The 72,089-nt window shown below is 39.5% G+C and overlaps 3 protein-coding genes across 3 annotated transcripts in view; 2 read left to right on the plus strand and 1 right to left on the minus strand.

Moving 5' to 3' along the window:
* Positions 1-13,546: 13,546 nt before the first annotated feature.
* Positions 13,547-21,517, minus strand: si:dkey-6e2.2. The gene is made up of 4 exons (XM_036571591.1): positions 21,313-21,517; positions 17,503-17,788; positions 17,309-17,384; positions 13,547-14,726 (listed from the first exon to the last, which is right to left on the minus strand). The coding sequence occupies exons 2-4, from the start codon at positions 17,765-17,767 to the stop codon at positions 14,435-14,437; spliced, it is 633 nt and encodes a 210-aa protein (XP_036427484.1). The 5' UTR covers positions 17,768-17,788; positions 21,313-21,517; the 3' UTR covers positions 13,547-14,434.
* Positions 21,518-21,697: 180 nt separating this feature from the next.
* Positions 21,698-45,957, plus strand: pigu (phosphatidylinositol glycan anchor biosynthesis, class U). Its single transcript, XM_036571592.1, has 12 exons — positions 21,698-21,879; positions 24,842-24,906; positions 30,212-30,271; positions 32,968-33,030; positions 34,380-34,489; positions 35,569-35,669; positions 37,803-37,900; positions 37,987-38,141; positions 39,064-39,207; positions 39,553-39,677; positions 40,994-41,136; positions 44,258-45,957. The coding sequence occupies exons 1-12, from the start codon at positions 21,750-21,752 to the stop codon at positions 44,369-44,371; spliced, it is 1,308 nt and encodes a 435-aa protein (XP_036427485.1). The 5' UTR covers positions 21,698-21,749; the 3' UTR covers positions 44,372-45,957.
* A 19,254-nt stretch (positions 45,958-65,211) lies between these two features.
* osgn1 (oxidative stress induced growth inhibitor 1) overlaps positions 65,212-72,089 on the plus strand; it is a 17,934-nt gene continuing 11,056 nt past the window's right edge. The window contains exons 1-3 of the mRNA XM_036571593.1: positions 65,212-65,396; positions 70,847-70,920; positions 71,114-71,250. Coding sequence (XP_036427486.1) covers positions 70,863-70,920; positions 71,114-71,250 — 195 coding nt within the window. The 5' untranslated portion in view covers positions 65,212-65,396; positions 70,847-70,862. The remainder of the gene's footprint in view (positions 65,397-70,846; positions 70,921-71,113; positions 71,251-72,089) is intronic.

A 72,089-nucleotide genomic window follows, 5' to 3' on the forward strand; every position in this document is an offset into this window, starting at 1 on the left:
TGTGTGTGTGTGTGTGTGTGTGTGGGTGTGTGTGTGTGTGTGTGTGTGTGTGTGTGGGTGTGTGTGTGGGTGTGTACACAGAGAGAGAGACACATTGTCATTTTATGTATTGTGACCTAAAATATGATCAGATCTTAATTTAACTCATATTAAATGAATGAAGAGAATGCAATTAAACAAATAAAGCAAAAAGTACATATATTTAATTTACTTACTGAACTAAGTCTTCTAAAATTAATTGTTTTTGTTGGCAGAACCTTTCAGTAACTGAGGAATCTTGGCCTCTTCCTCCCTCAACTCTCTTATGTTTTTGGGTTTTCTTGCATGAACACCTCACCTAGAACTCCTGACCTTAGATCCCGCCTCAACATTTCTGTTGGATTAAGGTCTGGACTTTGACTCCATTCCAACAATGTTTCTTCAGCTTCATCCATTCTTTGCAGACTAACTGGTGTTTTTAGAGTGGTTGTCCTTCTGCAGGACCCACCTTCTACTGAGGTTCAGTTCAGGGATGGATGCCCCAACATTCTTCTGTAAAATTCCTTGATATAATCCAAATCTATAGCTCCATCAAATGATAGAAAGCTGTCCTGGTCCAAAAGCAGCCAAACAGCCCCAAACTGTGATACTGCCGCCACTTTGTTTCTCAGTCGGGATGAGGTTCCTGTGCTTTTGCCAAAATGCAACATCTCTCATTAAACCATAAAGATAATTTTTTGCTTTATTGGTCTACACAACAGTATTTCAGTTGTCCTCTGACTCATCCAGGTGGTCTTGAGGAAACTTTAAGCAGGCAGAAATTTCCCCCCTGGAGAGTAGTGGATCCATGCTATCATGTCATACATACTATTCATATTCAGTGTCATGGACTCATGAACACTGACATTAATGTAAAATGTAAGAGAGGCCTGCAGATCTTCAAAGTTAGCCTAGAGTTCTGTGTTTATTTGTGATCTTGTGCCTTACACTTGGCATATATATACACCGATCAGGCATCACATTATGACCACCTCCTTGTTTCTACACTTATTGTCCATTTTATCAGCTCCACTTACTATATAGGTGCACTTTGTAGTTCTACAGTTACAGACTGTAGTCCATCTGTTTCTCTGATACTTTGTTAGCCCCCTTTTACCCTGTTCTTCAGTGGTCAGGACCCCCATGGACCCTCACAGAGCAGGTACTATTTGTGTGGTGGATCATTCTCAGCACTGCAGTAACACTGACGTGGTGGTGGTGTGTAAGTATGTGTTGCGCTGGTACGAGTGGATTAGACACAGCAATGCTGCTTGAGTTTTAAACACTGTGTCCACTCACTGTCCACTCTATTAGACACTCCTACCTTGTCAGTCCACCTTGTAGATGTAAAGTCAGAGACGATAGCTCATCTGCTGCTGCACAGTTTGTGTTGGTCATCCTCTAGTCCTTCATCAGTGGTCACAGGACGCTGTCCACAGGACGCTGTTGGCTGGATATTTAAAGGGGTAAAAGGGGCTAACAAAGTATCAGAGAAACAGATGGACTACAGTCTATATATATATATATGTGTGTGTGTGTGTGTGTGTGTGTGTGTATGTTGCTGCTGTCAGAACAAAACGTTGTATCTCCAAAATGGTAACTTTACAGGAGAAGGAAAATCATAGTTTACTTTTAATGTAAGTCAATAGAACCAGACGTTTTTCAAGTAATTTTGTTTCAAGTTTCTTTTGGTCCATTCATCACGAAATTGAAAAGGGCAACAGGTATTTGCAAATTGTTTCAAAAGTGTATATTTATACACTGTTAAAAATGAAGGTGCTGTGCAGGTACATTTTTTATAAACAATGTAAATGTCCCCTCAAAGGTACAACAGCAGTTTTACGGTCCAATTGTGCACCTTTAATAAGTTTATGCTAACACATGTCTTGAACGTTTCAGCAGATTCTGGCCTTCTATGAACCCCCTGAGCTGCTATATGTATAAAAAGTGCTCTACAAATAACATCATAAACTTACAAATAAAATAAAACCACACCCCTCACTCCACACTATGCTAGCATAAGTTCTTAGTGGAAATGTTTCCATATACTGTGGAAAGTATATGTTTATATACTTTCATAACCTAATGGTTTAAAACAGAACTATAAAATAAAAAGCCTGTAGATGATGTCCAAACATTTTTGGACACCCCTTATTATTAGTGAATAACATTTAACATTAAATAAATCCAAACAGAAACAAATAAGTAAATACAAAAAGCTAAACACCACAGTGGATAACACTGCTGCTCTCACTGTGCCAGACAGGGGTTCAGGTTCCTCTGCATCCAGAACACCATGCTACCCCGATATGAGTCCTTGGGTAAGACTCCTAATGCTGTGTTCTCCCATCTCTGTAACAGGATTAAGCTGTAAACTGCTCTTGGTAACAGTGTCTCCCAAATGACATAAATGTATTTATAGACTGATTAAAATGCGTACAGTGAGAAACTGTCCTGCTGGCCGACACTGTAATTAGGAATCTCTTTTTAATTGGCTTGTTTTTTGTTATCGCAGGCTTTGTTGTCATTTTGCTTGATAGCGTCTACATTAGCGCTGCCGGATCGAGCGCTTAGCTTTAGCCCACAGTCTCACGCTATAGATCAGCTCCCTTTATTCCAGGCTCAGTAGTTCAAATGAAAGATCAGACAAGGCCAACAAAGCGGCGGAGGCGACATCGAGCGACGCAGCCGAGGTTATCGATCAGCCGGCGGCCTTCACACACCGAACACTTGCTGGAAGTTAGGCCATTCCTTCACAGGTGGAAGCTAATCAATAGGTAGACAGGTAATCTCTCACAGTGTTTAGCTAATAGAGAGGAGAGAGAGAGGGAGAGAGAGAGAGAGAGAGAGAGAGAGAGACTCACTGAGATAAGACACTTCATTTCCTAACTTTGATCCCTCTGATTAAACTAGATCTGCCCAAAGAGGATCAGACCAACACAGCAGCTCCGGTAGAGTTTCACAGTTACCATCTATTTCTAGAGCAGCTGTTGTGTTTGGAGCAGACCTACGGTCTCAGGGTTCTATGATCTTAGGATCCTATGTTCTCGGAATCTGATGTTCTCAGTGCCCTATGTTTTCAGGATCCTGGAAAAATAAGACCTTGAGAACAAAGGATCCTGGAAATATAGGGCCCTGGGAACAAGGGATCATGGGAAAAATAGGACCCAGAGAACATAAGGCCCTGGGAAAATAGAGTCCTGTGAATATGGAACCTTGAAACCTACACCGATCAGGCATAACACTATGAGCACCTCCTTGTTTCTGCGCTCATTGTCCATTTTATCAGCTCCACTTACTATATAGGTGCACTTTGTAGTTCTACAGTGACAGACTGTAGTCCATCTGTTTCTCTGATACTTTGTTAGCCCCCTTTTACCCTGTTCTTCAGTGGTCAGGACCCCCATGGACCCTCACAGAGCAGGTACTATTTGGGTGGTGGATCATTCTCAGCACTGCAGTAACACTGACGTGGTGGTGGTGTGTTAGTGTGTGTTGTGCTGGTCTGAGTGGATCAGACACAGCAGTGCTGCTGGAGTTTTTAAACACCTCAGTGTCACTGCTGGACTGAGAATAGTCCACCAACCAAAAATATCCAGCCAACAGCGTCCTGTGGGCAGCGTCCTGTGACCACTGATGAAGGACTAGAGGATGACCAACACAAACTGTGCAGCAGCAGATGAGCTATCGTCTCTGACTTCACATCTACAAGGTGGACTGACAAGGTAGGAGTGTCTAATAGAGTGGACAGTGAGTGGACACAGTGTTTAAAAACTCCAGCAGCACTGCTGTGTCTGATCCACTTGTACCAGCACAACACACACTAACACACCACCACCACGTCAGCGTTACTGCAGTAAGTGGAGCTGATAAAATGGACAATGAGCGTAGAAACAAGGAGGTGGTCATAATGTTATGCCTGATCGGTGTAAAGCTCTGTGAACATACAGAAGACCCCATTGTATCTATTGGCTGGCTTGATTTCTTCTGGACTAACAATTCACCACAAACGTATCTCAGAAAGTGGAGAAGAGCGACGGAGTGATATTTAACTGAAAGGCTTCTTCACCTCTCAGCAGTGCAGACTTTACTGTTAGCACATCACACAGTGAAGTCAAACTAGAGTGGTTTATAGTTCAGAGCGAGATCTCGTCTCTTTAGTCTGAACGTTGCTGGTTGCACCAGCTTCTGTGAGAACTCTTCTCTTGCCTTTGCTGTCAGCCTCAACTTCTCAACACACCGTATTCTGGCAAAGTACAGAGAGAGGAAAAATCGTCCCAGAGGCCTTTCTTGTTCTTATCTTGGTGTTCACTAAAGTTTGTGCTACTTTTTATTTTCACATTAATAAAATTTTGCCTTTCAAACAAATGATTGAGGCTTAAAATTAATTAGAGATTGCTGTGAAGTCAGCGTCGTCCTACTTCAGCTTTCTAAGCAGGTGAGTTGTGTTATGAAAGGCTGGGACTGCGCCTGTCATACTTTTCCATACTTTTTCTAAATATGAGTGTACTTGCGTAGTAATAAATATTACTTTTGAATGACAGGCATTGTTATGCTCATGCTATATGTGCCTGTAGCTTCATGAACACACACGAATAGCCCTCATTATAGTGGAGAGTCACACTGAATATGTCGATCAGTGACACTGTCTTACTCTACAGTGGAGTTTTTTCCACCTCTCGCATTTTTCAACCTTGTTTACGGCTATTTTCAGTAAGGCTCTTTTTCAAAGCTCGCCCATGACAGTGAGCTTAGAGGCCAGCGCACAGCAGAGCTCTATTAGTGCTCTTGAATGTCACTAGCAGTATCTGTGTGGACTTTAAGCCCTTCGATTCTCAGCCAGAAACAGAAAGCAGGAGCAGAGTTGCTTATCCAGCACGCGGATTCGAAATAAACACACCTGCTGCAGAAGTGGGGTCAACGCCTCGAACGCTGCCTGACCTGAAACTCTGACAACTCTAAAGCTTGTAATATCTGCTGTGACCGAGGAGTCGGCTGAGGGAATGGAGAAACTGAAGATAAAAAGATAAAGATGTAGTGAGATGGTGAGGCTTCTGACCAGCGCCGTATTTCACTCTGGTAGAAATAAAGGTTCTGTTCAGGTACATTTTTCATTCATCAAAGTACAAACAGTGTAAATGTTCCCTCAAAGCTCCAACAGTGGTTCTAAGGTCTGATTGTGAACCTTAAATAAGTTTCTCCAGGTGAAAAGTTCGTATTTGTACCTTTTCATAACCGAATGTTTTAAACAGAACAGTAAAATAAAGTCCTGGAGACGAGACGGGGTGTGTGGAGTCAGTACAGCTTAGAACATATCATTTCAGTGGATTATGGTTCAGTTATGTTCCCTGACTAAAGGTACTGAGATGGACCACTGAGGGTTCCACCCCAGTGACGAGAGGGAACTGACCCAGAGACAGTTTAGTACCTTTATTTCTGAGAGTGTAGAGAAGGAAACAAACCACAAGCACTGCAAAAAATGGTTTATAGGCAAAGTAAAATGATCTTAAGTCTAGTATAAATATCTAATATTACTTATTTTAAGATTGTTCTAAGCTTATAATAAGATTATTTAACTTATTCAGAAACATTTATACTTGTTTTGAGTAATTTTATCAAGTAAAATTATCTCACTGTATCAGCAGATAATTTTACTTGCTGTAAGAAATGTACTTGAAACCATCAAAATATCTGCCAATATGATAGTGAGATCATTTTACTTCATAAAATTACTTTAAACAAGTAAAAAATATCTAGAGATAAGTTTTACAATCAGATAACATTTGCGCAACAATCTCAAAATCAGAAATATTAGATATTTAGACTGGATTTAAGATGATTTCTCTTGTTAAGAGATCATTTTTGCTGTGTAAACACTCAGAAATACTACACTCTTAAAAATAAAGGTGCCACAAAAGCAGAAAAGCAGTTCAGGCCGAAACACTGCTTATAACTTCATTACAACATGAGTGGGCGGAGCTAAACTGCTGTTTAGCTGGTAAAAACGTAGATTAAATATATTTTCATTTGTAGATATGGTGCAAATATGTAAACAATTTTTTTGTGCCATGACACCACAGAAATGTAGCTGTAGGTTCTTCACACTTACATATCTGCTTTACAAAAATGGTTCCCTGAAGAACCATCCACTGAAGGCTTCCTTAGGGAACCAAAGGTGGTTCTTATATGGCATCACACAAAAACTCTTTGTGCAACAGCTGCTGTAAATCCTCACAGATGAAGCACGTAAAATAAACATCTGACATGATTCACCACTTTTCTGCTACAATCTGTTCACACGCGCGACGCAAGCCCATCAGTCAGCCGCTCGTAGAGAAGCGGCCGCGAGTGAAAAGGGAAAGTGTGGCAGTTTGGCTTCGATTTATCCAAAAAGAGACGAGGCCTGTTCGACTGTGTAGCTTTGGGAGTGTAAATAAGCTCAGTGGAAGCTGTGTCCGATTCACTGCTCCGTACTAAGGAAAAGCATCCAGCCCGCCTGCCAGTGGTTAATTGATTTGGCCGGAGCTGATCTGCAGCTCGTGTGAGGAGTTAATTAACTTAACTTTGAATTTCTCAGTGCCTTTTCTGAGTCTCTCTCTCATATGCTTGGGTGGGCAGTGACCAGTTCCACGTACTAAAGTCAAATTGTGATGGACCTGCTCAGTATTTTCAGATGTATTTTAGTGAGTTATCTACTTTTTTTCCTCAGTTCCACTTTATACAGAGAAATAAAGCAGATCTCCATATTATACTAATGAAGGATCACTGATTTCTGAGTTCTTTCTCATGAACCTCATTAGGAGAAAAGAGGAGATTAACATCATCATCTCACTGTGAGACGTTCTGGTGATGAAGGAGAAAAGTGTGAGTTCTCCTTCCGCACTGACAGATCTCCCTTATGGAAAAAAATATATGGCCACCTTATATATATATATATAAGCGATCCCCCCGTCTCTACAACGAGACCAAAACTGAAGTTATATAATCACTGAAGAAAACAGGTAGAATAGTTGTAACGCGCTGCGTGGACGTCCATCACCACTGGATCTTATTTCACCATAACTGCGCATTTTATCGCATTTTAAGCAACGTCTCGTGCTCCAAACAATAGCAGTGAATGAGAGCCGTCTAGTTCACTTGCCACATCACTTCCATTTGTTTTATTAAAAAAGATATTGGAAGTAAATTCATTATGGATCATTACAGATACTTTGCTTTAAAGGTACCAAGTCACTTTAAATAACAACACCGAGTCACTTAGTCACTTAAAAATGTATACTGTCTCTATATTCTGTGTATATTTTGTTTATATTTAATATATTTCAGTTGGTTTTTCTTGTATTTTTATTTTTACTTATTTACTTTCTGTAGAGTGATTAGCTGAGCCTCACCACAAGCATTTCAGTGCATAAATGTCCTGACGTGCAAACGACAAAAAACTTGAAACTTGAACTCGAAATTTGAGCTCACACAGTGAGAGAATATAAACGCTATATAGAAAAAAAAGATGCATCGAGATGCATCGATAATCGTTTTATAATCGCATCGCAGGCCTCTGAATTGTAATCGAATCAAATTGTGAGGTGCCTAGAGATTCATACCCCTTATGTATATGTATATATATATATATATATATATATATATATATATATATATATATGTGTGTTAAATACATTTCAAATACACTGCAGTCGAAGTCAAATATATTTCAGAACATATTCCCATATTAACCAAATTAACCTGAAGCTTATTGGCGTCTATTTAACCTTGTATCAGTATCACAGTTCAGAGCTGCTGCCGCTGTTTTCCGTTTCTAACAACTCACTGATTACGCTGCCACTCGTATTCAATCAGTGACATATCTAGAACTTCCAGAGGGACTAGAGTGACTTTTTTTCTCACAAAATTGGTTCTGCCCATTGTAAAACAAAGCACGATTGGTTTCCTCTGTGACTTTGTAATTATGCTAATGGTTAATCTAACATGTTAGGACTTCTCTTCAGCTCCTGAAGTCCTGACCAATAGGAGAGCTCGCTTAGCTATATATATATATAATTAGATACACAGAGAAAACGTCCTGAAAGCCACTATTTTACTGCAGTACCAGCACGTTTAGTGGAGGATGGGTTCAGAATACTCTACGCTCCTCTGCAGTTCAGTTCAAATAAAATGAGAAAAATATCTGCCTGCAAACTCAAATTCTCCATTCCTAGCACCCTCCATCAAGGTTCTGCTTCAGAGCAGCAGCAAGATGTCAGAGTGTCAGTTCACCAGCCTGACATCACTCTTCTTCAGCCTTTTTGTTTTTGAACACATATTCAACAGAAGAAGGAACACCTGAGGCATAAAGTAAAAAGAAATGAGCGTCTGCTGGTAAGAATTAACCTCTCCAAATAAAATAACAGTTTTATTTAACCTGTGAGCTCAGTCGACTTTAACGAACTCAACATTCTGCTTCTGCATGTACACAGTCTGGACCTCGTCCACTGAATGTCCAATAGTTTGTCCATTTCTTCTGAAATGAAGGGTATTAATGAGGCCTTTGCTGCAGTAACAGCCTCTACTCTTCTGGAAAGGCATCTAGATGTTGAACATTGCTGTGAGGATTTGATTGAGCATTAGTGAGGTCAGGTACTGATGTTGGATGGTCAGTTCTGGATCAATAATCATCCCAAAGGTACTGGATGGAGCTCCATCACTCCAGAGAACACAGTTCCACTGCTCCACAGCCCAATGCTGGGGGGCTTTATACCCCTCAAGCCCATGCTTGGCGTTGGACATGGAGACCTTAGGATCATGTGCAGTTGTTCAGAGTGTCCCATTTTATTGGTCAGTGCTTTTCTATGGAGATTATTATTGACAGCAAACCACATATTCCGTTGTTTTTAAACCGAGCAGTGATGCTCCAGTTTTCCCAACTTTTACTCTCATCTGGCTTCAAATAACGAGATTTTCATTACAGAAAAACTTTCAGTCTGATGGACAGAATGAAGCGCTACGTGCAGTAAATGCAGCATTTAAAGAAAAGAGACAAAACAGATTGAAACTGCTGGTTAGCATGTAGTTCAGATAGCAAGTATGCCAGCTAACGCACTAGATATTATAGGCAAGTTTAATCATATAGCGCCTTTCAAACACTGCTGTCATTCAAAGTGCTTTACAGATGAGAAAAGTTCAGAAAAGTAAACGCAAATAGAAAAAAATAATTGAAAACAACATTAAAAACATAATTAAAACATGATTACAACAGTAAATTTAAAAGAGAAAATCATTAAATTAATATATATATATATATATATATATATATATATATATATATATATATATAACAAAACCATTGATGCTCTAATGCTTTATTAGCTGGTTGGCTAATCTAGCTGAGCTAAGATACAGATCATGTTTCTTTACTTACTAATGTTTCAGTGAGGTTAGTTATGTTGCTAGCTAACTCACATGCTATATAAACTACAGACTAGCTAATAATTTTATTTTGTCTCTTTCCTTTAAAGGTGCAGTGTGTGAAATTTAGTGGCATCTAGTGGTGAGGTTGTAGATTGCAGCCAACTGAATCACCATCCCTCACCCCTCACTGTCCAAGTGTGTGGTAGAGCCTACAGTGGCCACCAGGTTTTCTGCCATCGTCTGTTTTCTCTTCTTTGCCGGTGAGGATTCAACCTCACTAGGTGTGATCCTCCGTGGGTTCTCAAACCTTTCACAGCACAAAATGGTTACCAGCACCAGCACCAGCACCAGCCACTGATTCTTCTTCTTTCTACGTCTTTCAGCCGGAGCTACAGCACCACCAAATTCAAGCTGCTGCTTCACCATAAAAGCACAAGAGGCGCCCTCTACAGTCAGTGTTTGGTTTGTTCGTTCTGGGCTACTGCAGAAACACGGAGGCACAACATGATGGCCTCTGCTGAAGAGGAGCCGCTCACTATGTAGATATATGAAGGGCTCGTTCTGAGATAACAAGATAATAATTTAAACACTATATTTAATTGAAAATAGTACAAAGACAACATATCAAATGTTGAAACTGAAAAGATTTTGTTTTTTGAAGAATATATGCCCATTTTGAATTTGATGCCAGCAACGCGTTTCAAAAATGTTGGGATGGAGAAGGTGGCAGCGTTTCTGGATCCTATTTGGTTTATTCTTTGCATTTTAGAGTTTTCATTTGCATTTGTGGATGCAGTGATGAACTGATTTCACAGACAGTGGTTTTCAGAAGTGTTTCTGGGCCCATCCAGTGATTTCCACTACAGAATCATGTCTGTTTTTAATGCAGTGCTGTCTGAGGGCCCAAAGATCACAGCCAGCAAATACTGGTTTTTGGCCTTGTCCCTCACATACAGAGATTTCTCCAGATTCTCTGAATCTTTTAATGATATTATGTTCTGTAGATGATGAAAAGCAAAGGTTCTTTGCTATTTTATGTTGAGAAACGTTATTTTTGAACTGTTGCTCTATTTGATGGTGCAGTCTTTCTCAGAGTGGTGAACCCCTCCTCATCTTTACTCCTCTCATGTTACTGACCTGTTGTCAATTAACCTAATTAGTCAGGAGATGTTCCACCAGGCGTTTTGTTGTTGCCCCCGTCCCAGCTTTTTTGAAACATGTTGCTGGCAAACTCAAAACAGGCATATATTAAAAAAAAAAAAAACAATAAAATTTCTCACTTTCAACATTTGATGTGTTGTCTTTGTACCATTTTCAATACAATTCAGGGTTTAAATGATTTGCACATCATTGCATTTTGTTTTTATTTACATTTTGCAGACCGCAGAGTCACAACCTTTTTGGAAACAGGGTCGTATTAATGTGGCAATTAATCGTCAGCTATAATTTCATGATCTTGACAGTCCTTCAGAGCTTCTGTGTCAGCAATGGGTGCACCTTAAAGTAGAATCCATTAGGACTGTCCGGATACTTGCAGATAGACAGTGTAAAGGTAATATTGCCAACTCCACCAGAACTCAAATCAAGAGATCTTCAGGCTGCTTGTTAAGGACAGGACTCGAAGCTAAAAACAGAAAGAAGACATCCTGCCAAGCCTGAAGCGAACAGCCCACCTAAGGAGGTAGGAGTTAAGTGTAATCTCACTCAGCAAGGCCTCCAGAGCCTCGCAGAAAATCATTCACATTAAGACTGACATTTCCTATCTGACACTTGCCTCCCACTGAAAAAACTCCCTGGAACTGGGACTTTCTCTTTTCCCCTCTTGCTTTGGCTGCGACTGTGGTGTAATTTTAGTCAGAGTACAGTACGCAGCACACAAAGGCTCGAGGATGTTAATGTGAAGGATTCAAACGTTCACGCTGTCGCATTAGAGAACATTTCTTTAATACTTAGATGGCAATCAGGCATCTACGCAGGGCTCGAAACAGCTGGCAACAGGGCTGGATATCTGATACTTTTATAGTACCAACCAGATTACTAAATACTACTGAGTAAACACTGTCTTTATTATTTATTAAATACTTATTCATTTAAAGGTGCAGTATACAATTTCAGTCCAATACACTTTTTGTTAAGTTGAGCTAATATCTCCTCACAGTCCACCGGCTCTCCGTTCTGTGTGCTGGATTTGTAAACGGGAAACAAAGCGCTTCGGACTGAACGACAAAACGCTATTCCAGCCAATCAGCAACAGGGGGCGCTCCTGCTTGTGCACAGGACAAGGGGAAGGGGGAGGGGCTACACGTTGAACTCCACACACTGCCAAGAAGGAGAGATGGCTGAGAAACAGCTAAAGAGGAGAAGATCTGAAGAACCAAGACTGAGACAGTAGCTCTTAGATCAGGTGAGGGCGTTGATGAGAGCTGAAGTTGTCTTCTTTTTCAGTTTCCCATTCTACCTTAAATTAAGGTGGAACGGGAAAATTTGAACAAGAAGCTGAGGCACCTGAATGTAACTGCTGCACCATTTAAGGTGGAACGGGAAAATTCAAACGAGACACTGAGGCCCCAGAATATAGCCTAACTCCTGCACCATTTAAGGTGGAACAGGAAAAATTCGAACAAGGAGCTGAGACGTCTGAACATAGCCTAACTGCTGAACCATTTAAGGTGGAACAGGCAAATTCGAACAAGAAGCTGAGGCCCCAGAATAAAACCTAACTGCTGCACCATTTAAGGTGGAACGGAAAAATTTGAACAAGAAGCTGGTGAAAAAGAAGAGTTGAAAGGCCTGAAAAGGGGTGAGGAGGCTGTTCTGTTTATGCTTGGCAGCTGCAACATTAACTTATTTCTGCTGTTTTACAGAATCAGTGGGTCAGTATTGTTTTGTCCTGTTTGCTAAAGTTTGCAATTTTAGCCTCAGTTTGCTAAGCCACAACTTTGCTAATGTTACATTACTTGCTGTGTCGTTGTTCGCTCTAATGTACAAATGTCAACAATCGTTCTCCAGAATCATATACTGCACCTTTAAGACACGGTCATTCAATACCAAATTTAATACCTAAGTGGTCAGAGCCAATAACCATGCTCGTACAGCTTACAGGACTGCATGTCGTTAACCGGTATTGAAGTCAACATCTGAACGATACCCAGCCCTAGTTGGTAATAGTCAATATATCTGGCCGGGTCTCATTTTTCAACTGTTTAGAATGTTTAAAATCTGTGAACATGCACTGCAAAATAGGCCTGGGCAATATAAAATAAATCAGCACATTTTCTTGTTAAAAAAAAACATAACTGATCGTGACTGGTTCTTCTCTTTAAAATCGCTCACACAAAGTTTAGCACTGTTTACGTACTTCATCAAACTCTTATTTCCAAAAAAAGTGAGGAAATTTGAATTTGCTATGATTTGGGCTCTTGAACCCTGTTTTAACATCAGCGGCCGTATTACTGAAACATCTCAACTCTGAAATCTGATCTGTTTGGTCTCCATGACGACTTCAGTACTGACTGAATTTCGGACAGAAGCTATTACAGAATAACAGTTCCTACCTTCATAATCTCATCATGAACTCCAGATAAGAAAACAGCATCACACAAACATCCTAACTAGACTAAACCTCCTAAATCCTGTCCTAACTTTAGGATGAACCCCAACAGGGTCCTCACCTCTGTTTAAGGTCTGTTTCTATGGTTTTTAGGCAGCTGAGTCAGCAGCATAGTTCACTACCAGCATAATGAGCTCCATTTATTTCTACTGTAAAACGCTGCTTTCACTGTGAGATGATTTTCTTTTCTAACTCTGCGTTTTAAAGATCTCAGACGCTGCAGACTCGATCTCCACCGCCCCTCTGATCACCTTCGTGTGTTAATGTTGATGATGAAATATTACAGTGATGGTGGTGAATAATGAGGAGACGGAGCTGAACGTGTGTCTGTTTATTAGGAGGAGTAACGTTAGCGCGCTTGGCTAAAGCGTTTGGGAAATGGAGACTGGAACTGGGGAGCGGCGACGCTCTGATAAACAGGAGGGGGCGCTCTCACAGTATTCACCACTTACAGTTTATCACACTTCAGCTCTGTTTGAGCTTTTTTACATCAGTAACAGCAGCTTAACTCACATTTTAATATTATTTTGCTGACATGTTTACGTTTCAGCTGTGTGTGTATGGTCGGTTGCTACGCAACAGACATGAGAGTTTATTATTGACTTCAATTGAGTAGGTTAAGACTTATTAACTGGAGATAAGATGCTGTAACATCAGATAAATTCCTAAATTAAGATCAGATTTGCTTCTGTAATATAAATTTGTGAAAAATCTCATCTTGACCCGTCAGATCTTAACTTAGGACAAAAAGAGAGGACGTTTCTGTAATACAGCCGCTGTTCTCCTTCCTGAAATGGTGATTATCACTTTTGATGCATCGTCCCCATCACCCTATCGCCCAGGCCTACTGCAAAGGCAGCAGTGATCAAACATTGCATCATGTGCTTTCATAAGTAAAAGTCAGATTAAAAGGCCTGATTAAAAACAAACAGTCATCATAATTGGTAAATGCACATCAGTGCACTACTCAAAAACTGGCCTGCGCGTTTCAGATTCCCAGCTGGAGCTCTGAATTTAAAACTATACATGTAGCACTAATTTTTTAACATTCAAATCCTACTTATAGCTCTAAACAGGCAGGAAACACAGGTCTCAGATCAGATAATAGCGACTACAGTCCCTGCCTGGATGTTCTACTTCTATGTACAGCACTACGAGTGAGAATATAAAGTTACTACCTTGCCATCTACTGGTGGAAAGGTGTCATATCAAATTCTGAGTCCTGTCTGAGAACTTTCTATGCCAGAGCGCTGCAGCTCCAGGGCCTGAATCCAGCAGAAGGCTACACAGAACAAACCACAGTCCTAACGAACGTCATTTGGTTCAGCAGTCCGGTCCTAAGATTTCTAAACTAGTGTTTATTAAGGCAAAAAGAGTCTTTTTCCATCAGGAAGCGCTTTCCCATCAAAGGTCCATCAGCATCCGTGCTTTGAGGTGTTTGATTTTGAGGGAGTAGTACTCCTCCTGTAACTGTAACACGCGTTCCTGCCGGCGAAGAACCGATATCTCCAGGTCTCTCTTCTCTGCGGAGGGTGAGGGCGAGCAGGGGGGACTCATGGGAGCGTTTTCCAGCCTGCTCATGTCATTCGTGTGGTTGACGGGCAGCTCAATGTTTATGATGGGAGTGATCGCAGTTGGAACATACTTCATCTCCTCTTGCGGTTCTTCTTCAAAGGTTGTATTGTCTTCTTCAGTCCTGGAAAAGGGCAGAGACGGTTACACAGTGTCATTACAGCTCTGTTGTTTACAGTGGTGAATGGGGGTGCAGACCAAGGTTATTATTAACGAAAACTCGAACAAGAACAAAAATAAGCACAGGAAAAAAATGTACTTGTTACTGTCAATTTTTACAAACTCAGAATTACATTATCAAGAACGATTCATTGACGAATAATTTTGTAGCTGTAACTTTGACTGTGCTCTGATGGAGCTCGTCTCATCACCGTTACTGCAGACACAGCCCTGCAGGAGGACAAACACCAACAACACAGACCAGAATGACCACAAACACATGAACAGATATGAGGACGCTTTAGATACGAGGAGAAGATCAGCTGACTGGAGGATCCATATAACCTACATTTCTCCAGAACATTCCAGTGCATGATTTTTTTTCCCCCAATTTTCTGCCCAATTTAGTTGTGTCCAGTTCCACCCACTAGTTAGGACTCTCCCAATCACATGACACCACCAGCGCTAGGATAGTGAAAGCAAACACAGGCTTCCTCCGAGACCTGTGAAACTAACAGATGCGCTGAGTGATGGGGGAAAGGGAGGAGGGCATTTTACTCTTTCAACTGTGCTCTCTCGGACTCCCGGCCACGGATGGCTGTAGCATCACCAGGGATCGAACTCGCGATCTCCTGCTGACAGGGCTAACACCCCCCCAGTGTGTAATATTTTATAAAAACTAATAAAAGTGACCACCAAAACTGCTAAAGCTCTTAAATAATAAACTCTACCAAGCTGAAGTCAGCGTCTTATTCACCAGCTTCTCATTTTAATTTTCCATTCCACCTTAAATGGTGCTGCAGTTTCACTGAGGCAGCTAAACATAGAATGAATCAAGAAAGTTGGCGAATATAAAGCAACATCAGCTTAACTCAATAAACGCATTGACCTCAACAAATGTATCAGCTTACTTCAATAAATAGATTGATTTACCTCAATAAATACATTAATTTACCTTAATAAAAGCTCCTTAATCAACAAAGACCTCAAACTTTCTCTTGGAGGTGTTAAATGAGCTGTTGAACACGTCTCATTGGCTGATCTAAGGCCGCGTCCCAAACCACACACAGCAACAAATCAAATAAAATCAGGGCCAAACACTAAAATACATGAGTTAATATGCTTAAAAATGAGATTTAAAGTGTTTAAAAAACGTGTTTTACTCCCTTGCTGGGTCTATTACAGCTTTGTTATCTCATTATAAACAGCAATGCTGAATAAACTTGAAGTTGCCTACCAAAATGGTGGCAGTGCGACTGTGATGTCATCCGAATACGATCAATAGAAAGACTTTTATTTTACCCCTCTGGAAAAATATTGATGCAGCTATTCTATGAGGTGTTAAGCCAGCTAAGCCATTTAAACAACTGAGCTTAAGAACGTATGGGAGAGGGAACGGTGTGCTGCTATAAATGATGATGACTCGGAGAATTTCTGGAAATAAGTCAAGTCCACGTCTATATGCAAGTCTACAAAGGTGATTTAGTTCTGAATCATACAACGGACGCATATTTCACCCAGCTGAAGTAATACTTTAACAGTTCTGCCTCACCACTTCATCTGAAGTGTAAAGCTCAGAGAGGTTCTCTTACCCTGTTGTTTTGGGTCAGATATTTTCTTTTTTCTATCAGCTTTTCCATTTTAGATACGGCCATGAAATACCAGAATAATGACTAGAGTGAACAAATGGCTGTTTTAAATTTGTTTTTGTCACAAATGACTCGCGCTCATGTGAAAAATGAAATTGCAAATGTAGGTATTTTATTTTCATTTTTGGCAGGATATTTGCACAGATATTTGGAACGAGAAATGGCAAAAAGAGGTTTGCATTTACATTTTATTGTTTATTTTTAATTTCTTTTTTGGCCGGATTTGCCTCCCATAAATAAACACAATCCTCCCGTTTATATTTTCGAGGAGTCACTGACTGGTGATGTGGGAACTCACCGATAGGTGGCGCTAACAGAAAGATCCCAGATAGGGAGCATATATCGGTCCGCTGGCTTGATAAGGTCGACACCCCTTTTGACTGTTTGCCACTGCTGGTCCACCCTCGGACCACCCAGATTAGTGTCCTGCATACAAGCTCTAACTCGTTTTCAATCTCCTCTAACAGATTTTAATGCACAGAGACTTTTATTTTAGAAAACAAACTAAGACAAATAATACAAGCAACTGAGAGAGAGAAAATAATGACTAGGCCTGAAAAAAATGGACTTTATAGAAAACGAGACACTGAGCTGGATTAAAATTATTTACTAAACTAATTTACAAAGTACAACTAAAGAAACTAAGGAAGGAAAAATCAGTAAACTGGACTGTAAATGGAAAATGAGTGATGATAAGTGGAATTTTGTCTAATACTCTGCTTAACCACCAGTGGGCTGCCTGGAAAACACTGAGCAAAATGCCAATGGACCACCAGCTCTGCCATCAGCAGGCCCACTATCCTCTTCCTATCAGGGATGGGAAAAATCGGAGGCAGGAAAGTCTTTTAATGAAAGACGATGAAGAAAGTCTGGGAGAGGTGAGGAGTCCGAGACGTACCTGTCTTTAAAATCAGCCTCTTTTCTCTGTAGTTTGAGAATTTCAAGCACGACCTTAGTAACCGGACTGATGTGGCCTAGCAACAAATAACAGATGCATAAAATCAATTTCTAGTGTAGAAATTCAGAAAGGCCTTTTATTTTGAAATCACACTGCTGAACGGACACACAGCACTGTAAACACTGCTTCCTCACCTGTCTGTGATCTGTGGGTCAGCATCACCTCTTTGGCCTTGGCGAGCTCTACAAACCAGTGTCTCTCGCACTCCTTCCCCGTGCGGGGGACGTCAGGGTGGGCGGTGGAGATCTCCTCGGCTATCTCGTCCCACGCCCACCTCCGGTTGGTGGCGATCTCTCGACAGGAGTGTCTGCCGGTCAGCAGATCTTCTCTCCTCGCCTTCACCAGCTGCACCAGCAGCAGCTTCTGCTCTGTCGACCAGTTCGGCTTCCTCGGCCTCATTGGTGGCTTCGTGAAGTTCAGCTTTAAGGCAGATTGACAGCATAAAAACGATCAATAAACAACTAAATCACTAAACGATGTTACCCTCACCCGGCATATGGGTGAGGAGGGGCACGATCGAACATTTTCTGCTAAATAATTGTAAAATTAATTAAGCAAGACTGATCTTTTTTTTAATATAGCAAATTCTCTACCAGTAACGATTCACAAAATTCATAATTCGATTTTAATATTATTCAATTACATATTTTTTGATACAGCAAAAATAAGGAGTTGCTGAAAATCTGCATTATGTTGATATTATTGCATTCAACCTTATAAAAATACAATATTTTGTAATAATGTGTTAGCGATAAGCTAAGAGGTTAGCTCTGAGCTATTTTATTAATTTATTTTACTTTTTTTTTTTAATTTACATTTTTTTTTGTGCTCAAAATTTTAAAATGAAATAAGCAAGAGTAATCATTTCCCCTTCCAGCTACTAGGGCTGTAACGGTTCACAAAATTTATACTGGAGTTCGATACGATAGAGTTGTCTATCAATTAGATGTTTTTTGATAGAAGCAAAAAATACGTGGTTGAAAATCTGCCTCGTGTTAATGTTAAAGTTTCAAAATTTAGTATATTAGCATTAGTGCTGGACAATATGACAATATAATCATTATCATGATAAATTATGTCACAATACAATACGCTTTTCTGAACATATGGTGTGTATCATCAGTGCTTGTAGACACTGACCAACTGCATATTTCTTTATAAAGAAAGCAAAATTTGCCTGTTTAACTGGATTTAGTGCCAAATGTTGAATAAAAATCACGGTGTTCATAGTTTTTGATAGTATTTTTTAAAACTGTAGCACTGCTGGTTCGTTTTTCTCTGACCAGATATCTGAAAAAATAAATATCATGACATTGTGTATGGTAAAAATTTCTTGGAAGTATCACGATATTAGATTTTTGACGTATTGCAGACCTTTAATTAGTACAATATTTTATAATAATGCTTTAGCCATAAGCTAATAAATTAGACATGAGCTTTATTTTTAATTATACTTTATGAAATATAAACAGCATTATATGTAAAAACTGAGTACTTTATTTGCTCCAGTGTGTTGAAAGTGCCGTTTGATAGCTGTGTGCATTGAACTGAAATGTTCGCAATAAATAGTTCAACACGATATGTATATACTCCTACAACCAGCCTAGGGTTAAACAGATCAGGGCAAATTTAATTATGTTCTTTCTGATCAATATTGTGATGTTAATGCAATTATTTTGTACAAACTATCCTCCAGGCCTCATCTAGAAGACCAGCACATCTATTCTTCAGACTTAAACGCTGAACGTAGAGTGCCAGACTGCCAGTTCACAACCTCTGCATTATAAGTTACACTTCTAAGCGTTAACCGTATGTAACGTTTACCTGAAGCTGCAGCTCCTGAGATTTGAATACAGCTCTAAAGCAACCTACACATCTCTGCTGCAAATGAAAACATAAACTTTGTTTAGACCTCCTATCGTTTATAGACAATTCAGCTGAGAGTGATGCAAGTGCAAACGTTACGACTCGCCCAGTAGGCGGGGCTAATGAGTAACTGTAACACGCTGACTAAGTTGTAAGAGGAGCTAAAAAGTAAAAACAGATGAGCTTTCAAACTTAAATACACATAAAATATATTAATCAAAATAAACATAATTAGTAACAAGAGTGTGTCATGTATATTTATTTCTATACTTTCAAAGCAAATGTAATTTAGACCAGCAAATGTTAGACATTATACATTTATATGTATGTATGTAACTGTGTGAAATATCTTTGTGCTGCAGCATCAACATCACCCTTCACTGGAACTGAGGGGCCCAAACCCTGAAAAACAGCCCCAGCCCATCATCCCTCCTCCACCAAACTTTACTCTTGGCTCTGCATTCCGATAGGTAACGTTCTCCCGACATCCACCAAACCCAGATTCATCATCAGACTGACAGATAGAGAAGCTGATTCATCACTCCAGAAAACACATTTCCGAGTCCAGTGGCGGCGCTTTACACCACTCCAGCCAACACTTGGCATTGCGCATAGTGATCTTAGGCTTGTGTGCAGCTGCTCAGCCATGGAAACCCATTTCATGAAACACCTGATGCTCAGTTCTTGTGCTGATGTTGTTTCTAGAGGCAGTTTGGAGCTCTGTAGTGACTGATGCAACAGAGGATCTGTGATTTTTACATGCTGTGTATTTCAGCACTCAGCAGCCCCACTCTGTGCTCCTCAACTCTTCCATTTCACAACAGTAGCACTCACTGTTGGCTGGGCAGGTCTAGCAGGTCAGAAATTTGTGGCAGAGGTGACAGTGCCACGTTTAGCCACCGAGCTCTTCAGTACAATCCATTCTACTGCCAGTGTTTCTCTATGGAGATTGATTTTATCTACCTGTTAGCAATGAGTGTGGTGAAACACCTAAACTCAATGATTAGGAGGAGCGTCCGTGTACTTTTGGCCATATAGTGTATACATTGGAAGCGACTAATCTACGACACTAATCTGTATGCAATGGAGCAAGCATGTATATCACCAATGTTCAAACAAAAAACCCAAATATCCCCAAAATAATAACTACATTAGTCAGTATAATAAGATTTTTTTTTTTTTATTTCAGACCATTTCTAAAGGTCCATTCATCGTGATATTTTGACACGATGTCACACTGCTGTGCTCAAACGATGCAGAAAAATAAAAAGTGTTTGTTTTTACGACAGCAATGAAGAATGAAAGGAATAATCCTAAAATGTAGTGACCACTGAGGCTTATGGCTGCATTTTTCCAACATTTACAAAAACAGCCTCAAATTTGTGCGTGTAAGTCTTTTAATTACATGTTTTTACTCACTAAAGATGTTAGGAACGGAGAAAAACAAACAATTACAGGTCAAATGCTTACATGAAAAAAATGCAATTCGAAGCACAGGGTCTCTGATGTCTCTGGGGATTAAGCATTCATGATTTTGATGATAGGAATCAGACAAAAAAAAACAAAAAAAACAAAAAAACAATCCAAGAACGAGGCTGAGGAGCTCAATCCCAATAATCCTAATCCTTGGTATGTCTTGAGTTGTTTTGTTGTTGTGCCTAACAGCATTTGCTGCTTTTAATAGTCACTAAAAAAGAAAGAAAAAGGAAAAGGTCCTACTAGTATTACTTTTCATCATTATTCAGTGCATTTTTATGCATTTATCCGGCCCATATTCCCATCTCAGCAGCTGCAGCCATGCAACCCAGCAGGATCTGCTCTGTTTTTAACAGTGCTCAGTAAAAGCTGAAATGAATGCATGTTAAAATCTAAAATATAGAACCCCTTTTCCTCTTCTATCCATCCTGCACTGTGATGAACAAGCCCAGACAGTCTCTTGGCAAAGGCCAGAGTGCCAGAGGGTATTAAAACGTGTCGGTGTTTGCGATAAGAATAACTCCTAGCAGGCTAAAATCAATACTAGGGTAACATCAGTTTTATGCTCTGTTTTCCAGCGTGCAAAAAAACTGCATACTCACCACCGGTACAGTTGATGTCCAGAGCAGATTAAAATGTTGCAAAACGGAGTTTTTTCGAGGTGATTAATTTTTTTCCAAGGCTGTATCCACACGGGAAGACGAGGGTGAAGTTGGCTTCTTATTCGCCAGCTTCTTATTCGAATTGTCCCGTTCCACCTTAAGTGGTGCCGCAGTTACTTCGCGGTGCCTGAGGCGCCAGGATGTAACTGCGGCACCGTTTAAGGTGGAACGGGACAGTTCGAATAAGAGGCTGGCGAATAAAGAAGCCAACTTCAGCTCCGTCACGGGAAGTGAAGCTTTACATTTTTAAAAAGACTTGTAGTCTCCTGTGAGTTTCGCCGAGCTAAGGAGCGAATGCGGAGCCGCTGGCGTAAAAACTACGTTTCCCATAATGCACCGTGGCGGGAGGGCGGGAGAGCGTCTTCCTCGCCGCGACAATGGCCGCTCCCTTAACGCTGGTGTTGGTTCTGGCTGTGACGATAAGAGCGGTGTTATTTCGGTCCAGCCTGGCTGAGCTGATCTCGGAGCGGGTCGAAGTCGTGTCCCCGCTGAATGCGTGGAAAAGAGGTGGGTTAGAAAGCCCTTCAGTGCTCGCTCGGCTTGCTGGGGGTCTTAGTTGTGGATGTAGCTGAGATGCTAACGCGGCTAGCTGTCAAAAACATTGTAGTTGTTGTTACAAACAACATTTTCTTTCGTTTAACTGTCAGCTGGCATCGAAACATCGATAGACCGTCAGAACATCTGTGTTTTATCTTGGTTTAGTGTTATAGTGGCCTGGGTGATATTGCACATTCAGTATCGCGATGTTTTCACAGTATCAGAGGATAATTACAGGGGGATTCCACCGGTTTTTCAACATTTTATGTAAACAGAGAGATTCAGAGTGGTTTGGTGTGAAACGGTTCAGATCTCTTTACAGTGGTGGTGATAGGAACCAGGGGTCGCCATGACAACAACACTGATATAGACATTTTATTTACTATCCAGAACCACCAGTGAACCTACACGAGTCTTCTGAGTTTATATGGAATGTTGATGATGGAAAATAGTGGAAAATCTGGAAAAATACTTTTTCAATGGGGACAGTTTTGCCTCACAACGTCCTAAATGCACAGCTCTGCCATGACTTTTAAAATGGCATGACATGGCTTTTAAAAATATGCTAACGAATCATTGCCTCACAGTCACATCAGGCAGTGAATTCATAACCACTTCCAGAGCTTTTAGAGGTGGACGTCTGGTTCCTGTCACCACCACTGTGAACAGTTCTCGGGTGCGCTTCACTAGAGTGGAGCGTTTCACACCAAACCACTCTAAATGGCTCTGTTTACATCTTAATCGATTAATTATGTACAAATATAATTAAAAAGTGGTGGAATTCTCCTTTGATCAGTCCATAATAGGTGCCCTTTACTGGCCTGTCTACAGCAGGTGCATTGTGTTCTGGTCCTGGAGGTCCAGTTTGATGATTTTTGCATTGTTGTCTAATACAACTTAACCTACCAAATAACTGAAGAGTTGAACCAGGTGTATTTGAGCAGGAAAGGCACTAAACAATGCTGAACTCCAGGACAGGAACTGATGGCTGTGATCTGCTGTGAGAACCAGAGAATGTGAAAAAAGGAAAAAAAAGCACTGCTGTAACATCCAACAATGTGATGGTCGAATAAGTTGTCTTATAAGATATCTAACACTAGGGCTGGAAAATTATAGCAATATTTATCAATATCATGATAAATTACATCACAGTACTTGTAGAAAACCAACCAAAAGCATGTTTCCTTGCAAAGAGAGAATAATTAGGATTTAGTGCAGTGCGTGAAACAAACGTTAAAGAAAAATAATGTGTGCTCAAAGATTTTGTATGTGTTTTGAAAATGTGGCACTACTGGCTCAATTTTGAAATTTGTCTTTTATTTTGATTTAATGTTATACTGGCCTGGGTGATATTACAATTTCAGGATCGCGATTGTTTCACTATACATCTTCATATATAGATAGCCTGTCCCAAAAAAATAGATATTTAAGCAGATTAGTTTTGTTGTGATGAAGAAAAAATGGAATCAAATGATATGATGCACATTGGACAGGCTAGTTTCTTTCTTTCAAGTTTTTTATTTGGTCTCATTCTTTTCATTAAAATGTTGTTTAATATATTGTTAGTAGTGTATTTACAAAAAAGGGGGATGGATGGACTGGTGGGATGGGGAGGGCAGGTTTGCTTCAGTTCTATAGTTTTGTGATAAAGCTGAGCTGTTTGATTAACAGAAAATAAAATTAAAAAATGATCACAAAAAAGAAAAATGAGATTTTGACATTGTGTATTGTGAATATTTCTTGAAGTTTTGTGACAATACGCACTGCATGGACAAGTATTGGGACACACCTTTTACTCATTGAATTCAGGTGTTTCTTTCAGTCTCATTGCCACAGGTGTATATAATCAAGCACCCAGCCATGCAGCCTGCCTTCACACACATCAGTGAAAGAATGGATCTAAAGAGTTAAAAAGTGGAAGCGTTTAGGAACCACAGTAACTCAGCCACGAAGTGTCAGACCACGCAAAGTTACAGAGCGGGTCGTCAAGTGCTGAGGAGCGTAGAGCATAAAAGTCTCCAGCGCTCTGCTGATCAATAACTGCAGAGTTCAAACCTCCTCTGGCATCAACATCAGCGCAAAATACTGCACCGGGAGCTTCATGGCAGGATTTCCATAGTCAAGCAGCTGCATGCAGGCCTTACATCACCAAACACAATGTCAAGCGTCAGCTGGAGTGGAGTAAAGCGCCGCCACTGGACTCTGGATCAGTGGAGACGTATTCTGTGGAGAGACGAATCAGCTTCTCTATCTGTCAGTCTGATGGACGAGTCTGGGTTTGGCGAATGCCAGGAGAACGTTACCTGCCTGACTGCACTGTGCCAGCTGTAGAGTTTGGTGGAGGAGGGATGATGATATGGGGCTGTTTTTCAGGGGTTGGTCTAGAACTCTTAGTTCCAGTGAAGGGGAATCTTAATGCTTCAGCACCAGGACATTTTGGACAATTGTACACTTCCAACTTTGTAGGAACAGTTTGGGGAAGAACCTTTCCTGTCCCAGCATGACTGAGCCCCAGTGCACAAAGCAGCTCCATAAAGGCCTGACTGGGTGAGTTTGGTGTGGAAGAACCTGACTGGCCCTCATAGAGCCCTGACCTCAACCCCATCAAACACCTTTAGGATTAACTAGAAAGGAGATTGTGAGTCAGACCCTCTCGTCCAGCATCAGTGTCTGACCTCACAAATGCTCTTCTGGATGAATGGACACAAATTCCCACAGACTCTCTCCAACATCTTGTAGAAGCTTCCCAGAAGAGTGGAAAGCTGTTAGAGCTGCAAATGGGACCAACTCCATATTAATGCCTATGGATTTAGAATGAGATTCATAAAAGCTCCTGTAGGTGTGATGTGTAGGTGTCCCAGTACTTTTGTCCATATAGTGTAAATGCCCGTCTATCATCATACCTAACAGTGATGTTTTGTTGCTCCTTCAGTTGTAGAAGGCCTTGCTCTGCTGGACCTCGGAGTCTCGCCCTACTCAGGAGATGTGTTTCATGAAGTGAGTACTGCAGTTCACTGATCTGTTGAGTGAAACATTTCAGCCATTTTATTATAAGGTTCTTCACGCATTTGTCTAATCCATCATCGCCCTGTGGAGGAGGCCGTTCCATATTTGAGCACAAAGGTTTTCCTGTTGGACGTTTCGTCCAGCAGTGAGTGCTGCTGTGGAATTGCTTTGAATCTGAGTTTCATTTCTTCTTGTAGTTGTGTTACGTGCTGTCTGTGGCTAGAATTAGCCCACATTTTTCACCATCTTGGTGGTTTATTTCACGGATGTAAATGAATAACCGATTAACAGTTAACCAACAAATAAACAAATTACCAATTAATAACAGCTCCTGTATGAGTAGATACATTTATCATTCAAGCTGAGGAGCATTTTGAAATTGTCCACACAGTGTTTCCACTGGTGACTCTCCTCTGTGGCGGCCCACTGTGCCTAAATCTTTGCCACCACACCAAAAAAAGATCAGTCAAACCAATCGATCATCTAATCCAACACCTTGGTGACTCATCTGGGAAGCCCAATTCCCGCCTGCTGTGCACGCATTACAGAATTCAGCTGGTTAACGGCACTAATAGACTGCGTTACGTTGTCATTTGCTCTTATAAAGCTCTAATAAAGGGAGATTACTGAGGTATCTTAGCTTCTGATTCATGGTTCCTTAGTAAACAAAATGCTTCTTTATAGAACCATGACCACTCAAAGAACCCTTTGCATGGTGAAATGGTTCTTCAGATTGATGGAGAATGTGTTGTATATGGTTCTATAAAGAACCAAACATTTTGCTATTGATATGTCAAGCTTGTAACATTAGAAGAACCCTTTTTGGTGCCATATAGACCATTTTTCAAAAAGGTTCTATATAAAACTGTCTACAGCACATTCTTCAACAGTTTTACAATGCAAAGAACCCTTGAAGAGCATATGTATATGTATATGTGTGTGTGTGTGTATGTGTATGAAAGGTAAGGCATAAATAAGTAAACGTAATATGCTGTAATCTTACAACTAAACTAAGCAGTAGTTAAAGTTACTGATCAGTATTTTTCCAATAAACAGAAAAACAGACATGGCAGGTAAACAGAGCAGCAGAGCAGGCCTTTAGTTTGGTGAGGGGGCGACGACACGTCTCTCTGTTCACTCTCCTAGGTCCAAGCTGAGTGAGCTTAGCTCTTATCAACCCCACCCCCCCTTCCCTTTCAGTAACAGCCTTTCAGTAACTACTTCACTGCAACCTGAGCTGATCTACACACTTCATGGCTGACTAAAGTAACGTGAATACCGCTAATAGCACACACTCCTCTGTGGCTGCGTCAGCGTGCTGGTAACTCTCTCACGCACCGGAAGAGACTCGCTTCCCACAACAAACCCGCCTAGTTAGGCTAATGTACAGCAATGGTCTGATGACCCCCACCACCACACTGCAGTAGGCACAAGAGGTGGATGTATGTAAATGTGTGTACATTGTTTTTTTTGCAGTTTAGCTTTTATATGGACTGGAGATTGAACTGTATGTTTTGAGACTTTAACACTAGTTAGATATTTCATGAAGCTATTTTATTTAATGATATAATAATAATAAATTTTATTTATATAGCACTTTTCATGCCGGTGGCAGCTCAAAGTGCATTACAGACAGGTGATGAAACATAGTTGTGTTTTCTGATAAAAAGCTACTTTAGTGACTGTTTACATGCAGATAAAACAGAGCTCAGAGTCTAAGATCACACCCAGGTTTCGTACTTCAGGTTTGGTACATGAAGCTAAAGAACCAAGTTTTTGTACCAACGATCAATATTTCATTTTTTAAATTATTTAATTATAGAAAATTTTGCGACATCCACTGAGAAATATCTGACACACAGCTGGTTAGTCTGTCTACAGAGTCTTTATCATCAGAAGGAATGGAAATGTATAGCTGGGTGTCGTCAGCATAGCTATGAAAATTTACATTATGCTTCCTAGGGGTATGAATCTTTAGGCACCTCACGATTCGATTATGATTCAGAGGGCTGTGATGCGATTATAAACGATTATTGATGCATCTTTTTTCTCTATACAGGATCTCTATCTTCCTACTGTCTGAGGACTTTACATAATGTAAATGCATTACGGATCATTACAAATACTTTGCTTTAAATATCTAAAATATCTTTTATTAATAAATCAAATGGAAGTGATGTGGCAAGTGAACTAGAAGGCTCTCATTCAGAGACGCTGCTGCCGCTCATCTGCGATAAAATGCGCTGTTACCCTGAAATAAGATCCAGTGGTAATGGGTGTCCACGCACCACGTTACAGCCATTCCCGTTTTCTTTAGTGATTTCGGTTTTGGTATCGTTGTAGAGTGTGTGTGTGTGTGTGTATCTGTGTATCTGTGTGTGTGTGTGTGTGTGTATCTGTGTATCTGTGTGTGTGTGTGTGTGTGTGTGTGTGTGTGTTGGGGGGTGGGGTGGTGTATTTTCGAGACTGGACGCTGAATCTCGGCTCCAAAGTGTGCAGCATAGCGCGAAAGCCCTGGTTCTCAACGACTGAGAACAGACAGCAGACAGCAGGTCACACAGCCCCGAGGTCTGGCCTCGCCAGTAGCGAATGAAAAAACAGAGATTCAGATGAACATTTGGAGACTTATTCGCATTTATAAGCAGCGCGGTTGGTTAAATCTGCTGACAGACTGTCTTTCTCTAAAAAGTTGCGAAAATGAACTCGCTTCTCTTTCAAATTTTCCCGTTCCACCTTAAATGGTGCAGCAGTTACATTCGGCGCCTAAGGCAGAATTTAAGGTGGAACGGGAAAATTAGAACGAGAAGCTGGCGAATGAGAAGCGACTTCACCCTCGTAAAACAGCCGGACGCTGAGACATTTTACAAGAAACTCTTCTAACATTAGTTTTGAAGAAAAGGTTTCTGGCGGAGATTAACATTACGTTATAAATTAAATATTTGGAAAATCGATTTTTGACATTTATGAATCGATTCAGAATCACATCTTCATCGTGATGCATCTAAGAATCGAGTTTTTCCCGCACCCTAATGCTTCCTAATGACATCACCTAGAGGTAGCATGTACAAAGAGAAAAGCAAAGGCCCTAAGACTGAACCTTGAGGGACTCCACAAGAAATGGCAAATCTTTTTGATGAATGATTTCCAAGTGAAACCATGAACTGCCTGTTACTTAAATATGATTTAAACCACTGTAAAACTGCCTGAGAGGCCGACTCAGCATTCAAAACACTGAATTAAAATCTTGTGGTCAGCAGTATCAAAAGCTGCACTAAGATCTAATAAAACCAAAATAGAAGGATTTTGTGCTTCAGCACTGAGCCTGAGGTCATTCATAACATGAATCAATACTGTCTCTGTACTATGGTTAGAACAATACTGTCTCTGTACTATGCTTAGAACAGTGCTGCCTCTGTACTATGGTTAGAACAGTGCTGCCTCTGTACTATGGTTAGAACAATACTGCCTCTGTACTATGGTTAGAACAGTGCTGCCTCTGTACTATGGTTAGAACAATACTGTCTCTGTACTATGGTTAGAACAGTGCTGTCTCTGTACTGTGGTTAGAACAGTGCTGTCTCTGTACTATGGTTAGAACAGTGCTGCCTCTGTACTATGGTTAGAACAATACTGCCTCTGTACTGTGGTTAGAACAGTGCTGTCTCTGTACTATGGTTAGAACAATACTGCCTCTGTACTGTGGTTAGAACAGTGCTGTCTCTGTACTATGGTTAGAACGGTGCTCTCTCTGTACTGTGGTTAGAACAGTGCTGTCTCTGTACTGTGTTTAGAACGGTGCTGTCTCTGTACTATGTTTAGAACAGTGCTGCCTCTGTACTATGGTTAGAACAATACTGCCTCTGTACTATGGTTAGAACGGTGCTGTCTCTGTACTGTGGTTAGAACGGTGCTGTCTCTGTACTGTGGTTAGAACGGTGCTCTCTCTGTAATGTGGTTAGAACGGTGCTCTCTCTGTACTGTGGTTAGAACGGTGCTGTCTCTGTACTATGGTTAGAACAATACTGCCTCTGTACTGTGGTTAGAACAGTGCTGTCTCTGTACTGTGGTTAGAACGGTGCTGTCTCTGTACTGTGGTTAGAACGGTGCTGTCTCTGTACTATGGTTAGAACAATACTGCCTCTGTACTGTGGTTAGAACGGTGCTGTCTCTGTACTGTGGTTAGAACGGTGCTCTCTCTGTACTGTGGTTAGAACGGTGCTCTCTCTGTACTGTGGTTAGAACGGTGCTCTCTCTGTACTGTGGTTAGAACGGTGCTGTCTCTGTACTATGGTTAGAACAATACTGCCTCTGTACTGTGGTTAGAACAGTGCTGTCTCTGTACTGTGGTTAGAACGGTGCTGTCTCTGTACTATGTTTAGAACGGTGCTGCCTCTGTACTATGGTTAGATCAATACTGCCTCTGTACTATGGTTAGAACAGTGCTGTCTCTGTACTGTGGTTAGAACAGTGCTGTCTCTGTACTGTGGTTAGAACAGTGCTGTCTCTGTACTGTGGTTAGAACGGTGCTGTCTCTGTACTATGTTTAGAACAATACTGTCTCTGTACTATGGTTAGAACAGTGCTGTCTCTGTACTATGGTTAGAACAGTGCTGTCTCTGTACTATGGCTAGAACAGTGCTGTCTCTGTACTATGGTTAGAACAGTGCTGTCTCTGTACTATGGTTAGAACAGTGCTGTCTCTGTACTGTGGTTAGAACGGTGCTCTCTCTGTACTGTGGTTAGAACGGTGCTGTCTCTGTACTGTGGTTAGAACGGTGCTCTCTCTGTACTGTGGTTAGAACGGTGCTGTCTCTGTACTATGGTTAGAACAATACTGTCTCTGTACTATGGTTAGAACAGTGCTGTCTCTGTACTATGGTTAGAACAGTGCTGTCTCTGTACTGTGGTTAGAACGGTGCTCTCTCTGTACTGTGGTTAGAACGGTGCTCTCTCTGTACTGTGGTTAGAACGGTGCTGTCTCTGTACTATGGTTAGAACAGTGCTGTCTCTGTACTATGGTTAGAACGGTGCTGTCTCTGTACTATGTATTTAACCAGTAAAAATAGACCATAGCTCTTTAATGTGGTGGTAGTTCTAGAAACAGCTTAATAAAGTTTTTCATTGTTCTTGTTGAAGAGCCGAGTGCTTAGTGTTCTACTGATTGGCAGGCACCGTATTTCAGAACCATGCAGTGTTCAGTGTTCTCATTTTGGAGCAGGTGTTTGTGAGGCCTACAGTAAATACACTGGGAATTCACTTCTACCTGTAAATTAACTTTTACTTTCCCTCCTTTCAGACGCCGCTCATCATATACCTCTTTCATTTTGTCGTCGACTATGCAGAGATTGTGTTTATGGTAAGTACGTCATGTTTGCTTAATTGTTGATAATTCAGTATGGCAAGATGTTTTCCATATATATATTACATAGGGCATACTGTTATTTTAATAGTTTAATAGTTAATTTGTCATAGTACAATATGCTTTTCTAAACATATTGTGGAAATACTTGGATCACCAACCAACTGCATGTTTTATTATGAAGAGACCAGAATTAGAAAACAAAAATATTGTGACGTATCATAAAAATTTCTTGAAGTATCACATGATATTTTTGCTATATGGCTCACCACTGTTTGGTGTTACCCCAAACATGTTTGTATTCTGTCAATAAAAGTCAGTATTGTTGTGTGACACCAAAACTGATGCATCGACGTAGACAATATTTGGCCAGGCAGTTTCATTATTGTAAGGCAAATAGAAGAGAAACTGTGGGTTGTGTGCTAAGACAAATCAAAGGGGGGCCTATGACAGAGCCCTGTGGAACTCCTCAGGTGGACCATTCTATTGAATAAGTTCACACTGCTGTCTCACAGTAAAAAAAACTACTTAAACATTTTCAGACCTTAGATATTTACAAGCATTATGTTATAATCTATCTAAACTAAAGGCATTAATAAAGATAGTAACAAGTTAAATATTTACGAAATCATCATTTATAAGGTACTTTCTATTGGGAGGTGACTGTCCCAAACCCTAACTCCTACATTTACACTTGTGAAAATATTTGCAATATTTGCAATTTTTTTTGTTTGCAGTGTTGTTTTTAAAAATTATTTTTGATTTATTTTAAAGTGATGATTAGATTTATAAGTTTAATTTTTAATTAAAAAAAGATTTCTTCAGAAAATGCTATCCCATGTTTTCGTGTCACTACCAAAACAATCAGTCTGTAGGCGGACCCTTATTTTAGCCACACCCCTACATTCTAGAGCAGAAAGTGAGGCTGCATCCCTGTCCCTCATGGCCACATGGTGAGCAGTTAGATCCCATTGTTTTGAAGTAAATGTGTCCCAAAGTCTGAAAATCAGTGTGGAACATTAAGAATCGTCATATTTTCTGCAGTTCAGAAGTTTTTAGTGTTTTAATGAAAAATATGATGATTTTCTGTGTGAACAGCTGTTCAAAGCTGTGTTTGCTGGTCATGTTCTGGCTGAGTTTCTGAGCTCAAAATGAGCTAAAATTGTCACCGAAACGGTCACTACTGACACATTTGGTAAAATTTGGTAGAGTTATGACTGTTTTGGTAGCAACAAAATGGAATGTTCAGTCATTAATTTAAAAAAGAATAATCATAATTACGGTTTAGAGTCACTCAGAGAAAAAGGATTTTAGTCTTAAGTCCAAAATCAGTTAAAAGTCTCAAATGTATTTCAGCTCAGCTTTTTGAACCAGTTAAATAGGATGATCTATATATGTAATTTTAATCCAGTTCACATGATGGTTATTATGATTTTGGAATGTCCCTTAGTTTTAATTTTTATTAAGTTATTTAATTTAGTTTTTGATTTCACTTTAGTATCAGTTAATTTTAATGCGCATTAGTAATTTTTTGTTTTTATTTTCCGAAAAGTAACAGTTTTAGTTTAGTTTTTGTTTGTTTTCAGTGTTGGTTTTAGTTTTTAGTATTATGATGAGATCTATGCTGTGATAGTAGAATAAAATAAACACAACAGTAGACTGAGCTCAGCTCGGCTCCAGCTTGCCTTAAAGACCATTTCTAAACTCTCATTAACACACTGAAAAAACTAAAGGTCGAAAAGGTCTCGTCAGAAATTCGGGGTATAATAATAATACAGGGTGATTCAAAAAGATTCGTCCGATTTCAAAATGATTTATTTCACTTGTAAATCATTACAGATCAATGCAGTGAACTGTAAATGGTTTAAATGAGCATAAAGTTTATTATGTAATTGTACAAGGTCTCAGTATGAACCTCCTCCAGCTGTACAGACAACATCAACACCACAGTCAAACTCATCCCATACTGGACTGAGCGTGTCGGGTGTCGCTGCACTCACAGCTCTTTCAGTGCGATTTCGGAGATCATCCAGTGTTGTGGAACCAACGCCGAACGCTCTGAGCTGTTGGAGCTTCACTGCCCACGAAAATCACACTGCACAGTTATGATGGATTCACTCTTATTGAAGTGGAGAACGCAGAACGCTTTCTGCTCAGGGGTCTCATCTCCTCTCAGACTGAAGGAGCCATCTTCCACTGATAGTCAGAAACTCTATGACCCCCTCTTTCAATTGGATTTTGATTGGTTCCTCAGCGCCTCATGGTTGTAAAAATATGGCGCTTTGAAATCGGATGAATCTTTTTGAATCACCCTGTAGTTTTGATTTAGTATTTGTGTTGTGTTATATTTTGTGTTATATACTGAGCACGTTTTTTCCCTGCTAGTTTTTGTCTTGGTGAACTGTAATAACCCTGGTTCACATTTCATATACTGTATCACAGCTGCACCCACAGCCTCCTGATGGGTGTTGGATGTAAATCTCATTGCAGTCGTAGCCCGAATGTTTCTCTGTGCATCGTGTGTGTGTAACATACTCGTGTTCCTGTGATGGAAGCTCGCTGTAGTGTGAAAGCCGTCTTGACCGTCATAGACAGATGATGAAGAGGAAGGGAGAGTATCTGAATCATCTCTGATCTGCTCTGCTTGTCATGCTGCCTGAGTCAAAGTGCTCGTGTTAAACTTCTCTCTCCAGATAGCAGATGGAATCACAGCAGTGTGTCTCTATCTGGCCGTGCAGAACTACAACAAGAATGTGGTGAGTATCAGAAGAGCTCGTCTTCGTCAGCGTGATACTCGTCAGAGTTGCGATTGCACTGTATAAATGTACGTCCCGCAGTTTCACAGTAGAGTGAGCAGGAAATGGGGCCCAGTACAGTACCCTCCACAAATATTAGCACCCCAGTAAACAAAACGAGCTGTAAAACACATCCTTTTGATCTTTCAGTCAAAACATTAACAAAAATCTAACTCTTATTTGAAGTACAGTGATTGAAACAAAAACACAAATCTTATCAGGAAATAAATATTTTTCTCAAATGTATCTGGACCACAGTTGTTGCCCCTCTTCAGACATTGTGCAGCCTCCTTCTTCAAAGACAACAGCTCTGAGTCTTCTCCAATAGCTGGAGAACACATGGCGAGTGATCTGAGACCGTTCCTCCATACAGAACCTCTCCAGATCCTTCAGATTCGATTCAGAGCTCCAAACTGTGGGCGCTCCTCTTCACCTCTTCAGCTCTTCATCCCATAGGTTTTCTATGGGGTGTAATCGAGATAAAGAGAACTTACAGGAAAAATTGTAAACAAAACAGCAAAGAAGTTGGAAGCTTGTCATTTTAATAATTTTTTATAAAGTATGTTAAATACTTTAAATAAATAACATAAATAAATACTAATAATGTAGGTTTCAGTCTTCAAAAACATATAAAGTAGACATTAAATTTTGGGATCACGAAGAATGTATTACATGATTAAATCACATACCGTAATTCTGGATTTTGGTATTGATGTATTACATCTTTCTGCATCACCTACAGCTCTGTTCATTATTTTGGATACATCTGAAGCATCTTAATTTTATTTTTTATATGTTGTTGTGCAGTTAAATTACTTTTATTTTATTGAAAACGCTGTTTCCAAACTTTTCTAAACTGGAACTGTTGTGTACATCATTGTAGAGTTTTATTCAAGAGTTTCTGCTGTTGGAGTTTAGGAAATTTGACAGTTGAGAACTGACAGTCATACCAGTCATTAAAGCACTGTTTAACTAAAATTGAGTCTTAATTTTTAACTATATGAAATTATATCAGCCAGTTTTATTTGTTAATGATTTTAAAAAAAAACAGTTGATATTGAAGAGAGTTAGAATAAGAAATATCTTTTCTGTGCAGGAGGATGAAAAGGCTGTAGGATCATTTTCTTAAAGCTCAACTTCACACCGAAATGTTAATGTGTTTAATAATGAATAAAAGCCACTGATGATCAGTTAGAATCTTCTCCACAGGTAGATAATGCTCATGGACCTTCATTATCGTTCATTTTTTAATAACAGCATCATTTGAATGATGTGCTTGGCTTTCTGTTATGCTTCTTCTCACATTACAGTTCAGAAAGCAGAAGTACGCTCTGGAAGCTGACAGATATCCACACGACTGTCTGGAGCTCATGCGCTCACCCAGAGAGATGCACTACATCCCTCTCAAAGTGGCCATGTTGTGAGTCCTGACTCCTCTCTGATATTTGAACTTTTATTAATTACTAAAGTTAATCATTTTCTGTATAATCCAGTGTGTGAGATGTAATCAGAGAGATTCAGAGTGGTTTGGTGTGAAATGGTTCAGATGTCTTTACAGTGGTGGTGATAGGAACCAGGGGTCGCCATGACTACAACACAAATATAGACATTTTATTTACTATCCAGAACCACCAGTGAACCTACACGAGTCTTCTGAGCTTATATGGAATGTTGATGATGGAAAATAGTGGAAAATCTGAAATAATAAGTTTTCTTTGGGGACTATTTTGCCTCACAGCGCCCTGCATATTATGTTTCCCTCCATGAAAGGCAGTGAATTCATAACCATTTCATGTAGTAACTTTCTGTGAGGGAGCTTTTAGAGGTGGACGTCTGGTTCCTATCACCACCACTGTGAACAATTCTGACTCGGTAAGTTTCTCTAGAACAGAGCGTTTCACACCAAACCACTCTGAATGACTCTGTTTACATCTTAACCACTTAATTGTACAGAAATTTTGGAATATCGGTGGAATTTCCCCTTTAATGCCTTTGGTTATCTTGCGCTTGTGGACACACAGTGGATTGGAAATAAAATGGATATATTTGCATTGTAACATTTCATAAGCTCATCATCAAAACACTCAAAATTACTTTGTTCATATGTCAGTTATCTATTTATGAAGAAATTTTAATAATGGGTGGAATTCCTCTTTAAGGCATTACCACATAAAAGCTGGGGAGTGTTTTTAGTGAGACACGGGTTGGCCTAAAGTACGACATACATGTACATAAAGCCTGTTTAACTCTTGCGCTGTTTTGTCTAGTTGCCATGACATCACTGATGTCAGTCATTCTAATTTGCATAATAGGCCACGCCCAGACAGCTCTGAGACAGGTCTAATCAGCCGTTTTTTAAGCCGTGTTTTGTTATATTTCTGCTCTGTTTTTGTTTGATATAACACTCAAGTTTAGTGCCATACATAACTTCTTTTTATATTTTGTGCAGATGAGGAGCAGAAAGCAGCACTTTTCACTGATCTTTCCTTGTTCCTCCAGTTACCTGCTGAATCCCTTTACTATCCTCTCATGTGTGGCGAAGTCTACCTGTGGACTGAACAATGCTGTTATTGCGCTCTTCATCCTCTCTACTTTAAAAGGTGAGCGCTCTACATCTGCGTGAAACATGATCATAACAGCTCAGATATCCCAGACCACTAATTTATAGTATTAAAGCACTTTCTGTGTCTGGAGACATATGACAAAATCGTTTAAATTGAAAATGAAGGACACGGCCCATCAAAATATCAATTATAAACCTGATGGTTCCAGTTCTGAAGCCTGTTTGGCTGAGATAATGTTGGCTTTGTACATAAGGCTTTGTAGAATACCTGATATACACACACTTATGAGGGCAGCTGAGTTCTGTATTAATGCACTGAGACAGTAAAGTGTTCCTTGTGTGGAACTTGGTATTGGTAGGTGGAACCAGGCATCAACATGTATATTTTGTCTGTTTATTTAATATTATTCATATTCTTATTCTTATTTTAATTATGATTATTTTATTATTATTTTAGTCAATTTAATTCATTTTTAGTTTATTTTTGTTCTTATTCTCCTTTTATCTTACTTTGATTTGATTTGATTTGATTTTATTAACTTTTACATTTTAGCTACATTTTATTGTTTTATATTTTCTACTGTATTCTTATGTATTTTTATTATTAATGTTTCTTTTTTTGTACTTACCTGATTTGAGTCTTTTTTTAATTAAATTTACTTGTATTATTTGATATGTTCTTTCACATTATCAATCCCTTGTTCTGTATCAATTAGGCAACATTGTAAGTGAGGGTCACCCTCAATGTTCTCCGAGGTTAAATAAAGGTTGGTTGATTGATATGAAGTAAACAACCTGAAACTGTATTAAACATAGCCTACATAGGAATCCAGGGCTGGACGATATGACAATATTTATCATAATCGGGATAATGACATCACAGTGTGTCACAATATGCTTTTGAGGATATCAGCACTTGACACGTCCCGACTGTGTGTTTGATTACAAAGAGAGCATAATTAGTCCTGCTTTACTGGATTCAGAGCAGTGCATAATGTGAAATGTTGAATATAAATCACTATATTGATAGTTTTGGATATCATTTTTTAAAGGTTGCTCAACTTTGTCTTTTCCAACTTATGATATGTTTTCTGATATATCACGTAACTTCTTGAAGTATCGTCATATTCCATTTTTGCCGCATCGCCCAACTCTAGTTTATACTGAGAAGCCAACAACTACATGTTCATGATTATACAACCAGAATTGATGAGATGACTGGAATATATAATGATATTTTAATTGGTTAATCATTTACATGTGTAATTTCTTTAGCATCATACTTACATACATACATACAGCTCTCCTAAAATAGGTTATCTAGATGCACTGCACTGTATGTCCAAAAATCCTTTCAAACAGTGCTTCTGCTGGTCCTGTTCTCCTTAGAAAAGCACTGACCGATAGAATGTGATGCTCTGGAGCAGCCGCACATGAGCCTAAGGACACCATGTCCAATGCCGAGTAAGGCTGAACAATTTGGGAAAAATATTTAATTGCGATTTTTCTGAATAATATTGTGACTGAGATTTAAATTGTGATTATTTTCTATAAATTAAGGCCTGTTTTTTGACTTTTATCGACTTTTCCCTGGCTTGAGGTTTGACCCCTGTGTGCCAGACTGCCAGTAAGCTGTAGTTGTGATGTCACAACACATGGTTGCCTCTGATTGGTCTACCTGATCTCCAGGCAGTTCATAAGCTCTGAGTTATTAAGTTAAATTTCCCCTTCTAAAACGTAGGACGACGTAGTTTATAATCTACAAATCGCTCTTGCGATTTGAAAATTGCACTTAAATTTGATACAAAGCGATTTATCTTTCAGCCCTAACGCCAAGCGTGGGCTAGAGGGGTATAAAGCCCCCCAGCATTGGGCTGTGGAGCAGTGGAACTGTGTTCTCTGGAGAGATGGAGCTCCATCCAGTACCTTTGGGATGATTATTGATCCAGAACTGACAATCCAACATCAGTACCTGACCTCACTAATGCTCAATCAAATCCTCACAGCAATGTTCCATCTAGAAGCCTTCCAGACGAGTAGAGGCTGTTACTGCAGCACAGACTCACTATTAACACCCCTCATTTTAGCTGGAGTCTGCGGACTTTTTGACATCGCGTCACCTGATGTTTATTTCTCATGCCGTGTTGTCCGGTTTTGTGTATGTTTTCAGGAAGTGCCTTATTGAGCGCCATATTCTTGGCCTTGGCGACTTATCAGAGCATCTATCCTCTCACGCTGTTCGCTCCTGCCCTTCTCTTCCTGTTACAGGTGAGCAGAACTTTCTTTATAATAGTCATCAAAACAAGTTATTCACAGAAATCTGAATGTCTGATCTGTCTCTGTTCCTCGTCTAGAGGCTGTACATCCCAGTGAACCCGTGCAGGAGTAGTTTCTGGTTCTTCACGCTGCAGTACGCCTTCATGTTCGTGGGCAGTCTGCTTGTCATCGTCTGCCTGTCCTTCTTTCTGCTCGGATCTTGGGACTTTATCCCGTCTGTCTATGGATTCATGTACGTCTACCTCTCTCTGGGTATTGATTTATCGATAAAGAACTACAGTAGTAGTCAAAAGGTGTGGACACACCTGCTCATAGATGATTTTGTTTTTTACCCACACTTTAGAGTAATAGAAAAGGCATCAAAGCTATATAATAACATACATTACTATAGATAACAGATATGGAATTACTAAAGACAGAAATATTTACCTTCTTCCAAATATAGTAATAATAATAATAATTTTTATTTATATAACACTTCATGACGGTGGCAGCTCAAAGTGCTTTACAGACAGGTGATAAAACCGTAGTTATACAAGAAATCGTAAGTATTTATTTAGAATCACAAGAAAATGAAACAGATCAAATTAGAAGATAAATATGGCTCAGTAAGGACAGACATTCCATTAAATAACTTTTAACAAGGCACACACAGTATTTAGGGTGATATAATGATTATAATTCATCTTTTTTCAACTCAAAATTGTATTAAAGTTCATTAAAATTACATAAATAATCTACTTTTTGGGGAATTTGAAAAAGAAGATTCATATAGGCTTACATACACTGTATGGCCAAAACGTATGTGGACATCTGACCATCACACCTGTATGAGCTTGTAGGACGTCCCATTCTGAAACCTGGCTCACAGTCAATGTTCCAGTTCATCCCAAAGGTGTTCAGTGGGGTCAGGTCTCTGTGCAGGCCACCCCTGCGTAGGTGCCTTTTCACCATTTTTAGAAATAAATTTGCAAAATTAATTGATGCGCAAAGGTTTGAACACATTATTTGCACCTTGATGGATGGAAATGTACCTTTTCTGACAGCATACATTAATTGAATATTGAATATTCAAGATGATATTCAGTAGAATATTTATAAACGAAACCGTTAGAGAGTTGCAGCCATAATGGAGGTGTGCATTTGATCCACAGCCTCTCGGTGCCGGATCTCACTCCAAACATCGGGCTCTTCTGGTATTTCTTCGCTGAGATGTTCGAACACTTCCGTTTCTTCTTCATCTGCGTCTTCCAGATCAACGTCTTTTTCTACACCATCCCTCTCTCCATCAAGCTCAAGTAAGTCTGCGTCACAGAATAACATGAAATTAAATTAATAGACCGTTCTCACACTTTCTTGTTTGTGTATGCAGAAGCGTAAATAGTAGTGATAACTGAGTTACGGTTGCTGTGTAAACAATAACTGAGCACTTAATAACAGGGTAAAAGAGGGGCTAACAAAGTATCAGAGAAACAGATGGACTACAGTCTGTAACTGTAGAACTACAAAGTGCTCCTATATAGTAAGTGGAGCTGATAAAATGGACAATGAGCGTAGAAACAAGGATGTTTCTGAATGAATGGAGAATGTAAATCATCTGCTTTTTTATTTTTTACCTTCATATCTCTCTCTCTGCCCCACAGGGAGCACCCAGTGTTTCTGATCTTCATGCAGATCGCCATCATCTCCATCTTTAAGTCGTACCCCACTGTAGGTGACATAGCGCTCTACATGGCCTTCCTGCCTGCCTGGAGTCATCTCTACAGATGTGAGTAGCACTTTCAGAAGAACGCTGCGCTGCTGCTGATGTGGCTGAGCAGAAATGAAGGCAGTTGGAGGTCAGTCAGCAGGAGCTCGTTTGCATGGCTCCCGGACCTCCTAGATCTCACCTGGTGATAATGATAACAGAACTAGCTTTCAGAGGTGGGAGCGAGTCCATTTCAACACTAGGGCTGCTCAGTTATGGCAAAAATCATAATCATGATTATTGGTCAATATTGAGATCATGATTATTTAACATGATTACTTGTTGACAAAACTCATCGGAAACATCATGAATTTACTGAGCTTTTTGTCTTTTTAACAGTGTATTTCCTTGAACTTCAAATACAGTTCAGCAGAAAAGCAAATTAAATATGATAAACAATAAATAAATAGAAAAAATAAATAAAATCAACCATGTTGTAGTGTAGTACCACAACCTGCTTAAAACCAGAGACATATAAAAATAACAGATAAAGACAAAATAGACCAAAATAAATTAGATGGGTTTGAGGGAGGGGCGCTGTAAAGGAAAGGGGGGCGCTGAATTTATAACGCAAGATAAAACGAGAGCATCAGTGAAATGGATTGCGGCACAAAAACTCAATCTCGATTATCTTGTTTTCATAATTGTTGGAAGTCAAAATGGTAACTGAACATAAAATTTGATCAATCACCCAGCCCAGAGTCATTAGTGTTCAAGTCAAGTCACAGGTCTTTCTCAGTTTTGTCGAGTCTTTTTGTGACTCATGACAGATTCCTGTGACTCGAGTCCACACTGCCGCTCGCTTTGTTATATTAGCAGTTCCCTCAGCTGTAGCTGGTCATCTAATCTGGGAACCGCCTTTGAACAAGCTTTTTTTAGGGAGTTAAATTTGCATTAAAGTATGTTTACTCAGGTTGCTCCCTTTGATGACGACTCTTTCTTCCGAAAGGTAAATAGTAATCTGTTAGCTTTAGTGCAGGACTGCAAAAAAGACTCAAATGAATATGCAAATGTTTGAACTTCCCTGGTCAGATTACACGTTTTGTTGATTTTTCAAAGTGAAAGTAAGTAAACACACACTACACAGAACGCACTTAAATATGACAATTTTCTCAATTTTAGTGCACATGCTGGAAAAAAAACATACAATATATAATGTGCTGTAACTTTTGCACAGAACACAATTTGTTTATGTTAAATTCAGTAAATAAACAGTAATTGTGTATTAAAATATGCAGAAGTGTGTTCTCTGTGCAGAATGTGTTAGCTCTTTTTAAATGTATTTTAAATTAATATATTCAAATTCCACGTTTTTTCTGTGTGTTCTTTTTCTCCAGTCTTGAGGAACATCTTCCTGGTGTCCTGTGTTTTGTTGGCGTGCTCGGCTCTGTTCCCCGTCCTGTGGCATCTGTGGATCTATGCTGGTAGTGCCAACTCAAACTTCTACTACGCCATCACGCTGCTCTTCAACGTCGGGCAGGTGGGTGTCAGCTTTCACTATAATTAAAAAAATACTGATAAAATAATAAGATAAAAAATAAGAAATTAAAGAAGGATAATAATGGTTTCAGGCAGTAGCCTAAATGGGTGGGGCTAAACTGCTGTCAGCTGAATGGGCGGGGCTAAACTGCTTTAAACTTCAGATATTCGTTCTTTTTTTTTCTCGGGAGAAACTTGAGAACGACTCAAGGTTTCGGCTTATAATGCAGCTTTATTTTTAATTGGCTAAAAACGGTGCCAGACATGATGAGAAGAAACACAGGTTCTCCAGCGCTAACAGCTAAAAACACAGCCCTCTGTTCTGCTCCAGTAAACCCACCACTCCCCCCCCACACACGCTCTTCAACATTAAAGTCCTAACCTAAACAGCCCAACATGAACATTTCTTCTGTTAAAAGAAACTGAACTCCTTACAGTGCGGCGCAGACATGACATAGACATATGATACATACTGTATATACTGCATTCATATATATGTATATATACGTAGATATATATATATATATATAAACTGTCTCAGCTCGGCAACTGACATCCCGCTCACTGTCAGCAGTGAACGTCATATATATATATATATATGAGTGTGTGTGTGTGTGTGTGTGTAGTGTATTGTTAAAATGTCTTGAAGTTGTCGTGATATATTGCCACCCCATAGTAAAGACCCTATATTAGTCTTTCTGAACTTTCTTCTTCCTCTGTTATTCTACAGCTCTCTTGTTTTTCAGCTCGTCTCTGTGTGACCTCAGTCACGTCTCTGACTTGTTTACCTCCTCCACAGGAAGTCACTTCTAGTGTTTCCTGGTGTAGAGTTTCTAGAACATGAAGCAGAAATCATTCTCGCGTGTTCATAAACAAAACAGACGAGCAATAAACCAAAAACAAAAGTGTTTCTCACGTCTCAGTATGAGATTGTTTATAAACCCCCTCTGTGTCTGGAGTTTAAGACTGGTCTGAGCTGCTTTAGACGCTGGTTTAAAAGCTGTTTCAAAAACTGGTTTAGATGCCAATTTAAAAACTGGTTTAGATGCCGATTTCAAAAACTTGTTTAAATGCTGGTTTAAAAACCGGTTTAGATGCCATTTTAAATGCTGATTTAAATGTGGGTTGACATGATGGTTTAAAAATGCTGGTCTAAAAACTAGTTTAGATGATTTAAAAACTGGTTTAGATGCTGGTTTAAAAACTTCTTAAATGTGGTTAAAATCCTGGTTTAAATGCTGTTCTGGATGCTGTTTGGCTGATGTATTGGTGGAAAAACAGTGATGTCAGGGCTGCAGTTAATTATTTAGGAGCTTGTATTGGTTTCCTCTAACAGCGAGTGCACGCCGAGTTCACCAGGGCTGTTTTCCTGCGTCCCACGTGTCTGTGTTTCACCAGACCTCGTTACATTACAGTTAATCACCAGGACTGTAGAGTGTAAAAGCAGTCATGGCAGGTATCAGTGCTGTAACTATAACACCTGAGATTACTGTTCAGTTTTGCATCACTGTAACAAACAAAGAACTTCCTTAGACCACATTTGATTAACGCTTAGAAATGAAGAGTTTTACTGTCACTTTGTTATACTGTTAAATGTAATTGCATATTTAATTGCATAGTGAATTTGGCTTATTCTGTTGTGGGACCTTTGAGCCCTTTTCTTTTTGATTGGATGTGAAGCAATGACCAAATGAAAGTGGAAAACCAGACTGTACACACGACAGTAACTTTTCATTAAATTCAAATTATAGTAAAATATAGCGCATCCACTGTTACCCTGCTTTAAACACTGTTTGAACCACAGTCGTTAGCTTGTAGACATGTGGTGCTTAAATCAGTCCTCAGCGCCCCAGACGGCCCACATTTTGGCTCTAACCCAGATCCGAAAACACGAGAACCAAGCTAGAATAAAAACAGGCTAAAATATGGTGAGTGTGAGCTGCTGGAGTCGCCCTGTAAAGCCTGACATAATCGTTTAAAGTCAGAGGCGTCGAGTTTTTCACACCACGTCGTACGTCTTTACGTATTAACGTCACACTCAGACTCAAAAACAAGGTCCTGCTCGATATTTCAGCCTCAAATGATCTCAGAATCACATTATACTGATGAAGATATGATGACAGTAATAGATAATCCACTCACATCCTCAGAGACGCTGCTTCACCAAGTTTAGACTGAGTTCTCTTCATCCACTCGGGGAAGAAGCACAACTCACACTGCAAAATGTTCTGCACTTTGCATGCAGTTACACATTTCCACCAGAGGGGTCTCCAAATCCCTGAAACTGACATAGTGTAGCTTTAATAGGCTGCTGTAAAATCATGTTTTTATATTGTTATTATATTTATTTATTCTTATATAGTGTGCAAAAATAATGTGCTCACTGGAAAGGATACGGTGCAAAAAACAGGATGTGGTGCAAATACCTTTTTTGTCCATCAAGTCTCTTTAAACCTATGAACATGTACTGCTACTTCAAAAAAGATCAGACAAGATATTTGTATGAAAAACAACAAAAAGAATTGAAAATGAATCAATTAATTAATAACGTCTCTGGCATGAGGAGACGTATGTTTCAGAGCACTGACAAAATCAAGCGACTCTGCTTATACTCTAAAACTGGCAACCCTGAAAATAGTTAGTATTGAATTACTCCGTTATCACTAGTAATTAGGGCTGCAGCTAACGATTATTTTCACTGTCTATTAATCTGTTGATTATTTTCTCGATTAGTTGATTACTTGTTTGGTCTATAAAATGTCAGAAAATGGTGAAAAATGTTCATCAGTGTTCTCCAAAACCCATGATGACGTCCTCAAATGTCTTTTCTTGACCACACACCCAAAGATGTTCAGTTTGGTGTCACAGAGGAGTAAAGAAACTAGAAAATATTCCAATTTAAGAAGCAAGAATCAGAGAATTTTTACATTTATTCTTAAAAATGTAGTCAAACAGATTAATCGATAAAGTAGTTGGCAATTAATTTAATAGTCAACAACTAATCAACTAATTGTTGCAGCTCTACTAGTAATATCTATGAATCCTCAGGGTTTCATTTACAAAAACAATCATCAAACAATCATCATGTGCGCTTATTAATGGTGTTTCTGTTTGTTTGTTAGATCCTGCTGGTATCAGACTACTTCTACGCGTACCTGCGTCGGGAGCATCACCTGAGCCAGGGTTTGTACCTGAGGAGGAAAGACGGCAGTGAGGCTACGCTGGTGTTAAAATGACCTTCAGCATGTGGACAGAGACCAGGCCAACCATGCTCTTCTCCCTCTTTCACCACCTTACTTCTTTTCTTTACCCCTTCTGTTTCTTTATCACTCCTTCATTGTTCATTTTTTTCACCCCTCAAACCTCTTTTCATCTCCACAATGATGGTACCTCCCTCTCCTGGACCAAAGCTGCTGCGTGAGGGACATTTTCAGTGCAGAAGCTCGTCAGAGGTGATGGAGCCACTGAAGGACACTACGATGCCTTTGCGTCCGCTCTGGTGTTTAAATACATAGCAAAGGGGTCTTGAAGTGGTGGCTCGACTGTTTACCGCGCAAAGTGTGCAGTTTATTTTGTCTTTATTTTTAGCATTTCTTCCCAAAAGCTAAACAAAACAAAATGTGTCTTTCCCTGGCGTGCAGTTCCGAGCTTGGTCAGCAGAGGGCGTGCAATGAATGTACAATAGTATGAACTCAGTGACCGCTGAAAGCCTGCTGGCTCGCCACGCTGTAGGCCTTTGTATGATTATAGGAGGTAGACTACCCATGACTGTCTGGTCATGTGAGCGGTCACGGCACATTTCTCCAGCCTTTTTTTTTTTGCTTACATTGCTTTTACTTTTACGTCATCAGTTATAGAACTGTACAGTTAAAGGGGAATTCCACTGATTTATTTTCAGAATTGCTGCATTATTAACAAAACAGTTAACATGTAAAGTCGTTCAGAATGGTTTCGTGTGAAACGCTCCAGAGGAACTTAGAACTGTTCACAGTGGTGGTGATAGGAACCAGACGTCCACCTCTAAAAGCTCCCTCACAGAAAGTTCCTACATGAAACGGTTATGAATTCACTGCCTGATGACTGAGACACTGTTTTATGATAGTTTTGAGAAGATTTTGGGCTAAAACGTATGTCTTTCAATACAAGTAGTAGTAAATAAAATGGCTATATTTATGTTGTAGATATTTTGACATCTGGTTCCCATCACCACCTCTGTATTATGCTACATTTTTTTTAAAAAGGGTGGAATTCCCCTTTAATTCGCTTTCGTCGCCAAAACTGTAATGCTTTTCTTCTTTGAGGAATGTGAATGGCCTAAATTTGCCTTTTATGAATTAACATGCACTGTATTTGTTTAATTTATTGGTGTATTTCACACTAATTTGGTTTTGTATGAATCTTATGTTAATGGAAAAGGGAGATTGAGTTTTTTTTGTTTAACATGCTTAACATTTTACATGTTTGACCTGTTGTAGGAGGGCATTGGGTGAAGCTTTAGCATGAGATTGTGTTGAATCTGCTTTCAGACTACACGATATGAAATTGCACGCCTTTAATAATTGGCTGGTGATGTTGGGTGGGAATCCTTATGTACTAGAACGAGTGTCCGAGCAGTATTGGTGCATTAGGCACAGCATATGTAACGTCACATTACCAAGATACACAATATGCATCAGGAAGTGTCGTATTTTTGATGATTAAGAGTTGGAACAGACAAAAGGAGTGACATTTATAAAAGTCTGACTGAATATTATGATTAATATTCAGTTTCCCCACTGAGCTGCATTAATACAATTAAAATGCTCTGTTTGTATTAAACATGCAGTTTGGTTTGGACTGATGATACTAAGAAAAGCATATTGTGACTTAATGTGATGTAATTTACTACAATAACAATAAATATCATATTTATATCATATGTCATACAGCCAGCCCTAGTCGGTCCAGGGAGCCGCGCAGTCCCGATTGGCCGTCCAGCACGGCAGGTGTTGGGGCTTATTTTAAACCCACAGCATCATCGGATCAATGAACGAGTCACTCAACGTGTGCGTGAATGCCGAAGGCTCAGTGCAGTGGAATTTTCCACCACTGTGTGTGTTTTCCTTCCCACAGACGGACAGACGGACCCACCTATAAACCCGTACGTGCTCAAGATTACCAGCTCCAAAGTCCGCTGCCCTAAAAACGGCACAAGGCACTCATAAACAAAGTTAATCATCCCGCTTCAGTTTGCCAACCGAACATACTAATCTAAATTTCTCCCAAATAAACAACTAACACACATTTTATCCTCACAAATGTTTGGGCACCCCTGCTCAAACCACGTGGCTTGTTGGTTTTTGTAATAGGAAAGCTAAAACATCCTCTACAGGGAACCTAAACGTGGGATTTTTCTGCAAATTTTAGCACAGTTACTTTTTAATGGTGACTTTTCAGGACATTCTTAACTTTGAATGAAACAAACTTTTTTTTTAAGAGTTATTTTGCACCGTTTCTGCTGGTCCATTCATCGAGAAATTAGAACAACTGGCATTTTCAAATTCTGTACAAATTAAATTCAAATACAAATTAAAATAAGTAAGAGATACGAGGGTTTGTCCCAACAGTAACAACTAGAACTTAAGTATGGGAATTTTTCTGCAAATTTTAGTGCACAGTTACCTTTTTTAATAACTTTTAATAACATTTTTATTAACTTCACAGGACATTCTTCAGTTTAAATGGTACAGACAGTGATTTTTGGACGTTTCTGCTGGTCCATTCATTGTGAAATTAAAAAGGACAACTGGCATTTTCAAATTCTGTGCAAATTAAATTTATATGCAAAATAATAAATAAAAAATAAACAAAAATAGAGATACAGGGGTTTGTCCCTACAGTGATGACTAAACCTTGAGTATATTTTTCTGCTAAATTTACTGTTTCTTCAGGAAAAATGAACATACATGGCATGTGCCTAAACTTTTGCACAAATTTCACAGTTCAGCAAATAAACAGTACTTGTTTAAAATGTGTTCCCTGTAGAAAATCAACAAAACGTAAAAATGTCATTTGAACGGGGTGCACAAACTTTACATTAGACTGTAGATGTCAGACGTTTATCTGTCCAGCTATAACAGTGATATACATATGAAATTGCTTGTAGACCCTGTAAGAGATCTGAGTGAAGCAGCTCAGCAGCTCCATTCATTTGTTAATGAGTACGTTTGTTAGTCAAACACAGCTCGGCCTGCAGAGCCTGAAGACCTGTCCAGACAAACGCTTCGGCCGTCAGTCTTCAGCTCACCTGCTTTGTTTTTCAGCTTAACTAAAAGAATTTAGCCAAGTAGCTCAACTCTGACCCAGAGGTGCTTTAAGGGAAATTCCACTGAATGTGTGAAAATTCTGCATAATTAGCTGATTGAGATGTAAACAAAGTCATTCATAGAGGTCTGTGAGATGTCAGTGGTGGTGATAGGAACCAGACGTCCACCTCTGAAAGCTGCCTTACAGGTTTAAATTATTTACACATTTGGCATATTTACGCTCTTATCCAGAGTAACGTTAGGAGTCTAGCCCAAGGTATTATTAGGCAATAAAAGATGAGAGGAGGTGCGTTATCACGAATAGCATCACGGTTATGCACATTATTCACCGTGACACATGACCTCCAGTGTTCTGCCGCTTTATTACAACAGCTCTGCAAGATAAAAAAAAATCAGGAAAGTAAAGAATATTACAACAAATGTGCTTTAATATTGCCAAATAAAAAGTTGCATCTGTTTGTGCTACAGAAAACAGCAGTAAAGTAGGTTTTGCGCTGGACATTTGATGGATATTTCTTGTGAAATAAACATCCAGAACTGATCAAACCTACATTTTCGCACTCCTGAAAGACTGAAATACAACCAAATATGGTTTTAAAATGTGTTAAATTTAGCTGAACATAATATGTCTGGAAACTGATCATCAGCGCTTTAGTCCGTAAGTGAGCATCTAAAAATTGGACGACGTGGATGACTTTCTACATTTTATTATGCATGTATTTAACTAAAAGAAAGTGAAATCACATCAAGTCACTTGCAGTAAATGAAGTGGCCTCCTTTAACCCTGCTGCAAATCCCTCTTAAATACACCACTCTGTTTATTAAAAGTGATTTTTAGCTAATGATGCAAAAAAGTGATGTTATTACAAATAACACTGCTATACAAATTAGGCTGTGCCGTCGGAACTGTGTTGTACATTATGACAGTTTTTGACGCTGTTTACATCTGGTCACTTCATGCGCCTTGAGTATCAGGATTATATCAGGATGAGGCCACATAAAAATATGTAAACGCAGCCAAGACGGTGGACTGAGACGTAATTGGAGCCACATATTACAGCAGCGTAAACACAGACAGATTCAACAACCAAACTCCTCCCAGCACAACAGAAACCCCTCCCAGTGTACAACCCCATTTCCAAAAAAGTTGGGACGCTGTGCAAAATGTAAATAAAAACAAAAGGAAATGATGTGCAAATCGTTTAAACCCCATATTTAATTGAAAATAGTACAAAGACAACACATCAAATGTTGAAACTGATAAATTTGATTGTTTTTTGAAAAATATTTGCCAATTTTGAATTTGATGCCAACAATACATTGCAAAAAAGTTGGCACGGGGGCAACAAAAGGCTGGTAAAGTTGTGTAATGCTAAAAAAAAGGCGCATTAGTGCACATGGCATGGGTGACGTGCACATCTGTGAAGGCTCCATTAATGCTGAATGATATATACAGGTTTTGGCAACATATGCTGCCATCCAGACGACGTCTTTTTCAGGGAAGGCCTTGATTATTTCAGCAAGACGATGTAAAACCACATTCTGCATGTATTACAGCAGCATTGCTCTGTATTAAAAGAGTCTGGGTGCTAAACTGACCTGCCTGCAGTCCAGATCTGTCACCACTGATAACATTTGCGCATTATGAAATGAAAAATACGACAAATGAGCCCCTGAACTGATGAGCAGCTGAAATCCTGTATCAAACAAAAACAGGAAAACATTTCATTTTCTAAACTACAGCAGTGTCTCCTCAGTTCACAACACTTACAGAGTGTTGTTAAAAGAAGAGGTGATGAAACACAGTGGTAAACAGGCCCCCGTCCCAACTTTTATGGAACGTGTTGTTGCCATCAAATTCAAAATGTTCAAATTCAAATATTTTTCAAAAAATAATAAAATTTCAAAAACATTTGATATGTTGTCTTTGTAGTATTTTCCTTTAAAAATATGGTTTACATGATTTACATATCATTGCATTCTGTTTTTATTTACATTTTGCACAGCGTCCCAACATTTTTGGAAATGGGGTTGTAACTAAAAACCCTCCCGGTACAACAAAACTCCTCATACAACAGAAACTCCTCCCCATGCAGGTCGTCACTGGGCTCGTGATCTGTGTCTGTGAGGAAGTTAATCATGGAGGACGAAAAGAAATGCTTAATATCAGCATGTACAGACACGACCGTGCAAAACACACCGCAGATGAAGAGGCTGAACAGATAAACAGTTGTTAATTGGTTGCTGCATAATGAGCGGATTTGCATATTCTGTCCCACAGCAATCGGATTTCAGTCTGACTAACCACAGACGCAGTAGACTGTGCACACACTGTGACTCTACACTGATTGAATTATGTTTAAGTCTTGAAAATAAAGTGGAATTCCCCCTCCAGCAGCACACAAACAGCAGACGCTGAGCTGTTTAAAATTCTACCATGTAGTACTTCGTGCTAACAGCTGTCGTACAACCTTACAGATGTAGCTCTGTAACCGGATTAGAGAGCAGAGAAGTGGTGCGTGAATCGGTTATGAGTGCAGTGACCTTAAAGCCTCTCATCTCTTAATGATGCAACACAACAAGCAGTTTTATTAGTCTGTAGATCATTAATTCGGGACCTCATTGTAGGTGTTCAGGAAGGTTTTACTTCTTTTCTCAATGATTAACACAGGACTTCACTTTTGTTTCCCCTGCTCTGCTTCTGATATTCTAAGCTATGTGTCAGATACTCTATATGGAGAAGAGTATTGGGACACACCAGCTAATCAGTGAATTCAGGTGTTTCATTCAGTCTCTTTGCCACAGGTGTTTAAAATCAAGAACCCAGCCATGCAGCCTGCCTTCACACACATCAGTGAGAGAATTTTAAAGAGCTCACTGAACTCGAGTGTGGTGCTGTAATAGGATGGTGCCACTGTTCAAACAAGTCAGTCTGCAAAATTTCCCCCTCCTAGATTTTCCACGACCAGCTGTGAGTGTATTATTGAAAAGTGGAAGCGTTTAGGACCCACAGCAGCTCAGGAATGAAATGTCAGACCATGTAAAGTAACAGAGCGGGTCGCCGAGTGTTGAGGAGCACAGAGGATAAAAGTCTCCAACGCTCTACTGATCAAACCTCCTCTGGCATCAACATCAGCTCAGAAACTGGCAGGGTTTCCATGGTTGAGCAGCTGCATGCAGGCCTTACATCACCAAGCACAGTGCCAAGCGTCAGCTGGAGTGGTGTAAAGCGCCGCCACTGGACTCTGGAGCAGTGGGAACGCTTCTCTGTCTGTCAGTCTGATGGACGAGTCTGGGTTTGGCGAATGCCAGGAGAACGTTACCTGCCTGACTGCACTGTGCCAGCTGTAGAGTTTGGTGGAGGAGGGATGATGATATGGGGCTGTTTTTCAGGGGTTGGTCTAGAACTCTTAGTTCCAGTGAAGGGAAATCTTAATGACTCAGCACCAAGACATTTTGGACAGTTGTACACTTCCAACTTTGTGTGAACAGTTTGGGGAAGAACCTTTCCTGTTCCAGCATGACTGAGCCCCAGTGCACAAAGCAGCTCCATAAAGGCCTGACTGGGTGAGTTTGGTGTGGAAGAACTTGATTGACCCTCACAGAGCCCTGACCTCAACCCCATCAACGCCTTTGGGATGAACTGGAACGGAGATTGTGAGTCAGACCCTCTTGTCCAGCAACAGTGTCTGACCTCACAAATGCTCTTCTGGATGAATGGACATAAATTCCCACAGACTCTCCAACATCTTGTAGAAGCTTCCCAGAAGAGTGGAAGCTGTTAGAGCTGCAAAGGGGACCAACTCGATATTAATGCCTATGGATTTAGAATGAGATTCATAAAAGCTCCTGTAGGTGTCCCAATACTTTTGTCCATATAGTGTATTTGTCACAAAATGGTCTACAGCTAAATCAAGAAAAAACTGAAATACTGATCGTTGGAACTGAAACTCAGAGAGAGCTGATTTATGAGAATCTCAGCTCTTTATCTTCATGCACCAAACCTGCAGTATGAAAGTTGGGTGTGATCTGAGACTCTGAGCTCTGTTTAATCTGCGTGTAAACAGTCACTACAGCAGCTTTAATCATGTGAGAAAATCACTAAAGTTCAGCCTTTTCTCTCTCAGAGCGACGCAGAGAAACTTGTTCAGCAGAGTTGATCACTGTAATGATCTTCTTACTGGAGAAAACGGTCCATCCTCTAGAACCCGTACAGAACGCAGCAGCACAGATCCTCACAGCACCAACACAGAGAGCTCATATCACCCCGTTACACACTGCACTGACCGCCTGGATCTGTTAGAGAGAGTTTAAAGCTCTGCTGCTGGTTTTTAAAGCTCTAAATGACCTTAAAGCTCCTGAATGTCTGTTTATGATCTCAGATCTGCAGATTCTGACCTTCTGAACTCCTTCAGTAAAACAGAAAACATGGAGAGACTCTTTCAGTTATTCTGCTTCTAAACTGTGGAGCTCAGTTCAGCTTTTATTAGACAGTCGAGCTCAGAGCTCACTTTTAATAAACATCTGAAAACGCAGCTCTTTAACTCAGAGCTTCAGTAAAACTCTACGACTCTTTGGTGTTTATCTCTGATCTGAAAATCTTAAATTAATAGTCATAGTTTCATCTATTACTGTTCAGCTTTATCACCTGACTGTAAAGCTCTTGGAGAAATAAAATTATTATTATTATTTAGATTAAAGCTGCATTGCAGCTTTTGGGAATGTTTTAAGGTTTTTAAGCTACATCAAGACAAAAATGCCAATAAAGAATATTTCTCAAAAAGCTTGGTTCGTCCCCTTCATGTAAGCCGGACGGGTTCTACTGAGTGGGTTCTCCTTGTGTGGAACAGAGACGTCACTGAGGAGCTGTCTCACATCCCCAGGCTGAAGCAGAAGTGTAATCTGCTCCGTCATCTTCAGCGAGCTGTAGCTGGATGGAGGAAGTTCAGCAAATCACATGCATCATATCAGACCTGCTGAAGAGCTGCAGTGAATTCTTGCGAAACAGTGAAGAAATGCAGTGGAGGAGTGTTTTTACTGGAGTCCTAAGGTCAGGAAAGGAAACCAGAAGTGTGTCAGATGGACAGAACTGCCAGAGTGGGTTACATTAAAGGGGAATGTCACCGCCTTTTCAAAATTCCTGCATAATTAAGCAGGAAAGATCTGAGCAAAGCTCATTCTGAGTGGTTTGGTGTGAAACGCTCCGTTCTAGAGAACTTCATAATTTAATGAGTGAAGTGGAACATCTCTGTGTCTCATCTCCTCTGTTATCTGTGTTTTTATTACTACTATTCATATTTTGCTACTGTTACATTTCATTTATTATAAATGCCTTAAGTGAAATTCTTCCCCCTTAAGTTTACTGTTTTGGTCATTTTCCTCTACTGGATTGTTCAGCACTTTGAACAGCATTCATTAGTTTTAAATGTGCTCTACGAAGAAAATATAACAAATGCGATGAATGTAAAAGCTAAAAGTCACTAAAAGGAAAGGGAAAAGTCAGAATAACATAAAAAAATGATCTCATGTCAGTTTAGTTTAGCCCAAATTAATAGTTTGAATGAAAGAATGCAAATCAGAATTGTTGTTGACATGAACAAAGTCATGTTTTACATCAATTCAGACCTCAAAACCAGCTCAGCTGCTCTTTTTTCAGTCTCAGGATGTTATGAGATGTTTCAGGTTGAGGAGTTTGTCAGTAGTGAACTTTAGTGAAATTAGAACTTTATTGTCCTGCTTTATTAGACCTGATCTAATCTGACATGAGTGCACAAACAGGTGGATCTAGTACGAGAAGCTGCAGCTCAGCCGTTCAACACTGACAAACACTTCACTTTTTAATTAACACAAATTTGCATGTAAGGTTTCTGTAGACGGCGTCACAGAATTCCTGCAAAACCACTGAGAGCTATTAGCACCTGCATAATGAGGACTGACAACCCACCAACTTTCAAACATTCCTGCATAATTAAACAGTTAAGATGTAAACAGAGTCATTCAGAGTGGTTTGGTCGGAATTGTTCACCTCTAAAAGCTCCCTCACAGAAAGTTCCTACATGAAATGGTTATGAATTCACTGCCTGATGACTGAGACACTGTTTTATGATAGTTTGGAGAACTTAAACTCCATTCATGGTGGAGGGATACATGCAGGGCGCCAAAATAGTCCCCAAAGAAAACTTATTATTTCAGATTTTCCACTATTTTCCATCATCAACATTCCATATAAACTCAGAAGACTCGTGTAGGTTCACTGGTGGTTCTGGATAGTAAATAAAATGTCTATATTTGTGTTGTAGTCATGGCGACCCCTGGTTCCTATCACCACCACTGTAAAGACATCTGAACCATTTCACACCAAACCACTCTGAATCTCTCTGATTACACCTCACACACTGAGTTATGTAGAAATTATGAAAAATTGGTGGAATTCTCCTTTAAATCTGTGTAGGTGTTGACGAAGAATTTTTTGTATTTCTCTCTTCATGCATACAGTCTGTTTTATGTAGTAACATATTTACATTTTCTGAATCTTTGTTTTCAGCTTAGCTGAAGCTCCGCCAAGTTAGACTAGTCTCTCATCTTAACTTTGATATTTAATTTAGCTTGTTTTCGTCTTTTTACTTGTTCTTCTGTCACTTTTATTGAATTTTATTGCTTATTTGTAAAGCACATTACGCTGTTACCTCCATGAAATGTGCTCTATCAATTTATATAAATAAAGTTGGTGTTTTTTATTTTTTTATTAATCCCAGGCATGTGGCCTCAACAACCCCAACACCCCCCCCCCACCCCCAACCCCTGAACCCAGGGAGAAAAACTTTTGTTTGTAAGTTTATAGATACCTGCATTCACTGACTTGCTGTATATGTATATACATCTTTACATTTTAAACTCAATTCTTGATATTTATTATCCTCCATGCAACATTAATAAAGTTATAATTATTATTCAGTTTTACTGCTCAGAGTCTTTAAAGTCTGTTTACACACTGTTTGACTGGAACACTTCATTGCACAAAATGCAGTCTAGAATTTAAATCATTAAAGAAAAAAATACAACTATACAGTGTTCTCACTCCACACACATCAATACATATTGATTAAAGAGTACAAATCAAAGTCAGATTAGAGGAAAACAATCTGAGATAAAGAGAAATCAGTTAGTATTTATATGAAGTTAATATGAAAGCTTAAAAAGTGAAATCAGTTCCTGGGATAAATAAGCTTGTGGCCAAAATCTCCTCCAAACAAAGAAGTGCTGTGCTTTGCTTTGACTACCGACTCCCGGCCCACAGTTCCCTTATTCATCCTAACTGGGTGTGTATATATTTATACAGTTCTGTGCAGAATTATGGTTTACAAGCTGTTTATCTGGTCAGTAAGTGTTTATTATACTCAGCAAAACAGTTACTAATGACTTTATATGTGTCAGTGTGTGTGTGTTTGGCCATTTCCTGCCCTTTCCTCGAGAAAGATCAGTGTTAATTACAGTAATCATCCAATACCTGCTTTATCTAATCAATACTTTATTGTGTTAAATCAGCTGCTGCTGATGGAACTCAATAAATCCACATGACGCTGCTGGAACCCAACTATGTTTTTCAAATCAGCTCACAAGAAATCGAGTACTTTACTGAAGCCAAGAAATTGTTGATACATTTTACTGTATTTGTGTTTATTTGTGTGTATTTTAATGTTTTATGATGATTTTGTAAGCACAAACATACTTACTGCCCGTATACATGGTGTAAAGTAAAGTGTTCAAGACATTAGGCACATGTGTTTTATATATATATATATATATATATATATATGTACATGTATATGTATACAGATTTTAATGCACAGTTACTGCTTATTTACTGAATGTAACATATTAGAAAATGTAGAATATAATATGTGCCATAACTGTAATTGTGTATTAAAATGTGCAGAAGTGTGTTCACTGTGGAGGATGTGTAACTTATCAACACTCAGAAAATCAACAACAGAAACTTTAGCATTTATTTATTTATTTATTTGCATTTGTATTTATATTCATATATTTAATAATATGTGTGTATATGTACGTATATATATATATATATATATATATATACCAAAAATACTCCTAACTTTGAATTGAAAAAAATGAAACAAACATTTTCAATTTTGTAGCATTTTTATTGGTCCATTCATCATGAAATTTGGACAAAACTGATATTTTTAAATTCTGTTTTAAAAAAACAAAACAAAAAATGGACATACAAGGCTTTGTGTCGACAGCCACGACGTATGTGTACTTTATGGATCCTCCAGGTGAAATCAAAGTGGATCAATAAAAAAGGACCAAGAATCAAGGATCAAGAAAAAATAAAGCGCACAAAAGATTAAACAGCCTGTTTTATAAACACTGTGTTTTATTGATCTGCTTTATTTTCTGACAGTCATTGAGAGGCTGTAAAGCACGATGACTCTGCACATCTAAAGCCCTTCTGTCATTGCAGGGTGGATTTGCCCTTTATCCTCTTTTGTAGACGCCCACAACCTTTATTCCACATCCGCATCATCATCGCCGCTGAGCTAAGCAGCTCCTCTCAGCTGCTGAGGCTCCTCACACATATTATTACTGTAAATCTACATTAAACACTGTAAACCCTGTTAATCAGCGAGGCCCCTCTTATTCGTCACGCCCACGTCGAATATTACATAAGTCTATTTACATAACTTCTCTGCTGCCATGAGAACCGTGCTGGAACCTTTGGGTCAGACTGTTGGGCTGCGTTTTTAAGGCCGGTCAGGCGAGGCATTGTTTTAACGCCCACTTGGCTCTTTGTGTCTGTGTTTTTAGCTCTTGTGGAGCAAAGGAAAGTGCTTTTGAAGGCTGTTTTAAAAAGAGCCTCACATCCTGACTTGCTGTGGAGCTACTGACCCGACTGCTGACCCGACCGCTGACGGCAGACTAACTGCTGTCTGACTTCCAGGAAAGACGCAGTGAATCAGGGATTAAAGAGGAAATGCATTAATTCAGCTTTCAGTACAGAATCATTCAGCTCTGCAGCTGAACGTCAGTCTAGCGTCGACGTCCGTCTCAGAGAAATCCCAAAGAAAAGCTCGATTTGTGTCAACAAGTGTTCATAAAAGTTGGAACAGAGTGTGAAATGCTAATAAAAACACAGCAGTGGTTTATAAATCTGTACCTTCATTTAAACTACAATACTATAAATACAAAATACGGTTAATGTTTTATCACATTAATCCTTAATGTTTTTGTAAATATGCTCTGATTCTGAAACTGACGCCTGAAACACGATCCAAAAAAGCATCTGCACTGAAAGCACTGACATTATTACTTAAATATCAAGTTAAATCAAGTCATAACTACGTATTTTGCTGTATTAGCTGCTCTCATCGCTCCAGGCAGGTTGTTTGTACACTGTAAAACATAGCTTGTCAGTTTAACCTAAAAATGAAGTAAAAATGACTTTGATTGAAAGAATTATTCACTCACTGATTTAATAATTCTTTCAATTTCTAGTTGAATAAAACTGGATAATTAATTTATTACCACATTAATTTTTAAGTTGAGCTGGTGAACCATAGGAGAGCGCAGGGGCTCCCAGATCCCAGAATTCCTCACGAGGTAGTTGATTTCTGTTTATTAGCTTTTATTTTTCCTTTAGATGTTTCATATGAGAAATGAGTTTCTTTATATGAGAAATGAGCTCGGTCATCCGGGAGGAGCTCAGAGTAGAGCCACTACTGAGAGGAGGTTCGGGCATCTGATCCAGGTGACCCCTGGACGCCTCCCAGTGGGGGTGTACCAGGCACAGCCTACTGGGATGAGACCCTGGGGTCGTCCTAGGATCTGCTGGAGGGATTATATCTCCAAGTTGGCCTGGGAGCGGCTCAGGGGCCCCCAGAGTGACCTGGAGGACGTTGTGGGGGACAGAGCTGTCTGGGATTCTCTGCTCTCCCAACTGCTGCCACGAGCCTGACTGGATTAGGTGGTTAATGATGACGAATGAATGAATTAAATATACGTTTGAATTCACTTTGCATGTTTTAGTTTTCCTAAACATGAGTGTGTTTAGTGTCTCTGCTTTAAAATCAGTTTGGCTTCAACAAAACGACTTAAATTGCTTCCAACTCTGAGTAGTTTTTTTCTTATAATCATGTCAATGTGAAAAATAATAAATCAGATACTGTAATATTCACCTGAAGCTCAGGTTTCTGCAGAGGTGTATCTTATGTAAGGTGTACTTTGTTTGTTACCCTTTTCTAGATCTCTGTACCAGTAACTGCACACTTCTGTCGCTCCTTCCAGATTTTAAAAATCATTTTTATGCATCAAATTGTCCAGCAATACAGTGACGCAATACACCGTTAGAAAGCTCGAAATCTCAGGATTCAACTCGTGAAAACCATTTTATGATCCATGATTGACAGCAGTGACGATCATCTCATTTCCAACATCAAATAAATAAAGTCTGTTGTACATAAAACTGAATATCTCCCACATATTACTCAACTATTTTAAGTTAAGGGAACGTTTTTGATGATTTCAGACATTTAAATGCCATTTTTTCTCCCATTAAAGTTACTCAGCCAGTGTGTAGAACTGAGTGAGACTCAGTGAGCTGTTGTTTAAGTGAAGTACAGTGACATGTTTGTTTAGTTAACACAATCTTGCTGGGTAAAACTTCTTTCCAATTGGCTCCCGGCTCCATCTATTTGCATATTGGGTGCTTCTTTCTGTTTGTTTACTCACCATCAGCATTCATTTCATTCCACCCAGATTACCTTTCCTCAGGCTTATGCCTTTAATACATGCCTTACTCAGCTGCCTGGCCTTGTGTTGTTGGCGAGTTATTGTTCTCTCTGTTGCTGAGTTGGGGTCTGTGTGGGGGGGCGACCACATTCACGCTAAGGGTTAAACTTCGAAGTCTGCCAAAGTGGTTTATATCACGAAAAAAGTTTTCCTAATTACCTAATGAAACGTATAATGTAATTAGGATTTTATGTTTGACTAACTCAAAAAGTTAAATTAAAATAATAAGTATTATTATAAAATAGTAATCAAATTCCAGACAACAAAAAAAAAACTTTATTTATTTGAGCGAGTTACCTCGGATCGTTTGAGTAAACTGAACTTATCAGGGTTTACAGTGCAGGAAAGGCCGAGTCCTTAGAGAGCGATGGTGGGTCGAGGCTCGTCACTCTGCCAAAACAATAGTTAAGTGAATCAGTTTAAGATCAACAAGTGACTTCAAGGATTTTAGGTATTTCACCCTCTACAGGACAAAATATCACAAAAAATTCAGGGAATCCAGAGAAATCTCTGTGCGTAAAGGAAAAGGCCAAAAACCGTAAATGAATGCCTGTGATCTTCGACCCCTCAGGCAGCACTGCATTAAAAACCAGAATGTTTCTGTGATGGATATCTCCACATGGGCTCGGGAATACTTTGACAAACCTTCAGCAATAAACATTGTCTGTCGCTGCATGTACAAATGCAAGCTAAGACTGTACTCTGCACAATGGAAGTCACATAACAACATCCAGAAACGCCGCCGACTTCTCTGGGCTCAAGCTCATCTGAAATGGACTGAAGCTCAGTGGAAATGTGTATTGTGGTCTGTCGAATCAACCTTTTAGATTGTTTATGGAAATAATCAATGTCATCAACCAAAGTCTATCATGGTGTGTGGGGGGTATTAGTGGGTAACCTGCACATCTATGAAAGCACCATTAACTCTGAAAACATTTTGGAACAATATGCTGCCGTTTAGATGTATTTTCCAAAATTTTTAGAACTGAGTAGAATGAAAAATATTATTTGTGACTTTTTTTTGTAAAATCATACAAGCATGATGCCACTGTTTGATGGTCTGTTTTCAAAATAAAGGGTTCACAAAAATGTAAATAAAGTGTAGTTTGACTTTTATTGTTTTTAAACGTTGTACAAAATAAAATAGAAAACAAAAAACTGAAAAATTGAATGGTTACTGTATGTTTTTTGGTTGGAGGGCTTTGGCTGAGGTTTGTACTTTACTGTTATTCTGGTTGTCTAAACACAGCAAGTATCAGCAGCGTTCAGTAACGAGTCGCTATGGATGTGAAAGTTGAATTTTGTGGCTTTGATTGTCAGGAACAATAGTGCTGTGTCAGATGTTGTTATAGTAAATTCATAACGGTATTCACATCTCCTGTTTCACTCGAATCACTTCCCCTCTAAAGCTGGTAAAACCAGTTCACAGAAACACATTTGTCAACAGAGACGTCGCTGAATAAAAGAGCAGCTGAGAGACGGATGATCCGGCATGACTAAGCACAAAAATGCTCTTCACAGCCGGCCACTGACGGATCACACAGAGCTGCTGAAGGCTCAAAGGGGCTTAAGAGAAGGTGAACTACACTCTTAAAAAGATGGGTTCTCAAGGGTTCTTCGCTTAAAGAACCCTTTGCATGATTAAATGGTTCTTTGCATAATGAAAGCGTTCTTCAGATTCATGGAGAATGTGCTGAAGATGGTGCTACATAGAACCTTTTCGAAAAGGGTTCTATATAGCACCCAAAAGGGTTCTTTTATTGCAACAAGCTTGACACTGTAACAATAGAAGAACCCTTTCGAGAGCTATATAGAGCGCTCTTTCAGAAAGGAACCATCTACAGTATATTTTCTATCAGTTTGAAGAACCCTTTCATTATGCAAAGAACCCTTTAATCATGAAAAGGGTCTTTGTGTGCTCATGGTTCTAAATAGAACTATTTTCTTTGCTAGAGAACCCTTGAAGAACAATCTTTTTAAGAGTGTATGAATGGAAATCATTGGCATTTTAAGGTATTTCTCAAGATAGCATTAATAAAGTTAATGAGCTAGCATCAAAAAACCTAAACAAATACCAATAAAGTTAAAATGCTTTAACTTTGTCATTAATAAAGTTAATAATATGAGTTTAATAATGTTGATAAGCTAGCATTAATTAAATTCTGGATTTGTTCATCTCTTCTTAATCTCTCCTTTAAAAGCTCTTCATATATCATGATCCTCATATGATTCATATATAAATGCTCCGTTATCTTCATCACTACTTTCCAAAACCGCTGCAGCAGCTTCAGCAGCTGTAAACTCTCTGCACGCCGTTTCACACGAGTCTCTGATGTGGACTGAATGAAGAATGAAGGGTTTCCGGTGTGATGGTCAGTGCTTAGTGATTTCCTGAGTGTCCATTGGTCAGTTTCACACAGAATGTAGACGGACACACCAATCCACCAGCTCCACACGGTGAGAGGCAGATGACGTGTATCTCAGCCCCTCTTCATAGGCTCATAACTCCGGATGTGAGTGTCGTATGATCTCGTGATAAGATGGAATGGAAAGGGCGACTCTACAGATTCAGGAAGTGTTTGAACTGGATTTCTGAGCTGGATCATCACAAAGATACACAAACAGAGACTTTGACGTAAGGCTTGTTTATGGACCCCAGAGGGTTAACAAATCCAAGTATTAATAAAGTTAACAAGTTAAAAACAAACTGGTTGGTAGCAGGAATACTGCTGTTTTATGGGAATTATATCATTTATCAGTATCACAATGTGCCGATACAGACGATATATCGTCCAGAACCGCAGTGAAACGTGAACTCACTGTCTGCTGGTCCTCTTCAGACTCTTTGATGTTTTCATGTCGTGGTTAACTTCTCATGCGCAAAACAAACTCGGGCCAGTTCATGAGAGGGCATCTCATTCTTTTTCCTAGACGTGAGAATGCTTTGATCTGTGCTCGTGTTCCAGACTAACCTGGCTGTGAGGGATTAGCAGAGATTCAGAAGTCCAGCTTTAGAGTTCAGCCTGCAGATCTGCATGACCGCTGGACAAAATCAAGGCTTTTTAGGAAACACCTACAGCAATGAGAGACGCAGACACGTAACAAAGCTGAATTAACGAGTGGAGAAGCTTCCAGAAAGGCCTACTGCACGATACAAATACACAGTTAAAAGGGCAATTCCACCCATTTTTTACAATTTCTGTATAAGTTACTGTGTGAGATGTAAACAAAGTGATTCATAGTGGTTTGGTGTGATTAATTAAATAAACATGACAACTTCATTTATAAATTTATAGAGCACCTTTTATAAAAATAGCAGCTCAAGGTGTTTTACAAATACGTGATACCATTCAATAAAAGTAATAAAAGAACTAGTAAAATGAAAAAAAAAAATCAAATTAAATATAAAGGTTAGTCTAACTTGGTGGAGCTTCAGCTAAGCTGAGAACAACGATTCAGAAAATGTAAATATGTTATTACATAAAACTGACTGTATGGATGAAGAGAATACAAACTGTTCTACCTCAGTACTTACACAGATATATATTTATATTTAAATAATTAAAATATTATTTATCATAATTTCTGCATAACTCACAAAGTGTGTGAGGTATAAACAGAGTGATTCAGAGTGCTTTGGTTTTAGACCAAAATCTTCTCTAAACTATCATAAAACAGTGTCTCAGTCATCAGGCAGTGAATTCATAACCATTTCATGTAATAACTTGCTGTGAAGGAGCTTTTAGAGGTGGGGTGCAGTGTGCACCAGTAGAACACTACAGGCCTGAATTCTGGAACCCCTGCAGTGGGGGGGGCTGGGTCCAATGGCTTTGTTACTCTGACCACCTTTACCCTCCAATAAAACATGTCCACCTTCCTGTGGACTGTAGTTCAAACCACATTCTGCCACACCTGCTCCAGCTATTGAACTTCCTCAGAAGTCCTTGATTGGCTGCTTATATGGGAAAAGAAATTATTCAAAATGTATTTATCAAATATATTTTTGCGATGTACGAAAATGTCCAAAAAATATTTGTTCAATTTATTTTTGAAATGCATTTATTTGTAGTTGTTACCATATTTAAGTACATTCTTAAAAAAGATGGTTCTTCAAGGGGTTTTTTTCATGATGCAAAGGGTTCTCCAATAATCTGAAGAAGCCTTTCATGATGCAAAGAACCTTTTAATCAAGCAAAGGGTTCTTTGAGTGTTCACACGTCTATATTGAACCATTTTCTTTACTAAAGAACCCTTGAAAAAAGAGACAGGCAGGAAAAGAGAGAGAGAGAGAGAGAGAGAAAGAGAGAGAGAGGTTGTGTTGCTGTGTGTTACACTGACCTGCTTGTCCTTTTTAAAGAGTGACACAATAAACACATCTGATATTATAATTATCTGTTGAAGCTTCTGTGTGATTTTCTGTTTAATATGTTTTATTAATTTGTATTTTTCTGACACTGAGAAACTCATATTCAAGTAACTAAGGGCCTGCACATCTGGACAATCATGGAATTTCCCCCTAACTTCATTCCTAAACTAATGAGTCTGATACAGTAACATACCCTCCCCTCCCCAGTACAGACGGTCTGTATGTGGAAATAAATCAGCCTGCTGTGAATTTGTTTCTGTGATGTCACAAGAATTAACTATTTTACATATACCCGTCTTTCAGCCGACAGCAGTTTAGCTCCGCCCACTCATACTGAAGTTATAAAGAGTGTTTCAGCCCAGGCTGCCTTTTGAATGAGGCACAGTAAAGGACAACCATTCAGAACAGAGCTCATTTGCATATATCACATCAGTCTTAAAGGCACAGTAACAAAAACAGCCTGTTTAACTCTGAGGGATAAAGAGAGGTTGGAAAATGGTCATGCAGGAATAAATTATGAATATTATTGGTGCATAAAAACACACCAACGTTATGATTCAACCTTAGTGGAACAAATAAGACTCATGAAGAATGAGGAATACGGGCCCTTTAATGAACCGAAGGCTGTAATTGTGATCAGACAGTGTTTACGGCCCTGAAGGGGTTCAAACAGTGATTCAGCAGTGTTAGAAAGATTTAGCTCAGTTTGGATTCATCCCACAATTTTCAAGAGGAGCATTATAATAATTTTTAAGTATAAAGTGAAAATGATATTGTATAATAAATAGTGTACGCATTCATTATGTAATTAATGCAGTAATTAAGTCAGAAATGTATTCATTTGGGTTAGAAAGCTTTTTGAATGTTAGTTATTTGTGAGAACAGTAGTGTAAACTGTTTAGGATTTAGTATTTATTTATTTATTTATTTGACACTCATTTTGCAGTTTTACAGAAAGCAAAACTGAATCATGTGAGTATTTACAATGACCACTTATACATTTATTTAAATAGAATAAGACACTGCATGCCTCATAGAGATTCTATAAACCTTCATTTAACATTCTTGTAAGAAAAGGGAATCAGTGCTCAGTTTTGGGATCTGTAGTTTCTTACTGTCTCTGGTTTTCCAGCCTGATATCTGGGCTCTTGAAGGTGGTGGCCACTCTCTGAAAGAGGGGTTTAGGATACTGAAGGCAACCCGTCTACACAGTAAGTCTCTTCTCTCCTTAAGGGTTGGTAATGCGAGAACTTGAAGGGCTTCTTGATGTGTAGAATAAGCCCTGCCGATGGTGATTCGGCACATTTCTGGACAGTCTTAGTCTGGTTCGACAGGTACTGGGTCAGGTTTCCATGCCATGCTGGGCAGGCGTTCTCTAGTATGGGGCAAAAGTAACCAATATAACAACTTTATACAAACACTATCACGCCTCTGTGTCATGTGGTTAATGTTTATGTGGTGGTGATGTAGCTGTTTGTATGTTTATCTGTTACGGATCTAAAGGCAAAAGGTCTCGATCAGTACTGAGATTCAGTCTCTGTATAAATACAGTGGTGAGTCACTCACTACGCCGCGTGGGAATGACTGTTATTCATGACACTTCAGGAAGCTGTTTACCACCTATTACACACTTAGAAATGATGGTTCTCCAAGGGTTCTTCAGTAAAGAAAATGGCTCTAAACAGAACCATGAACACTCAAAGAACCCTTTAATGGTCAAAGCATTCTTTGCATGGTAAAATGGTTCTTCAAACTGATGGAGAATGTGCTGTACATGGTTCTATATAGAATCTTTTTTGAGGGTTCTATATAGCACCAAAAGGGTTCTGCTGTTTACACTGTCAAGCTTGCTACAATAGAAGAACCCTTGTTAAAAAGCTTCTACATAGAACTATCTACAGCACATTCTCCATCGATCTGACGAACCATTTCACCATGCAAACGGTTCTTTGTGTGTTCATGGTTCTATTTAGAAGCATTTCGTTTACTAAACGACCCTTGAAGAACCATCTTTTTTAAGGGTGTCTTGCTGCATAGAACTTGTGGTTCTATATAGAACCATTGTATTTACTAAAGAACCCGCAAGAACCATCTTTTTTAAGAGCGTTGTGATGTATAGAACTAATGGATCTACATAGAACCATTGTCTTTACTAAAGAACCATCTTTTTAAAGAGTGTGCTGCTATATAGAACTCATGGATCTATATAGAACCATTGTATTTACTAAAGAACCCTCGAGAACCATCTTTTTAAAGAGTGTGCTGCTATACTGAACTCACATTTCTAAATAGAACCCTTGTTTTTTTTTACCGAAGAACCCTTAAAGAACCATCTTTTTAAAAGCCTCGCACTGTGTTGAACTCATAGTCCTAAACAGAACCATTGTTTTACCAAAGAACCCTTGAAGAACCGTCTTTCGTAAAGGAGTATCGCTCCGCAAGTGTAAGTCTGTTTCTGATTGGCTGAGGGCGGCGACCCACAGGCCGTGGCTCTCCTCCGCCAATCACAGAGCGCGGCGTCACTGTCTCAGCCTGTGATTGGTCGGAGCGGAGACAGCGGGGAGTAATTATAAAACGTCGTGCGCACGCTTTCAGGGTCTTCAGTGAGACAGCAACGGCTACTGAGTCGGATCCCGGAAAGCGAGCAAAACCGAGCCCTGCCGAGCCCAGCCGAGCCAGCGGGACTTCATTTCGGTTCTAAGAGAGTCAGAGAGCGACCCGGTTCACAGAGCCGGCGCTGAGCAGCCAAACAGCAGCTTGAATTCAGCGGCGTGACCGGTAAGTAGTGATGGGAAGCTCGGTTCATTCGAGTCAGTGAACCGATTCAGATACAATGCGACTAAATAGGCGTAGATTTACGAACTTAAATGTGTCTAAATAGTTGAAAATCATCCTCAAACAACTGTAACTTGTAGCACAGACAGTGTCATTTGTGTAGGTGCTCAGTTCAGTTGCATGTCGAGTCATTGTAAAGAGCCGACTCAAACGATTCATTCATGCTATAGTAAGAGCCTGGGTAGGTTATCGTTATCTGTTATATGCTGTATGTATAAAGTATCCCTAATTCGGTGAATTATTTCACCTCTGCGCTCTTTGTATCTACAAATTGTGCAGAAATGTTAGCTACGTAAAGTGAATCATTTGCTTGACTCTCTGTAACCGTGGCTGTTACTGTAAAGACAATGAACCGGGTCACGCACCGGCTACCTCTGTCCATTTAACCTTAATCCTCTATAGGCTAATTACAATCCTTTTAGAGCTCGTAGACAGACTACAAAGATCTGCTCCGCTCACAGCCTGCAGGACGAACCAGGGGGCGGATCGGCCAGTAGCTTTAGCACATTAGCACATTAGCCCGAGAACCCACGCTGTATATGCAGGGGAAAAGGAGCTGTAGACCTTAAAGGCAAACTCTACCCAATTTTTTAAATTCCTGCATAATTATGCGGTTAAGATGTAAACAAACTCACCCGGAGAGGTTTGATTTGATTGCTGCGTTCTGGAGAAACTCGCAGAGTCAGATCTGTTCACAGTGGTGGTGATAGGAACCAGACGTCCACCTCTAAAAGCTCCCTCACAGACAGTTATGAAATGGTTATGAATTCACTGAGAAGGTTTTGTCCTAAAGCACGTTTTAAATGGTGGAGGGATACTGGAGTCAAAATAGTTCCCCAAAAAACCCATAAGTGATCTGCCAGTATTAACATAACCTAAAATGGCGATGTCCAAAGAAAATCATGTTTTTTTTATTGTTTTATTTTTTACTTTTCTCCATTATCTGAGCCTGGCAGAACACTTCACGATGCGTGGACCAACAGAAATGCTCCAAAACAGCTTGGAATAAAATCTCTGCATTAACTTACATTAGATGTTAATGCAAAGTTGAGCGTCTTTAAGGGACCTGTCAATCAAATAATGTCCATATCTGAAATTTTTTATGCACTTTGGTCCATATCGGCACGCCTCCGGACAAATCTGGAGAAATGTTTTGAATAAATCAGACAACATGGATAAAAAGTGGATCAGAATTTCCTGTTCGTTGACTACTGTTTGTTTGTTTTTAACCAATAATTACAGTTAGATGGTCATCCAAATATAAACATGTCATCACTTTAGAGCAGTGCTGCCCAAATTGTTTGATTTGGGCCAACAGAACCTCACACAGTGAAAGAAACACGATTTTGGGTTTAATATAACACATAATGTTCATACTTTTCCCTTTAAGTTTGTCTTGTTGAGCTGTTTAATTGGCAAAATGTATCTTAATATCATACACACTTAAAAATGATGCTTCTTCAAGGGTTCTTTTGTAAAGAAAATGGTTCTATATAGCGCCAAAAAGGGTTCTTCTGTTATTACAAGCTTGGTATCATAACAAATCAAGAACACTTTTTCAAAAGGGGTCTATATATAACCATATACAGCACATTCTCCATCAATCTGAACGCTTTCATGATGCAAAAAACCATTTAAGCATTCAAAGAATTCTTTTAGTGTTCATGGTTCTATATAGAACCCTTGCAGAACTATCATTGTTAAGAATGTAGAATCTTTAAAAACTGTGACTCTTCAGTTCTGCAGTGTTATTGCTCAGTACGCTGCAGAAAGTTTGTGCACCCCTGTTTCAGAGCACCAGAACGAGTTCTTTCCTTTTTTCCTGCTGACTTTAACAGCAGCGCATGAAGGGGTTAATATACCAGTGCGCAGTTGCAGCCTGAAGGGAAGCGTGTCTGAGTGCGGAGGACGGCGCTGAAACCTCGGCTGAACTCTGAAAGATGCCTGAACCACCACCCCCTCCCAGGCCCCTCTCTGCGTGCACACAGGCCGTCTTGCACGTAGCTCTGCCTCGCGCTCTCAGACTCGGCCGCCTCGCTTCCCTTATTCACCACACTGACCTGCATGCAGCTGCTTTTCTGCACCAAATCAGCAGCTTTGAGAGGGAAAGTGTTCAAAGTGGGGCTGAACTGTGTCACTGTTTACCATTATGGTGATAAGTGACATCACAGTGTCACTGAAAGCTTTCTGAGCGTATTGTTGATATCATGAGCACTAAAATCTGCATGTTTATTACATCATTATTCCTGTTTAATATGGTTTCGCGCAGCACAGTGTGTGAAGTGTTGAGTACAAATCATTGTGCTGATAGTTTTCATAGTATTTTTTAAATGTGGCGCTACCTTGTCCTACACTCTTAAAGAAATATGGTTCTTCAAGGGTTCTTTAGTAAATAAAATTGTTCTATAGGGAATCTTACACACTTAAAGAACCCGTTGCATGATTAAAGGGCTCTTTGCGTTGTGACTTGGTTCTTCAGATCTTCAGAAAAGGGTTCTGTGTAGCAGCCAAAAGGGGTCTTCTGTTATTACATGCTTGGCATTGTAGCGTTAAAAGAACCTTTTGGGTGCTATACCGAACCTTTTTCAAGAGGTTCTATAGAGAGCACATTGTTCATCAATCTGAAGAACACCTTTCATAATGCAGAGAACCTTTTAATCATGCAAAGCGTTCTCTAAGTGTTCATGGATCATTTTCTTTACCAAAGAACCCTTGAAGAACCCTCTTTTTTTATCCAACCCAAATTCACCCAAAAGGGTTCTTCTATAATTACATTCTTGGCATTGTAGCGTTAAAAGAACCCTTTTGGGTACGATGTAGAACCATTTTCAAAGAGGTTCTATATAGAACTGTCTACAGCACATTGTCCATCAATCTGAAGAACCCTTTCATAATGCGGAGAACCTTTTATCATGCAAAGTGTTCTTTAAGTGTCCATGAATCATTTTCTTTACCAAAGAACCCTTGAAGAACCGTCTTTTTTTACCCAACCCAAATGCACCCAAAAGGGTTCTTCTGTTGTTACAAGCTTGACATTGTAACAATAGCAGAACGCTTTTCAAAAAGGTTCCATATAGAACCATCTACAACCTATAGAGTTCTATATAGAACCCTTTCATGATGCAAAGAGCCCTTTAATCATACAAAGTGTTCTTTGAGTCTTTATAGAACCATTTTCTTTTCTAAAGAACCCTTGAAGAACCAGATTTTTAAGAGTGTAACGTATCAAATGTCAGAAGAAAATTATATCGTGTATTGTAAACATTTCTTTAAGCATCGTGATGTTGCGTTTTTACCGTATCGCCCACCTCTAAGCTTAAAATCCCAGTAAAGAATGTCATACTGTGGTAATGCAGCGTGCAGTGATGTGGTTCTATAACGTTCTCCGTCAGAGAGGGTTATTAAGTGCTGTGCTGGTGATCTCAGAGCTGGAGCAGCTCAGTTTCGTGCCGTTTAAGGCGTGACGCAGTGGCATGTTTTACAGCAGCGCTATCTCTTTAAGCCCTTTTCTGCAGAGTCACGCTTACTCCACACTCTGTTATGTAACCGAGCTGCTGGCTGAGAGGATTAACCCACCAGCGGAGGCGCTGTTCTCAGAGCAGAGCTGCTGAACTCCTGCTGACCTGCAGTCAGTGCTTCTCTCTTCAAAGCGCTCATTCTTCTCCGTCTGGGGCGACAGCTTGAAGCCAGCGCCGGGCGATACTGATGACAATCAGTATCGCAAAGTATAAGGCGTTTGATATTTAATAGCAGCAATAAAGTTCATAATTTAGCATTAAAAAAGTTATTAATGAACTTAATAAGTTAGCATTAGTAAAGATAATGGGTTGTCTTTAATAAAGTTAATAGATTATCATTAATAACTTGAAGGTGAATCAGTTTTGCAGGTTTTGTATCTTTTCACTGAAAAAAATAGTCACAGTATCAGATAATATTTCACTTAGGATCAATAAAGTAAATTAGCAGTGCAGTTAATAAGTCATCACTAATGAAGTCATTAGTTTACATCACTGTAGCTAATAAGTTAGCATTAATAAGGTGAATAAATTAGCATTAATGCACTTTTTACTAGCAAAGTTAATGTTAATAACTAATAAAGTGAATAAGTTAGCAGTAATAAGTGAAAAGTTAATAAGGTAGTTAAACACTAATAAAGTGAATGAGTTGGCATTAAAAAGGTATAAAAACTGTTTGGCAACACAGTCTGCTATTATTAGGAATATAATACTCATTATCTGTCAGATATATTGGTAAAATATCGTTGAAGTATCACCGTATACAGATTTAGACGATATATCGCCCAGCTCTGCTTCCCTGACTTTTGCAGTACCTCTCTCTTAAAAATAAGGTGCCAAACAGGGGTTCTTTGGAGCGTTTGGTTCCATAAGGAACCTTTAAAGGACAATTTGTCAGAGTTTACAGAAACCTGATGGTGGATGGTTTTTCAAGTGTTCTTTAGTAAAGAAAGGGGTTCTACATAGCACCTAAAAGGGTTCTTCTGTTGTTACAAGCTTGACATTGTAACAGTAACAGAACCATTTTTGGTGCTGTATAGGATCCTTTTCAAAAAGGTGCTATATAGAACCACCAACAGCACATTTTTCATCAGTCTGAAGAACATTTCACAATGCAAAGAACCCTCTATTCATGCACAGGGTTCTTTGCGTGTTTGTGGGTATATATAGAACCATTTTCTTTACTAAAGAACCCTTAAAGAAGTGTAGAAGTGTAACAATAGAAAAACCCTTTTGGGTGCTGTATAGAACCTTTTTCAAAAAGATTTTACATAGAACCATCTACAGCACATTCTTAAGAACCGTTTCATGATGGAAACAACGCTTTAATGATCTTTTCTTCACTAAAGAACCCTTGAGGAACCGTAGAGTGTAGGATGTGGGCCCTTTAAAGTTTGTAAGGTTATTTTTAGCCAGTGGACCTTTATTTTGTAAGAGTGCTCGGTCTGTTAACTTCCTCCAGTCACCATCATCCTGGATACGCTCCCTGCCCCCCTTACACAACCGCCCCCCCCCCAACCCCACCCCCCGGCTCCCCGCCCCCTTCGCATGCTGGAACTTTCAGCTGGCTCCGGAGCCATCCCTTTCCCGGCCGGCTGATGTCATAGCTGGTAAGAGGAGACCCCCGCCCCCCTGACACTGTGGAGTGAATGTGCTCAGGGTTGTTTCCTTTTTCTGCTGTATGCTCGGGGGGGAGTGGATCACCTCACGCTTTAGGTCAGAGCTGCAGATCTGCACTGTTACAGTCTTTTTAGTGAGGTGAAGTGAAGGGCAGGAGGAGGACGGAGCGGAACTGAGAGATCAGAGTCCTGATTGGGAGGCGAAGCAAAGTGTGAGATTCTGTTTGACTGACTGTACGTTTCCTCTTCTCTGACACAGCTGGACAGATTCAGACATGGACCTGCGCAACAAAGAGCCTCTGTGTGAGGACGTCATACCTGTGGTGATCATCGGTAAGAGCCCTGCATTGTTTCTGAAAGCTCTGAAGAGCCGAATTCCTCTGAAAGGCTGTTATGCGCCGAGCGTCGTCACTCTGCTGATATGATGAGTGAAGACGTTTGCTGGAAAAGAAGGACGATTTGTGATAAAGGCTTGTTTTTCTCATAATTATTCTCATAATTAAAACCGGTGTGGTTTTGTTTACAGGTAATGGACCTTCGGGAATCTGCCTGTCGTACCTGCTCTCAGGTTACACCCCATATCTGTCCCCAGAGGGCTCCCACCCGAACCCAGTCCTGCACAGCAAGCTCGCCCAGAACCCTCACCTGTCTCTGTTTGAACAGGTAACAGATGTAAACATGATCACATGCTCTCGTCTACACCTTCAGCTCAGCAGTGCAGAACCTTTATAACACATGACTGGTGCAATAACACCTTAATTACCTCCGGGGCCTTAAACAGTCCCGTCTTGTCTAAAGCATGACCTCATCCTTTTTAGTGTGGTTAATGATTCATTAGAAATTGATTAACCTGTCTATAATTTTATTAATGCGTTAATTTATCTAAATAATTTACTGTCATAACAAAGCTTTGTTTCAATTTTATTTGTCCTAAAAGTTTAACTGCGCTGTTAATTCAGATTTTAACACCTGTTACCTTTTAAAGGGCCCATTTCACGGAAAACCAAACTTTCCTCAAATTTATAAAGTTCTGTTGTTGTGTGTAAACATTACTAAAGTTCCAAAACATCCTCAATCCATAAGACCATATATGGAAACTGAGCTGCCTGTTTTAAATTTACTGTTTTTGTGATGTCACACTAGCAAACTACTTTGCATATCAGCCTATTCAGCCTACAGCCATAATAATAATAATGTTTATTTGTGTAGCGCCTTTCTTACATTAAGCATGCAGCTCAAAGTTCTGCACAATACAAAGGAAAAACAACAGAGGAAGAAAATAAATAATAAATAGCAGAAAATGGGATTATTGTTAATTATTAATAATAATTACAATTTCAAAGCACATGATAAAAGTATAAATAAACATACAATGAAAATGCAATTAACAGTAAGTAAAAGTAATAGTAATATTCCAGTATAGCAATTAATCTGTACCTATTAACACTGAATTTAAGCAGTATTTCAGCCCTTTTTTGCACAATGCAGGGCAGCCAATCAGA

The sequence above is a fragment of the Colossoma macropomum genome, unplaced genomic scaffold, assembly GCF_904425465.1.
Source record: "Colossoma macropomum unplaced genomic scaffold, Colossoma_macropomum, whole genome shotgun sequence".
NCBI classification, from domain to species: domain Eukaryota; kingdom Metazoa; phylum Chordata; class Actinopteri; order Characiformes; family Serrasalmidae; genus Colossoma; species Colossoma macropomum.

Excerpts from the sequence above, each read along its gene's own strand:
- pigu (XM_036571592.1), top strand. The coding sequence starts at position 21,750 with ATGGCCGCTCCCTTAACGCTGGTGTTGGTTCTGGCTGTGACGATAAGA. Across the intron at positions 21,880-24,841 it reads GCTGAATGCGTGGAAAAGAG|TTGTAGAAGGCCTTGCTCTG; the intron begins GTGGGTTAGAAA and ends TTGCTCCTTCAG. Across the intron at positions 24,907-30,211 it reads CAGGAGATGTGTTTCATGAA|ACGCCGCTCATCATATACCT; the intron begins GTGAGTACTGCA and ends CCCTCCTTTCAG.
- si:dkey-6e2.2 (XM_036571591.1), bottom strand. The coding sequence starts at position 17,767 with ATGAGGCCGAGGAAGCCGAACTGGTCGACAGAGCAGAAGCTGCTGCTG. Across the intron at positions 17,385-17,502 it reads GACCCACAGATCACAGACAG|GCCACATCAGTCCGGTTACT; the intron begins GTGAGGAAGCAG and ends ATTTGTTGCTAG. Across the intron at positions 14,727-17,308 it reads GAGGCTGATTTTAAAGACAG|GACTGAAGAAGACAATACAA; the intron begins GTACGTCTCGGA and ends GCCCTTTTCCAG.